At 37.9% G+C, this 72,089-nt stretch overlaps 2 protein-coding genes across 2 annotated transcripts; one reads left to right on the forward strand and one right to left on the reverse strand.

The window, feature by feature from the left end:
* The first annotated feature begins 43,117 nt into the window (after positions 1 to 43,117).
* Positions 43,118 to 46,842, forward strand: LOC104245320 (protein NRT1/ PTR FAMILY 2.11-like). The gene is made up of 4 exons (XM_009800917.2): positions 43,118 to 43,524; positions 43,615 to 43,832; positions 43,937 to 44,496; positions 45,806 to 46,842. Exons 1-4 carry the CDS (start codon positions 43,401 to 43,403, stop codon positions 46,707 to 46,709), a joined length of 1,806 nt encoding a protein of 601 aa, XP_009799219.1. The 5' UTR covers positions 43,118 to 43,400; the 3' UTR covers positions 46,710 to 46,842.
* Positions 46,843 to 47,455: 613 nt separating this feature from the next.
* LOC104245321 (plasma membrane ATPase 3) lies at positions 47,456 to 54,213 on the reverse strand. The gene is made up of 21 exons (XM_009800918.2): positions 53,987 to 54,213; positions 53,769 to 53,888; positions 53,380 to 53,478; positions 53,150 to 53,287; positions 52,877 to 53,011; positions 52,609 to 52,788; positions 52,301 to 52,507; positions 52,087 to 52,206; positions 51,871 to 51,990; positions 51,669 to 51,791; positions 51,476 to 51,580; positions 51,139 to 51,283; positions 50,396 to 50,560; positions 50,041 to 50,279; positions 49,850 to 49,882; positions 49,662 to 49,743; positions 49,252 to 49,412; positions 48,649 to 48,834; positions 48,382 to 48,564; positions 48,096 to 48,274; positions 47,456 to 47,850 (listed from the first exon to the last, which is right to left on the reverse strand). The coding sequence occupies exons 1-21, from the start codon at positions 54,038 to 54,040 to the stop codon at positions 47,754 to 47,756; spliced, it is 2,871 nt and encodes a 956-aa protein (XP_009799220.1). The 5' UTR covers positions 54,041 to 54,213; the 3' UTR covers positions 47,456 to 47,753.
* Between the last annotated feature and the right edge of the window lie 17,876 nt (positions 54,214 to 72,089).

Genomic DNA, 72,089 nt, shown 5'->3' on the forward strand with positions numbered 1-72,089 from the left:
TTGCCACCGGCTGTCCAATTGCACAAAACGGGGTCTGGCTAACACATCGAAATGTCATAACTTAGGAAAGAACAACAAGCGCACTGAGTTGGTAGCAATCAACATGCTTTGGGGTCCATGAGAAATACAAAGGTTTGGTATATTTCAACTCGTGAACAGTACAACAGATAGAGGATGTTGGGTGAACGGGTCAAAGGTATTCTCTGTGATGAGATCAACAAAGAAAGTGTTTAACGAGTGACAAACGAGGTCTTCCAAGCAGAAATCAAAGTTGTCATGGCAAGTGAATGAGCAATAGACCTCAAGGCCAATGCCAGTGGGTTAAGTCAGGAAAGAACAACATGCACATTGAGTGGACGGTAATTGACGTGCTTTGGGATTCATGTGAAATACAAAGGTTTGGTACATATCAATCCAAGAACAATGCAACAAGATGGAGGTTGTTAGGTGAACGAATCAAAGGTATTTTCGGTGAAACACAAAGGTTGGCAAATGTCAGTTCATAAGCAATGCAACAGATAAAGGGAATTGGGTCTGAACGGAGAAGGGGTATTTTCTGTGATAAGGATGACTGAGAAAGTGGTTAGTCCATAAGCAAGCAAGGTCCTCGAGTGGAAATTAGTTATCATGGGAAGTGAAGGAACAATCGCCCTCAAAGTCAAGGACACAAACCAACCACCACATTTTAAACTGACAAAATTTTTTGATTAAAACAGGGGCAGGAAATTTCGATTGTTTCGGAGAAACCCTCCGTGGAGAAAGGCAGTCACTAAACAGGTTTGATTTTTGATTTTCAGGACCCTCCTGGAAAATGGGACCTAGTTTAAAGTTCATAAATAGCATAATCTAGCATAAATGTATCCCAAAAGAATATAAGTTATCTTAGAAGTTTGCATGCTTGAGATAGGAATCAATTAAGAGTTTTCAGGACCCTCCTGAATAATGAGACTTAGACTTAAGATTTCAATTTGATAATAACATTTAGCGTAAAGTCTGTTGTAGGGTAGTATAATTCAGCCATAAAAGTTGTCACTCTTAAGATAAAATTGGACTTTTGATTTTCAGGACCCTCCTGGATAATGGAATGTAGCTTTAAGACCCCCTTAGATAACAAGATTTAGCGGAAGTCACACCTTTAGAAGATATAACTTAGATTTAAAATTGTCGTTTAGGTAAGAACTGTCAGGACCCCCCTGGATAATGGGACCTAGCTTTCGAATTCTTAGTAATATTTTGTAATATGATTCAGTTTAACACTCACATATGTGCCCAACCTCCAAACTGGGGCAGGAAGTTTTCTTTGTTTTATCTGTTTCATTGAAGTCAGCAGCCCGCCTGGAGAGCAGGGAATACTTTCAAGTGCAGCAGTCAGGAGCCCGCCTGGAGAGCAGGGAATACATTTCAAGTTAGCAGTCAGGAGCCCGCCTGGAGAGCAGGGAATACATTCAAGTTCAGCAGTCAGGAGCCCGCCTGGAGAACAAGGGAGTACAATTCAAGTTTTAGTTTTCAAGTTCTTATTGATATTTGGTAATGTGATTCGTTTTACACTTACATATGTTCCCAGATACCCAAACTGAGGCAGAAAAATTTCCTTTGTTTTCGTCTATTTTGGTTGAATTCAGGAGCCCGCCTGAAGAGCAGGGAATACATTTTAAGTTAGCAGTCATGAGCCCGCCTGGAGAGCAGGGAATAGATTTCAAGTCTAGCAATCAGGTACCCGCTTGGAGAACAGGGAGAAATAGTTCAAGTTTAGCAGTCAGGAGCCCGCCTGGAGAGCAGGGAATACATTTCAGTCTTTACATTTTTCAAGTTTGAAAGTTGGGAGCCCGCCCATATAACAGAGGAATACATTGAAGTTTGAAGTCAGTAAAGCGGAGGGTTGCAACAAAAATCCCCATCATAAATCAGAAGGAAGACCACAAGACGAGCCAGAAGTAAAGAAACAGCGGAGGACACACAAATCAACAAGACAGCAAGGCAGCAAGAGATGCAAGATCAGGCAGAAGATATAGGAGTTTGTAATTCATAGTTTAGTCTATCTTCTTGTTTTCTTTTTGTCATGGTGTAATAAGGAGGTCAGTAAGCAGTATCAGCAACAGCAGTAACAGTGAAACCACAGCTTCATGGTAGTCCCAGCTACCAAAACTTCCCGAACTATATTGACCTGATTCCTTTATAGCCAAGGATATGTAGGAAACCTTTGAAGCAGAGATTCGGTCAAATCTTTCAAAAATGCTTCCCCACAGAGTATTCAAACAGGCAAAAATCACTCGTATTCGCTCACTTTATCTTTGCACGAAAACTCTTCATGTTTCCGGACAAAGAGGGACAGCTGTGATCACGTAATTTTTGCCTCATACGAATTACTCCAATAGAATTCCCAAAATTAGGTCTTTTCTTTAACTAGGTGTTATTTTTAGGAATTATTGTGTGATTTCCCTGATTGTTCGCATATATTTGTGTGAATGTTTAATTTTGTTAATGCATTAAAAATACAAAAATATAGCATTTTCATTTGAGATTTGATTTTTACATTTTTTGGAATTAATTAATAATTATATGTTTTACAAAAACAAAAATTCAAAAAAAAAATATAACATATTTTTGTGATTTAGTCAAATTGTGTGATTTTCTTTTAATTTGCCATTTAATTATTTGTGATAATTATTAGTTAGAGTTAATTAGTATTTTTAAGTTAATTTGGTGTTTTATAAATTAAATTTAAGACTTCTTTTAATTTTTGAAAGAAAAAGAGTTAATAAAAGAGAGGAAATAAAATTTGGGCCAAAATTAAATTAAATCCCAAGCCCAAATCAAATACACCCCAAACCAGCCCAGACCCGTCTCCCCCAACCCGGTCCGTCTCCAGCCCCAACCAAAACGACGTCGTTTGGACATGGTCTAATCTGGGCCGTTGAATCAACCTGATCGAACGATCCCAAACCTTTCCCACAACCCGACCCATTCTCATACCCGGACCACCCACTTAGCCACCAAACGACCCCGTTTTTTCCCCTTTGATCAATCTGGATCGTCGATCCCCTTTAATCCAATGGCCCCGGTTAATTCCCCATTTTAATATACCAAACAACCCCCCCCCCACTCGTCTCTTCAGAGACCAAGAGCATGCACCACCGCACGCCGCCCTCTTCCGTCCACCGGAAATCGCCTCACGACGGTTTCGGTTGTCCAATCCCTTCCATTTTTACACCATAGAAACACCTCGAGCCCCTCTTTCCAAATCCTAGACTGGTTTCCTTCGAATCTTAACCAAATCCCTCGAATTTCAAATCGAAGATCGGACCTGAACCTTAGTTTACCCAATCAACCCCAAACTAACACCCTATGACCACCTTGACCCCCTCTTTACAAATCCCAGAATGGTTTCCTTCGAATCTAACCAAGACACGTCGAATTTTAAATCCAAGTTTTAACCCTAAAAATTCAAAATCAATTTCCGTTGAACCTAATGGCATGCATCGAGTCAAGCCTCTAGTTTTCTATGATTAGAAGTTCGATTCACTACAAAACCGATGTTACTCAATGGTTCTTGACAAAGAACAAATGAGTAACATCAGTTTCGGATGAATCGGGGTATCAAGGGTAATTTCATGTTTAGCCGGTGAGTTCCCTTTTATTGTTTTCTGTTCTTCTTTAAATTCATATTTGCCTCTGCCTCATCTTCTTTTCTTCTACATATTTTGATTGGTCCCTTCTCTGATTGAAGTTACGATTAGCTTTAGATTCAATTTCTTTGACTTAGGTGATGTTCGTCTATTCGTAGTTCCCTTAATTTTAGTCCCCGCTTCGATGTAGTTGTTTTTGTTTGTGTCTGCGCTTTGATTTTAGGTCTATTAATTATCTTCTGTATTCAATTGATAATCTTTGCATTTACCATTTAATTCTGATTGCCCAAATGATTTCGTTTTTGAGTCTGTAAATGTTCAGAATTTAAACTGATTGAATTAGAACTGTAGGGGTTTTTGCAGGGGGTCTGCTAACAAAGGGTAGTGGTGCACTACTGAACTAATAAAAGAAAAAGTACTAAGTAGTGGAATGAATTAAAAAATGAAAAGGGGACTGGTAATGGTTAGTTTAATACCTTTTTAAGAGCTGGAAATCAGAAGAACATGGGGGTGGTGATTAAAAGGCTAAGGGATGCACATGGGAGGGAAGACAGAGGCTGGAAAGAGAAAAGATGTGAATAAAAGAGAGTTGATCCTAGTCTTTAAAAGGGGGACAGGCATTGAAAAAGAGGGATTAGAGAAGAGACTTGGAGAATTTAGGAGATAAGAACCTCAAAGATTAAGAGATAAAAATAAAGAAAAAAACAAAAAAAACGGCTGGATTTCCATAATAAATCATTGTTCCATTGAACATTTTCTTTGATTTTTGAGTCTTTGATTTCTGAAATGGTGTCTAATTCTGGGATTTGAAGTGATCTGAATTTGAGTCTTGGAAAGAGTTTTAGCTTAAAATTTCTGCTGGTTGAACATTGTTTCATTGGTTTCATCTTGGGTTAATTTCACTCTTTCAAGTGATTGAATATGAGGTCATATGTTGTGCTGTTTACTGCTACTATTCTCACTCCCTCTGTTATTTTGCTTTCCAGGTATTCCCTGACTCTATGAAAGATGAGATGCAAGTGTGAAAGTTGTAATTGCCTGATAATTCTATAAATGAATATTGTTCCCTTAATCATAAATGTTAGTTATTTTCTTAGTATTTCTGAAGTTAGTGTTGTAGTGTAACAATGGTTTGCTTACCTATTCATTTTTGATATAGTAGTAATGTAATGTTTCCCAGTAAATCCATGTTGCATCATGTCTTAATGGAAAACATGAGGTCTAATAGTCTGTTGAGGTGTAAGTAATTCAGAACATTTGAGACGATTTTGTGTATGTGGACTATTGGTTATGCTATCCATACCTAATAGTATAAATGTATTCATTCATGTGGTTAAGCTCTGTTGCTTTCAACTCTTAAGTTATCATGTGGGTTTTTAAAGGGTTGAGGTGTGTTCGATTAAAAATGGTGATTATTTATTCCTGAAACTGAAGTCTTAGGATTGATATTCTAATTGATGCACGTCCATTGATGCTTAATAATTAAGTATATGTATTTGCTTGAAAAATGAAGTTTGGCTTGATTGAACATGAAAAGGTCTGGTTGTAAGTTTGAGTCGAAAGCATATGGATCATCGTGGTAGGAATCACAAATTAAACCAAGTTTGCTTTCATGCTGGCTCAGTTTGTCAATTCACGTTTACATTACCAATATGATTTCATGTTAAACAAAAGCCATAGATTATTTTTAAATTAACTCGAGGTCATTTGAATTGGGTGGATTAAGCATTGAGTTCGTTTGAGGTAATTGTGAATTAAGTCATATGTGCAATGTCGTTTGGGGCCAAATGGATCGATTGGTCAAGTAAAGGCATAGTGGGCTTCGAATTAGCTTTATAAAACTTGGGAATTGGATTCACTCGGTTTGCTTTAAATAATCCGATGTTTGCAAGTTTAAGGACTCGATCTAGAGTCCTGCCTCCCGCTGGTGCCAGTTTTTCCCGAGGATTTGTACTTATGATTGAGCTTGAGTTGGAAATCAGTTGCTTCTCTTTATAGGGCTGGTGGCTCGAGCCCAAGAGAATCCATTCTCCCGATTGATCTATTAATTTAAAGTTAGTTCAATTTCTTAAGCCAAATCTTTGATAAGTCTTCCCCTTCAATTAATTAGATTCCCCATATGAATTGGAGGTGAGCCATACTAGGTGACACACAGTGTATGGCCCTCGTAATTTAATATAGAAGCCTCTTGATTAAAATAAGTCGAGGCTGCCATGCCAAACAAAAATGACAATTGCATGGCCCTCGTTCAATTAATTTTATTTTAATCCTTAGAATCCAAGGCGTGCCATTTAGTTGAACTTTTGTGGCCCTCGCAAAGTTGCAAATGCGTAGTTGCTTTAGGCAAGTCATAAAATTAATTTCCTAAACTTGGGTGCGCATTTATGTGACCCAAATCCAAATCTCAATGTTAGATAAAATGTGTTGAGGACTGCGGGTGCATTTATGCGACGTGGTTCGAGACATATTTTAAATGACGTTGCAATCTTCCTTTAAAAATGAGTAGAAGCGGTTAAAAAGCTAAAATTGCACATAGGATTAAACATGTTTAAAATAAGATGATTAGGCCAATAATAATAATTGAGCGACCGTGCTAGAACCACGGAACTCGGGAATGCCTAACACCTTCTGCCGGGTTAACAGAATTTCTTACCTGAATTTCTGGTTCGTGGACTGTAATATAGAGTCAACCTTTTCCTCGACTTGGGATTTGAACCGGTGACTTGGGACACCATAATTATCCCAGGTGGCGACTCTGAGTCTTTTAATAATAAATCCCGTTTCGATTGTCCTTTAATTGGAAAAACTCATTTATGCCCTTGCGGGGGGTGTAGGCCAAAAAGAGGTGTGATACTAGGTTTTGACAGAGATGGAGTAGGCATTGAAAGAGTTTAAGGACAGCGGGTTTTGAGGGAATGGGGTAGGGTTTCTGGTTAGGTTAATTAAAAGGGGTAGGAATAATATGGGTCATTGATCTTAGAGATCAACGGCCATGATTGGTCAGGGTTATGGGTCGGGTTAGTTAAGTGGGTAAGGGACTGGGATAATGGTTTTGGGCTTGGTAAATTGGGGTTGGCCTATGTCCGAACTTTAATTAGGAAAGGGGCTATGTTTTAAATACCCATTTAAATTGCTAAAATAATTTATAAAAATAATTAATAAATTATAAAAATGTCATTTATGAATGAAAATAATTTAACATAATTACTTAATATTATAAAAATATAGAAAGTCATTTTCTGTGTAGATAATATAATTATGCATATATATATGGGCTATTATTGTAAAATATGCAATTCTAGGCCTAAAAATGCAAATGTAATTATAAAAAATACAATTAATATATATAAGCACTATATGGGCACAAATGATGAGTTTAGATTATTAAATCATCATAAAATAATATGAGGGATAATTGTTGGATATTTGTATAATAAAATGCAGAAATAAATTGATTTAAAGCCCTTTAAAATTATAGAAAAATTATAGAAATACTTGTGCATGTTTGTAAATGCATGTGCACTATTTGAAACTATATGTGCATATTTTAAAAATATATGAGGGAAAAATTGAGTATCAACATCTGCCCCTCTTTACTCGGGAATGATGAAAGAGTTATCGGGTAAATAAATGATGACCGATTTTGACCGAATGGGATGTTTTGAAAAATATAGGTTGTACCCTGGTTTTACAGGACTCAGGCCATGTGTAGTTCTAGACCCAACGTTGCATGAAACCGATGGAATTGTTATAGGAATAATCGTATGTTTCAGAAAAGGTTCTTTTGGGAAGGATAGTACCGAATGGGTTTAGAAAAGGTTCTAAATTGTAACGGATACATCCTAAGGCAGGTATCTGAACGGTCATAGAATAAAGGCGAGCAATTGATGAGAATCGGTTACGTTTGAAATAACATCAAGGCATACATGGTATGAGTGGAAATCGGAGCGAAGGTTGCTCTTGTTTGAAGAACGGTTGCCTCCTGGATTTCTTGCAAAACTTAAAACACGGTGCATTCAAGTGCATAGATTACTACGAGAATATAAACATGATGCAAGTTCCCTTTGGACCATGAAGGTTATCTTTGGATAATGAAGATGACGTCCTTAAACCATGATATCATGCGCCATGAGCATGAGATAAGGATTCGCATGCCATGAAATGTGTTCTCGGGCCATGAAAATGGTGCCTCTGAACCATGACGCCTTTGACTAATGATGTGCAGTGTTGAGAGATCCTCAGGCCATGACATGGTGTCTTCAGGCTATGAGGATGATGCCTTCGGACTATGACGCCTTTGGACAAGTTGGCTATATATCAGCCCATAAAGTGCAGAGACATGATACTGGAGGTGATAACAATACAATGCTTGGTGTTGTTTGGGAGGCAAAGCTTAACCCCGAGAGAAGAATATAACACAAAGTTTAGAATAGGGAAACACTTATGCAGAGGGAGACAATGCTTAGTCTCATGAGAATGCAGTGTTTAGCCTTATGCAAATTTGGGAGGCAGGGCTTAGCCTCATGCACGATTTGAGACAAGGCTTAGTCTCATGCAAAGAGAAGGCAATGTTTAGCCTTATGCAAATGGAGGCAGGGCTTAGCCTCATGCAAGGTTTGAGACAGGGCTTAGTCTCATACAAAGAGAAGGCAATGCTTAGCCTTTTGCAAATATGGATGCAGGGCTTAGCCTCATGCAAGATTTGAGACAGGGCTTAGTCTCATGCAAAGAAAAGGCAGTGCTTAGATTTATGTAAATATGGAGGCAAGGCTTAGCCTCATGCAAGGCTTGAGACAGGGCTTAGTCTCATGCAGAGAGAAGACAATGCTTAGTCTTATGCAAATATGGAGGCAGGGCTTAACCTCATGCAAGATTTGAGACATTGCTTAGTCTCATGCAAAGAGAAGCCAATGCTTAGCCTTATGCAAATATGGATTCAGGCCTTAGCCTCATGCAAGATTTGAGACGGTGTTTAGTCTCATGCAAAGAGAAGGCAATGCTTAGCCTTATGAAAATATGGAGGCGGGGCTTAGCCTCATACAAGATTTGAGACAGGGCTTAGTCTCATGCAAAGAGAAGACAATGCTTAGCTTTATGCAATGGGAAAATAGCAAATAGGAGCAGAATATTTCTTAGCTAGAGATATATTTGCGCTTGGCAGTTCGGTTGTTATGAAGGTGATGATTTAAGGTACATGTACTCGTGGTTATTACCTGTCCCTGCATTCAAAGAAAATTGTGAGTTTTGCGGGGAAATTGGTTCGTGCCTTTATCTGCTTGTTTTGCTTTGCTTTGCTCTAGAGGCCCTGTTCGAGTTACCCTGGGTAACACCTGGCTGTCACAAAAATAAAGTTTTCAAAAATTTGCATTTATTGATGGAATAGAATCATTTTATAAAATATAGTGGTATATAATATCAAGTAAATTAGATGAACTAATGAATGTGATACTTTTAGAGACATTGAAACTTCCTTGCATTAGAATTTTGAGGGTCCTCCTCAAAATTCTGCCCTAGTTTCTGGTTCTGGGAAATGAAAATTTTATTAAGATGTGACCGAATCCATAGGGCTGCCTATATATCCCCTATTAAATGGGAATCAGGTCAAGCATAGTTCAGTTACATCAGATGAAGAAATGTAAACAATCTAAACATAATATCTCTTGACTGCATCTAAATTGATAGGTTTTGGCCAAACTTCTCCGTCCATTTCTGCAAGTATGAGTGCTCCTCCTATTAGTACCCTATGAAACATGTAAGGACCTTTCCAATTTGGTGAAAATTTCCATTTGGCTTCATCTTGATGTGGGAAGATCCGCTTCAGCACCAGTTGCCCGGTGTGAGTTGTCTTGGTTTGACCCTTTTGTTGAAAGTTGTGGACATTCTATTCTGATAAAGTTGACCGTGACATACTACATTCATTCTTTTTCCATCTATGAGGGATAGTTGCTCATAGCATCTCCTTATCCATTTTGCATCACTGAGTTTGGCTTTTTGTATGATCCTTAAAGAAGGAATTTCTACCTCGGCGGGAATGACAGCTTCGGTACCATAAACCAGCAAATAGGGAGTTGCCCTAGTTAATGTGCAGACTGTGGTACGGTACCCCAATATGGCAAAGGGTAACTTCTCGTGCCATTGTTTGTGATTTTCTACCATCTTCCTTAGTATCTTCTTGATATTCTTGTTCGCAGCTTCCACAGCTCCGTTCATTTGACGCTTGTATGCTATGGAGTTTTTGTGCTTGATTTTGAAGGTTTCACACATGGCTTTCATTAGATCACTGTTGATATTGGTAGCATTATCCGTGATGATGGACTTCAGAAACCCGAATCGACAAAAAATACGATCCCTGACAAAATCTGTGATGACTTTCTTGGTTACAACTTTGTAAGATGTAGCCTCCATCGATTTTGTGAAGTAATCGATGGACACTAAAATGAACATGTGCCCGTTTGAAGTAGTAGGCTCGATTGGACCAATGACATCCATTCCCCAGGCAGCAAAAGGCCAAGGTGCACTTGTTGCATTGAGTTCATTTGGTGGTACCCTTATAATGTCTGCATGTATCTGGCATTGGTGACATTTTTGGACGTACCGGATGCAATCTATTTCCATGGTCATCCAGAAATATCCAGCTCTGAGTATCTTTTTGGCTAGAACAAAACCATTCATGTGTGGTCTGCAGGTTCCAAGATGTATCTCCTCGAGCAATTTGGAAGCCTCTTTTACGTCAACACACTTTAATAATCCCATATCAGGAGTTCTTCTAGATAAGGTTCCTCCACTTTGGAAGAAGTGATTGGATAGCCTCCGTAATGTGCGTTTCTGTGTATGGTTCGCCTGTTCTGGGTATTCTTTTTTTGCCAAATATTCCTTGATGTCATGGAACCAAGGTTTTCCGTTCGTTTCTTCTTTAACATGAGCATAGTAAGCCAGCTAATAATGGATCTTCACCAGAATGAGATCGATGTAATTCTTGTCTGGATGTTGTATCATTGATGACATGTGTCGCGCCCCCTTTTTCTCGCGAAATCGGGTTTATGACATTTGGGAGGACAACTCGTTCCCTTTTGGAAATTGGGTTTTTTTATTTGAAGAGTCGCCACCTAATGATTAAGTGCATTAGGACACTAGGAAGAATTTGTTTAGAAAAACCAGAGTTTGGGTAAGGGCTAGAAATTATCTCGAGGGGAAGGTGTTAGGCACCCCTCAAGATCCACTAGTGTGATTTCCGGCCATGCTACAATTGTGACTTAAGTACAAACAATAAATAAGCAAATAAGGGTTTCAAATATGAGGGGTTGTCACATTGTGATTGCAAATAAGTTAAAGTTTGAAGAAACAAGGAAGCTGAAATTTGAGAAAAGGAGTTTTGAAATTTTGAAAGTACTAAAATAAACAAGTAAAGGGAAGGGGGTCCTAGGTTTATAAATAATATGGATCACATCAATGCAATACCCGGTAATAACTCCTCAGAAGAGGGGTTACACATGGTATTAGCGCACTGGTCATCATATCCATATCTACCATTTCCCACCCTGTTGAGGTATTAAACGCGGAATAGTTTCGTTTACTTATTGCATGCTAGTACCCGCCCCAATCCTATCAGTCCTAGAGGCATTTGGGACTACTAGTCCTAAAGGGAAGGGAGATTTGGGATTTTTATGATTTAAAAGGATAAAATTCTAAAGCGACAAATAAAAACATATAAGGCAGATATGGGAAACACATAACAATTTAAAAGGCTCAGACATGCCTCCTCACTTAAAGATAGATTGTTTAGCATGTCTTGCAGATACTGGTTATGGTCTAAATTAAACTTAAAAGTTAAGAAGGCATACTGGTCTATTACACATTTCAGATAAGAAACCGGAATCAGACCTGCCTGCTGGTTGGAATTAACAGAGTCTGATTCAATTAACTAATTTACCTTATAGCTTGCTTAGGTGAAACCTATAGGCATGATATCCAAATATGAGAGAAAGATACTAATTTCAGAAGCAGATTTATTAACAGCAGAAACATAAGTTCTGCATGCATTTAAGCAATGCTATTACTGATTTTAAACTTACAAGCAAGTTGAGGGATTCAAATTAGTTGCTTATTCCTATAGGCATGCTTTCTAAGTGTGACTGATTTTAACCTTTATGAAAATGCAGAAATCCTATAGGCATGGCGTCTAAAACGCTGATTTTTATTATTTAAGCCTATATAACATTTGCCTAGTGATGGATACGTATACAGTATTCAGAAACCCTATAGACATGCTTTCTATATGATAGACAAAATGCAGAATCCTATAGTCATGTTCTCTATATGAGATGCAGAAATGCAAAAGCTATTGATATGATATATATGCAGAACTTATAGGCAAGATTTCTAATATGCAAAAGTGCAGAAGTTTATAGACAGAATTTCTATATGAAAATGTAGAAGTGCAGAACCTAAAACAGGATTTCTATATGAAAATGTAGAAGTGCAGAACCTAAAATAGGATTTCAAAGATACCGAAATGCAGAACTTGCCATGATTTGCAGAAATAAAGACCTAATGAGCATAATATCTACCCTTATGCATACATGAGTACCCCTCCCCTTTTTCACTATAAGCCCCCATGAGTTATTACAAATTATTACAGCCCAGAATGAAGAAAGGAAAGTAAAAATTACATCATAAAGCTAAAATCCCAACCAAGGAGAGCCTGATTTAGATTTCTGTCTGAAACATGAAGTAAACCAACTCCAAAGATCAAATTCCAAAGCCTTTCTCCTATTTGGGATGTGTCAGAGTTCCTTAAGAGTCTCAAGTGGACTCCGGGCAGTGCTTACACCCAAATATATTGCATAATTGGATTATAGTGCAGTGTGGAAGGGCCAACCCTCAAATGTCCAAGTTCAGAGGGAGCTCAAGGTCCCAAATCAAGGCTCATACGAAAGGGGCAGAACTTAGAATCTAAGAGAGAGTGCAAGTGCATAGAGGAGATTTTGGGGAAGGCCAAGACAGGCTGGTGGTCATACCCATCAATTAGGAGTGTTGGCACACCCCTAACCAGCCTGTTAGCCACATTGTTTGGGAGTTAGGATCCATTAAAAGATCAGGTCCAGACATGAGCAGCAATTTGGATACTGTCATGCCTGAACCTTAACTCAAACACATAGAAGGGAATAAGGGTATGGGGAATTCACACAGCAACAAATGCAAAGAGAACAACATATTCAATACAGAACATAAACAATAAAATAGACAAGATTGTTGAAACTATAAAGCAAACACATAGGGATGAAGCCGAAAGTTAAATTAGAACATACCAGTTTCAGAGAAATAAGAAGAGAAGAGCAGTAGTAAAGCCAAATTGCAAACACACAGCTAGAAGATTTCAAAAGAGAGTAGAGTGTTGAATTGAGAATATGGGAGTATTGAAATTGAAAGTGTTCAATAAGTGTTGTGTAAGTGTTGTACTCAAGGTCTTAAAGAGTATTGAATTGGAAGTCCCCAATAAGTGTGTGTTCCTATTTCTTCTTTCGTATGTTTACACCATTATGAAGTTGAGGCGTCTTCTTCATTAAGTGTCATATATAAAAGGGCCCTCTTTTTATAATTCGCTCTTGTTCAAAAGAGTCACGATGCAATGACACATTTTTAAATACAAAAGTAAAGATAACAAAGGATAAAACAAAAATCCAAATAAGTGAAAAATAAAGCCCAAACTTATAAAGATAAAGCAAAGGTAAACCACTTAGAGAGTAGAACAGAAACTCTAAATAAAGGTATTATAGAAGTGAGACAAAAACTTTATAGTATTATAATAACTTGGTTAAAACTAAGTATGAACTTAGTTCCAACCTGATTATCTTATACAAAAACCTCTAAAACGGACTAGGGGTAAACCTCCAAATGTTCCACCAATAAAAAAAATAAAAATAAAACAACACTTCAAAATTTCTTAAACTTCCACTGAGGCGCAGAATCTGAACCAGTAGGATGAAGAACAGCATCATCAGAAGCAGGAAGAGTAACTTAAGCGGAAGGAGATTGAATAGCAGCGTCACCAGGAGTAACTTTATCACCCTCGAGAGTATTAGTCACTGGTGAAGAAAAGCTCTGACTTTGTTGGGTTTTCTCAATAGTTTCTTTGATCTTTTCAATCTCAGTAGCTAGGTCAAATCCATCCCGGCTTGCTTCCATCAAAGTGTCATGGCGTGTGTTCAAGAAAGCCCAACTAACTTCAACGGCAGCCTTATCTTCAAGAGCTTCGTAATCTCTTTCCCAATGCTCAATATCACTTCTAATTTCTTCCTTCTCAGTCAAGTCTGCATCATAAGAAGCTTGCAAGGGGGCAAGTGAACTCTCCAAAAATTGAACTCTATTAGAAGACACTCGGAGATCTTCTTGAGCTTGAGTGAGCATTTGAACAAGCTCACCAGCGTAAACTTCTTTCTGGTTCAATAGGTATTTTAGACCTCTGATCTCTTCAGTGGCTTTAGAAAGTTGTTAAATAAATGAAGACTCAAGAAGGTTCTTATCTTTACTTGCCTGATTAGAAGAGGCTCTTTCAACCGCTAGTTCCGCTGCCATAACCTTTACTTGTTGCTCCAAGGTACACTTATCTTCCTCTAAAACCTCCATTTCAAGTTGAAGACCCTCGTACTGCTCTTTCCAATTGTCTGCCTCAGTATGATAGTCATTCATCAGTTGCTCTATTTGGACAATCCTTTTCATCATCTTTGTACCGATAAGATTGATCTATATAATAAAAAAAATGTGATACTAGTAAAAGAAAAATCACATAAAATAAAAAGATAAGGTTTATACCTTCAAGGATGAATGCACAATATCATTCATCCATGTTATAGAGCTGTGACTTTCCAGCTTAGACTTCTCAACTAGGCCTAACAGTGGTATCAACCACACGTCAGTTTGGCATGATCTCTTCAAAAGGTTACCATCTGCAGGAATCTCGATGGTAACTTGTTTCATTGCCCTACTGCCATTAGAGGAACCAATTTCAGCATGGGAAGTTGTGGCAGTAGGAATAGTTGAAGAAGTAAAAATAGCCACAGGCGGAGCAGTAGCAACAACAGTAGGTACAGGCAACTGAGATTCAATTGGAGTCGACACTGGAAAAGAGGCAAGAGGCATTTCCTCATAAATAAAGGCAAGGCTTCCTTCATCAAATCCACTAGAAAAGAGTTGTTCAGTAGAGTCACAGGGTGTCTCAGGCATCTCTTCATTAGAACTCACTAAAATAGCACTTTCAAGCTTGAACATAGAAATAGGATGAGGAGGAGTGGCTTCGTCATCTGAAATGACCCACCTTCTAGCCCGTGGCTTGCAAACCAATGATCCTTCATCCCTCTCCTCTTCATCTTCAGAGTCTTGTGGCCTATCAGCTTTTCTTTTTGATGAAGAACTCAAGGTTATTTCCTGAGCTTTTGACAGAGAAAGCCTCTAAGCAGTCATTGAAGCAGCACACCTCGAATGGGAAACCCTAGTAAAGAGAGGGGTTAATAAGTCTCAGGGTGAACATGAAAATAAAGAAGAAAGTGAAAAAGAAAGTTACCATGAGTCTTAACTTTTCATCCAAAAATCTGTTTGAAAGGTATTTCGAGGACCTTTCCTCCATTGGAGCAACTGTTAACAATTTTTCTACCCAACCACGGAAATTAGAAATTTCCTCAACAAATTCCATGGTTGATGAGAAAGAAAAATAAAACAGTTATGAGAATACAAGTTCTTTTTTTGAAAAAAAAAAGAAAAGAAGAGAAATAAAAGGTTGAAAGAGAAACTCACGTGCAAAGTTCCACTTCTCAGGGAAGGGCATATTTTCTTCACCTACTAACCCACTTGTAGGAGCGAAAACAAATGGGCGTACCAGCCACGCTCTTTGTCGTCTTCGGGGCTAACCAAAACTCTCTTACTTCTCGCCACAAGAGTAAAAATCCCATGACGAAATAATTTTGGAGAATAGAGATGAATCAGATGGTAAAAAGTAAAGGGTAACTGAACCAGATTTGACAAATATCTAAGGCATGCCACTGCCCTCCACACAATAGGGACAATTTGTCCTAAACATACATCAAAGAAACGGCAAATTCAATGATCACTGGGTCAATAGGTGGCCTAAAACCTAATGTGAAGGGATATGTATACAAAGGAAAAACCAGATTTAAAGGAAGTGATCCTTTGATTCTCATTAGGGACTAGAATTGGGAAGTCAAATTTCCAATGGCAATCTTTATGCACAACAGAAACTAAACCCTCAGTGATCTGGGAAGGGTAAACATCAGCGCAATCGTGAGAAGTTATGGAAGTAAACTAATTTTTAATTGATTCTCTATCTGTGATAAAGGAAAGTTCAGCAGGAGTAATCTCATTGACAGTAGGTTCACAAAGCGGTTTGCTAGAATCTCTATTTTTAGCAAAAGATCTATGTGGAAAAGAAGCCCTAGTTCTAGAAGAAGATGGAGGAGTAGAACTGGTTGAGAAGAAAAACAACGTACAGAAACTGACCCTAAACTACGCAACCTACCACCTCTCCTACTTATAGTAGGAGCAGAAGAAAGGGGAAGTTCGTCTACAATGAGAACTTTTCGAGGATCGGGATTTGAAGAAGACATAGTTGTATGAAGAAGTAGAACGTATTGAATAACAAGAACAAGATGTGAATAAAGGACACTGAAGAAAAAAAAATTCGTGAAAGTAAAGGCAAAGGAGTATTTATATATAGAAGTAACCATCATACAAAAAAGGTAATGATGGAGATGTAATTATGAAAACTGTCACTTCATGAGTGAAGCAGCCGCAAAAAAGCCCTAAAATCCTCTGCAGAGTTGCAGAGCCGATCGATGACTGTGAGCACGTGATTTTTGCCTCACAAGAACTACTCCAAAAGAAATCACAAATAATTTTTCTTTGTATGCAATTTTGAATTTTTCGTGGCATTTTATTTGTACATGTTTATTTTATTTTAAATAGGGCAAAATACAAAAAATAGTAATGTAGGTGCATATGCAGCTAGGAATTAATGTGGCATTTTAGAATTAATTAATCATGGGCTTATATAAAATAAAAATAAAAAATATATATACAAAAATACATTTAGGATTTTTATATTTTTATATAATTTCTTCGGCGTTTAATGTCTAATTGTGTGAGATTACTTCTAATTAGTGTTTAATATTATGTGATAATACTTATTAGGAATTAATGAGCATTTTAATTAATTTTTAATTGGTTTTATTAATTAGTGAAAATGAAGAAAAGAACAAAAATAGGAAGAAAATTGGACTGGGCCATCTTAATTGACAAAAAATCAGGCCCAAAACAAAGCATTTACCCGGCCCAGGTCTGTCAACCCAAAGACCATCAAACGACGTAGTATAGGGCAAATACTACGCCGTTTGATGGTGCCCGGTCAGTTAATTTCAAAGACAAATCATACGACGTCGTATGGTTGAATTTGATCGGGGCCGTTCGTTGTTTCTGATCCAATGGCTACCATAGCTTTGACCAAACCCGATTCCACAACCCGGTCCACTTTACCCGGTGAACCCAGTCTCTCAAAGAGACCAAACGACACTGTTTGTTTAAATGAATTAATCCAGGCCACTGATCTCAATTGATCAAACGGCCAGGATTTAATCTTTCCCCTCGTATATAAGCCTAACATATCACCCCCACACCCCCTAGGCCATACCCCTCATTCCACCTTCGTCTCTAAGCTGTAGAGACCAGATGAACCTCCACCGTTAGCCACCATGCACCGCCCACTGGAAATCGCCTCACGGCGGTTCCGGTGGTCCAAATGACCCCATCTTAACACCATAGCTTCCCCACGACATCCTCTTTCTAGATCTGATGTTAGTTTCCCTCGAATCAGGCCCCAACATTTCGAATCTTCGATCAAAGTTTGGTCTGAAAACCCAACTTTCTCCGATGGCTTCCAAATCAACACCATGGTTTCTCCTGACCATCCTCGTTATGGATCCGGTAGTAGTTTAGGTCGAATCTTCCTGGAACTGCTCGAAGATTCGAGCAAAACCTAAAACTACCCTAATGTACCCCAAAATCCCACCAATCACTCTCCTGACCTCACTTGTAACCAAATCAAACTTGGTTTGGTTCGAATCTGACCAGAAGTGATCAAGCCCCAAATTAGACCTTCAAGAACCCTAAAAATCCCAAATCATGGAATCTGCCCAAATTAAATAGAAGGTTGGGGTCTAATTGACCTTAATCAAAGTGTTTTCAGTTGAGAACACTTCGACTAAGGTCTGTTCGACCTCAAATTGTCTGAATCAGAATTTCGATGACTAAGTCTGTATAGTCCGGGTATTATGAGGCATTTTCTTTCTTTCCTTCATGTTTGTTTTCATTATTTATGTATCTGTTTATTTACTGTGTTGATTTTGATTGCTTTTAGTCAAATTGACTCTATTTATTTTCAAAGGACCTTTTATTTGGTCCGATTCTGTCTATTATTTATAGTCGCCTTAACTGTATGTGTTATAAATTGTGAAATCGAGTCCTAAATTGTGTCGCTTAATTAATTCCCTGTTAGTCTATAAGTTCATCAATAACACTGTTTGATAGTTGCTTTGTTACTGATTTGTTTAAGTGTCAATTGTAATATATAATCGATTAATTGAATAGGTTGTTCATATAATTTGAGTCACTTGGCATCCTGTTGATAATAGTGTCCGAGTGGTCTCATGTGTGTTGTGTTTGATCCTTTTTCTCTTAATTATTTACCATCTTTTGCATATATTTCCATTCAAAGTGTTTACAATGTTCTGTATCTAGGATTTCTATATATATGACAATTGTTATTATAGTTAATCCAATATAGCTATTTCTTGATCCCTATTCTGATGCTACTCAATCTGATTTGAGTCCTAGCGTGAAATGTTGTTTGAGTTGAATAATCTGAATTGGTTATAGCTGTTGGCCAGAAGTAATCTTAGATAACTGTTAGATTAAACAGAATTTCAGATTTAAAAGTTGTAATGAAGTAGTGTTTGTGTTATGAGGGCGGTAATATTAAGAGTTTCAGGGGTATTATGGGAATGAAATAGTTAGGATAGTATTTTAATGTTAGTGCTTTGTTAATGGGATATTAGTATGAATTAATTAATGCACTAATGGAGGACAAAAATATTGGAGAGGCTGAAAATCAGGGAAAAGGCTTCCTTAGTGGGATTTAAAGTAAGAAAGAGCAGATTTCTAGTGGGGTTTTTCTGATTTAGTTGAAAAGAAGAAGGGTCGAGCAGATTGTATAAAGAGGGGGAGGATCAGAAGAAGAAAGGGGACCAAGAAAAAAGACAGAAGGAAGGAAGAGAGAGAATTAAAGGGAGAAAAATTTTAAAACAAAGGACTCTAATATTCAGAAAAATTAGAACCTTTTGCAGTAAGAATTAGAAGGAAAAGTTGGAGAGTTGGTTTTCTTTCACTTCTGAAAATAAGAATCAGTTTAGTTAAGGGTTTAATAAAAAATTTCAAAGTGTTTCTTTCTTGGAGAGTTTAAAAGGTTTCAAGTAGCTTTCCGAGTTTGTTATAGCTGGTCTGTACTGGTCCTTTGTTGCTGATTCTGGGATATCTGTATTACTGTTTGGTACTTCTGAAATTGCAACGGGATTGGGCCCTGAGTTTGCTGTGATATAAACCAAACTGTTCTATTGGTTGTGTGCTGGATTTCTGCTTGTTTCAATCTATTTCTGGGTTGTTGTTGCTTTGTTATCACCACTGCTGCTACTCACTCCATCTTCCTATTCTTGTATTTTCAATACCAGGTACTAGCTCGAATTCATTGGTGTAACCTCGATTTGGAATGGAATTAAGTAGTATTTTCAGCATATGTTCATGTGAATATTTGTAGTGATAATCCATCTTATGTTATCATTTTTAGTTTGTCTGAATTATATTGAGTCAAGAATTGGTCAATTAAAGTTGCCTCTACCATTTTTAAACCATTTAGATTAGTAACAGATATGGACTGAACTTGGGTTAGTAGTTTACTTCCAGCATTCTTGTTGTTTATATTCACAGTGACGATAGCAAATAATGGATTTTTATTAACAGCTAATTTTAAGTGAGCATAGTGATACCTTAAATTTTTGACGATAGCACAACGCACCTAATAGTATGTAAGTCTGGTTGTAAGATTTAAAACTGAGGCCATAACTTTCTTATGCATGTAATTAAAGCAGCTTGAGCAAACTTTCGTAATCATTAGTAATTAAGGTTGGCTTAGATTCAAGTAATTGAAAACAATTAGTTCCAACAGTCCACTTCATCTAACAATGTGGGTTTAAATTAAGTTATAGGATAATTAGTTCTCTTTTGAATATATGTATCATTTGTCAATTCCGTATTTTCAATTTCAATAATATTCGACTTATAGAATAAGGCATGAAATAATCTCATTTTTTACGCAATTCTGATTGCAGTTTTCCAATTTCGCTTGCTTTAATCCGAATAAATAAATGATGACTTTTTTTTCAAACATGTAATTAACTAGAATTATTTTCTTTTATTTTAGAGACCAACCTAAATAGAAATGTAGTCACTTTAGGACTGTTCTTTTTAAAAAAATGAGATGAGCCTCGCCGAATAAAAATATAAAAATTGCGGGGCCCTCGGTAAATATTTACTTTAATTTGCTTAGACTGCGGGATGGACCGTTTAGCAAACTTTCATGGCCCTACACAAAGTAAATGATACGCTAGTCGCTTTAGGCGCGCCTTTAATAATTTAATTTTCTTAAAACTCGGGTGCACATTTATGTGACTCAAATCCAAATCTCAACAGAGTTGAAATGTGCCAACAACCACGGGTGCATTGATGTGACGTGGTTGGAGATATATTTCCATGATGTTGCAATTCTTGATAAAAAAAATAATAATAATGACAAAAGAGGTTAAAAGTTAAAACTTGCACATGAGCTCATAATTGTATAAAATTAAATAAACAAGCCGAATACGACAGTTGAGCGACCGTGGTAGAACCACGGAACTCGGGAATGCCTAACACCTTCTCCCGAGTTAACAGAATTCCTTATCCGGATTTCTGATTCGCGGACTGTAAACAGAGTCATTCTTGTCCTCGATTCAGGATTAAATTGGTGACTTGGGACACCCTAAATCTCCCAAGTGGCGACTGTGAAATAAACAAACAAATCCCGTTTCGATTGTCCTTTAATTGGAAAAACTCCTTCACCCCTCGCGGGGCGAAAAAAAAGGAGGTGTGACAGCTCTGGCGACTCTGCTGGGGAATGTATAAACCCGGAACCACCGGTTCAGGGTTAGAAATTCGAGCTTGATAAATTGTTGTATTTTGGCTTTATTATCTGATATTCTCATATGATCTGTGCTTAATATGCAAAATGATGTTTTTTACTGCTTTGATATTATTTGAACTGTACATATAAACTGTGCTGAAACCTTCTCTTCTTACCTCTGGGGATGTGCTTACTGGTTAACACTCCCTATTCTGTTAGTGTCCTACCCTAAATAAAAGAGGCTCGGAAAGTTTCTAAGCCGGCTGGCCTTTTGGTTCCCGGAAAGGAGCTCCTTCCTCAACTCGAGTTGTCCGCTCGGGTGCACTGTCTAGAACAAAGACCCAAGTTTTGAACATAGAATAACGTGACTTCATGCCGAATCCCTAGTAGGAACGCTTATTTGCATCATGCTGCATTTGACTTAGGGGACTCAACACAGGGGGTTGAGTTCGTCTATGACTAGCAACCTGAAAATGGAAAAAGACCATCCTGCTGCATCCTGTGTGTTGTGCGCATTTATTTGCTTCAGATCTGCATGCTGACCGGCTTCTGAAATCAAGAATTTTTGAAAAATTTTGTGAAAAAAAAAAGAGGAAAAGAAAAATAGCAGTGTAGGGAGATAACTAATTTTTAGAAAAATAAAACCAATGTCCAAGTAGTATCAAAATCCTACCGAAATTAAAAAAAAATGAAAATATTTTTTTAGTTTAATGTGTTTGAAAAAGAAAAAAAAATCTTGTTTACAAGTTTAGTTTATGTTGGGCGAACTACGCCGGTTTGATTCTCACAGGACGTGAGATACGTAGGCAACCCTCGTCGGGTCCAACCTCCCATTTTTGTAAAAATTAATAAATAATAAAAATATCAAAAATTTTATATTTCTGTCATAGAGTCGGGTGATGCTGTTTATATCAAAAATAGCCGAGTGTTCCCAAAAGGAACTCCGGAAAGTTGCCTTTGTATAAACGGCCACTTCTTATTTTTATTTTTGGTTAAATCACACAACCTTAAAATCTTCGTCCCTGAAGTACTGAGAGGTCGTGTTCAGAATTTCGTTTTTAGGAAAAATGATCATATTTTTTTAGTCAAATAAATTTTCGCTTGTTTAAATCTTATTAATAAATGTGCAGAATGAGCACGACTCAAAATGAACCTTTTTCAATCATGAATAAAATTTCCCTCCAGTTGCGGCTATGGTGGAATGATTTAGGCAAAGAAGGGCATGACGAAATCAAGAAACATCTGAAAGGTCTCACGAGTTTGTTGGATATCAGGTCTCGAGGAGATATTATAAGGGCACTGGTCCCTCACTGGGATCTTGCGCACAATGTCTTCCACTTCTCGGACTTTGAACTTACCCCAACTTTAGAGGAAATAGCAGGGTACATCGGCAGTGCTGAGGTTCCATTGAGGCATAAATACCTGGTTGCTCCAAGAGTCGTAGCAGTTCACCGGTTTTTGGACTCATTAAAGGTAGACAGAACAATCCATAACCCTGACTTGGCAAAAGGTTTTTGCACTATGAGTTTCATATACCAAAGATATAGTTACATAGGAGGATTCGACAAGCCAGAAAACAAGTTGTGCAGCAAAAGTAACCGTCGAAAGTGGGATGAACATAGACGGGTTGCTTTCATGATGACCTTCTTAGGGCTCTTAGTGTTCCCAAGAAAAGACGGGAATATCGACATAAAAATAGCTGGGGTCGTCAGTACTTTGCTCCCACGCTGGCGCCCATGATTGTATCTGATATGTTCCGAGCTCTCACGGCCTGCAAAGCCGGAGGAAACTTTTTCGAAGGTTGTAACTTGTTGTTGCAAATGTGGATGACTGAACACCTATGTCACCGAGCCCAGTTCCTAAGCCATGGATCTTCTGAAAAGACCTGCATAGAGGAGTTCTACACCAGAATTAATGAGGCCCACCTACCTGAAGGAGTCTCGGCATGGACCTTATATTTCCGGACCCTCAACGCCAGTCAAAAACAGTGGACACTGGGATGGTTACCGATCGACGAAGTCATATACATGCTAGCAGCTAGGCCCCATTTTCTCTTGATGGGACTTAAGAGAATTCAACCTTATGCGCCGTATCGGGTTTTGAGGCAACTTGGGAGGTGTCAGATAGTGCCGAAAGATGAGGATCTAAGCACCCAGGTGATTGAGATCAGTTCTGATGGCCAGTTTCCTGAAGCAAGGGTCCGCCAGATTTGGAGCCAATGTCAATACTTAGAGGCAAATACTTGTGTACTGAATCAGGCAAGAGGGGAAGTTTCACCCGGATATCAGGTTTGGTACAAAGGGGAAATGTCGTCTGGAAGGCCGGCTAAAAGACCTCACCTTCAAGAATTTGCCAGGTCCTCACAAGAGCATTGGGACTGGTTGGCCAAAGAGCGGGAATATCTTGCCGAAATAGGCAAACTGAAACAACAGATTCAGGATCTGAAGTTTGAAAGCAAAGTGCAGTTTGCTGCCAATAAGGGAGAAAAGAACAGATTAGCCAGAGAAAGCGAGATCCTCAAAGCTCAGATCCGGAAGATGAAAATGGATGCCGACAACCAACTGAGAAGCCGGGCTGATAAAAGGTTGATAGCAGGGTTAAGGAATCAGGTTGCTGAAGGCCAAAAAGACTTGGAAAGATACAAGGCTATCATAGTAAGATTACGGACCAGGTGGGCAAAAGTTACAGCAACACGGAAAAAGCACCTATGGCAAGTGAAAAGGGATTAGGAAATGAGTGTTACAACATTGAGAGAAATAAATTCCACTCTCAGTGATCGGGTCCTTAAACAAGCCCGGGATGCTAGAACAGATAGGGAACATTGCTATGAGTCAAGAGCCCGAATGGAAGAACAAATGGAGAGGTTCCAAGATCAGCTCATTGACAATACTCGAATTTTGGGACTAAAGAATCAATGAATAGAACAGCTGTGCATAGAGAGGGATAGAGTCAGGGGTAGGATCAATAAGATTGGGCGCTACATCACCATGAAGTGCCTAACTTGTGAAGAAATGCCCCGTGATATCCTTTTTGCCTCAGTCATGGGTTATGTCCACCAGATCATGAAGAAATTAAAAAGCTTGCAAAGAGGCCTAACACCAAAGCCCGCGAAAAGGCCGAATGATGCCTCGCGGGCACCAAAATTCAAGGCTTTCATGTATCCCTAGTTCAATCTTGCACTTGTTTGTTTTTCAGAGTCTGTTGTCTACCCTTATGTTCTCTTCAAACATTCTTAAAAGGTATGGAGTCTGTATTTTCGTTTGTTTTTCTTTCAAATGATGGCTTGTAATAGCATATTTGAGTAATAAAAGGTAAAATTGGGTCTTTATTTTACTTATGGCACGAACTACGCTTGGTCTGATTCGTGCGGGGTCACGATACGTAGGCAATCTCTATAGGATTCGACCGTAATTAAAAAAAAGAAAAAAAAAGAGAGAGCAGAAGAAAAGAAAGGTACCTGAAACACTCGAAAAAGGTACAAATAAAATAATCCGGGATGATGCATGCGGTCGGAGCAAAAGCATGTTAGAAATGATTAACTGCCTAAGAACATTGCATCCCCACCCAACGTGCAAATACAATATCTGTTAAGACTCTAACACTAACAAGTTTGTTGTTTTTCCAATCAATACCAGTTAGTTTATTAAAGCGTACTGGTACCGTACCATTATCAAACAAGATCAAAAGGGCCCATACCAGAAAGCATGACTGGTTCAGACAACAGTGTTGAGTCGGAAAAGACAGCAAATCAGATGCTGAAGGAAGCCATGGAAAAAATGGAAAAGATGAGGCTGGAAATGAATGAAATGCAGATAGCCTTAGCTAGAGCCCAAAAAGGGCAGGAACTACCTGTTACTCCTACTCTCCAACCAGGACACACGTCAGAATACCCCTCTCCCAGTCCTTCAACGAGTTTCCCAAGCCATCACTACTATCAGGGAAGAGAGGTTTATGATCCCCAAGCTCCACCACCCAGTCAAAACCCTCCTCCACCAAATGTTCCCGTCTTTGTGGCACCTCCCCCAGCCCCATTGCACAGATCATCCAGTGAGCCGCTATTTCAGGCTCATGACACACAATATTACCCCCCTGAACTCACATTCAAAGCACCCGAGCCACATACCTATAATCCCCATTTTGAGGTCCCAACAGAGATTGAAAAGCCGGCTAAGAGCCCAGAGCAGGATGAGGTGATGCGGAAATTTAAAAGCCTGGAGCAGTCCTTCAGGAACATACACGGGTTAGGCAACCAGGTCAGCGTGGCCTATAAGGATCTATGTCCTTTCCCTGACGTTCAATTACCAGCAGGGTTCAAGATGCCCAAGTTCGATTTGTACGAAGGGCATGGCGATCCTATGGCACATCTACGGGGCTTTTGTAGCAAAATGAGGGGAGCAGGGGGAAAAGATGAGCTACTGATAGCTTACTTTGGCCAGAGTTTAAGCGGGTCGGCACTGGAGTGGCATACAAGACAAGATCCGAGCAGGTGGTACACCTGGGATGACTTGGCACAGGCTTTCGCAGGACACTTCCAATACAACCTTGAGATAGTCCCAGACCGTCTCACATTGCTAAAGCTTGAGAAGAAACCCGGAGAGAGCTTCAGGGAATTTGGGTTCCGATGGAGAGAACAGGCAGCCAGAGTTGATCCTCCAATGAGAGAGGGAGAAATGGTAGATTACTTTCTACAAACTCTAGAGCCGACTTACTTCGGTCACTTGGTGTCGTCAGTTGGCAAATCCTTCAATGAAGTGGTGAAAATGAGACGTATGAAAGAATAGGGACTTAAGTCCAATAAGATCCTGAGTTACTCGGCAATTAAGGTAACAACTCAGGCCATTCAGAGCGGCACGGGAGGTGCGCTCGGAAAGAAAAGGAGAGAGGAGGTCACGACAATAGAGGCAGGCAATTGGTCCAGATCTAAAGGTCCTTCCCCTCATTACCAACCCAGACCCCATCATCTAAACCACCCACACAATCCATACAACCCTCCACAACCCTACTACCCACCACAAGAACAACATTTTTCCGTCCATCACGCCCAAACTTACACCCAGCCTCCAGCTTATCCACAATGGCGTGTACCGGCTCCCCAACATACATATCTACCTCCACAAAACACATATACACCTCCACAAAACACATATCCACCACCGAGGGCCTACAGGAATCCTTCAGGGCCAAACTTCCGCGGAAATCAGGCTTTCAGGAACGAAAGGATGCAGAAGCCAAGAACATTCACTCAGTTGGGAGAAACATATACTACTCTGTTTCACAAGTTGAAGCAGATAGGCCTACTAAGTCCTGTTGAAACCAAATTGCCAAATCCCCTTCCCAGAAATCTAGACCATTCAGTAAGCTGCGAATATTGTTCGGGTGCTCCCTGGCTTGATACTGAGAAATGTTGGAAGTTGAAGACTGCCATACAAGATCTTATTGACACAAATAGGATCGAGGTTCAAGCACCAGAGACACCCAACATCAATGAAAATTCGTTACCGGTGCACTATGAAGCCCATATGATCGAACTAGTGCACGAAGGAAGGAAACCAAAAACACCCTCACAAACGGTAATGATGATTCGCGCCAGTGCTAATGAAGAGTCGACCAGTGGAAAGGCAGTGGTATAGTCGGGAAAGGTATATGACAAGCCCTTTGTGGTAGCAGGGAAGGGATCGTCTATTACTGTGAAGAAGCCAGAGTCAGTCAGAGCAGTGTTGCAGGGAGTAGCAAACAAACCAATGTTGGTAGTAAAAGAGGTCCACGTGGAACCAGTTGTTATCAAGCCGGTCATACAGGTGCCGATAACAAGTGAGAAAGTTGTGCCGTAGAGCTACAGTCAAGTGACAGTGATACATAAGGGGAAAGAGGTTGTGGAAGACGTATGCGAGGCACAGGGGTTAACCCGATCGGGAAGATGTTTTGCTCCCGCAGAATTGAGAAGGGTCAATCCTGAAACAATAAAGAAACCAGTGACGGAGGAAGAAGCAGAGGAATTTTTGAAGAAGATGAAGGCGCAAGATTACTCAATTATAGAGCAATTGAGAAAAACCCCAGCCCAGATCTCGTTGCTATCTTTGTTAATCCATTCGAACGATCATTGTCAAGCTTTAATGAAGATCTTGAACGAAGCCTATGTCCCAGACAAGCTCTCAGTGAACCATTTGGAGAAAGTAGCGCACAAGATCTTTGAAGTAAACTGAGTGACATTCTCTGACGATGAGTTACTGGTAGAGGGTACTGAACACAACAGAGCACTTTATCTGACGGTAAAATGCGAAGAATCGGTGGTCACTCGAGCATTAATTGATAACGGGTCAAGTGCCAATATCTGTCCTTTGGCCACTCTCAACAAGCTAAAGGTTGATGATGATAGGATCCACAAGAACAGTGTCTGCGTCCGAGGTTTTGATGGGGGTGGCATTGGCACAGTAAGTGATATCGTACTGGAATTAACCATTGGCCCAGTCGAGTTCACCATGGAATTTCAAGTAATAGATGTGGCAGTGTCGTACAATCTTTTGTTGGGGAGACCATGGATCCATGTAGCTAAAGCAATGCCTTCCACACTGCATCAAGTGGTCAAATTGGAATGGGATAGACAAGAGATTGTGGTACACGGGGATGACGGCACACACGCCGTCGGTGATGCTATTGTGCCCTTCATAGAAACCGACGATGATAAGGGCCCATGGGTTTATCAGGTTTTTGATGCAGTCTCAGTAGACAAAATTCCTGAGGCCGAGGGCCTTCCACTTCCCAGAATCATAGCTGCAACCTTCATGATAGCATCAGAAATGTTGAATAATGGGTTTATACCAGGGAAAGGTCTGGGGGTTGATTTGCAGGGAATGATCCAGCCAGTTTCTTTGCCTAAGAACCTGGAAACTTTTGGGTTGGGATTCAAGCCAACCGCAGCGGATGTGAAGCGAGCCCGCAAATTGAAGAAAAGAGTTTGGGTCCTTCCTAAACCAGTTCCACGCCTGTCCAGATCATTTGTCAAAGCAGGGTGCAGAAAGTTGCTGGTCCCGGAAGTTCTTGGATCTCTGATGGGACCAAACGGAGATTTGAATGAGAGCTTTGGAAAAGTGTTTGCTGACGTCAACATGATAGAAGCTGGAGAGGGTTCCAGTAAGGCAGATATACAATTTGTGGGTCCTAAGGTCAAGGTCAACAACTGGATAGCTACTCCTCTTCCTACTTGGAGGGAGTCCTGGTAGTTGGCTCTGATTTTCCTTTTCTGTTTTCTGGATTATTCCAGGGTTGTAATCCAGATTTCTTTTTATTATGTTCAATACAATGTGAAACCTTGTTATCCCATAATTCAATAAAACGAAAAGTTTCTTCTTTATTTCTTATCTTATCTTTTATTATTTTAATTTTGTTTCTTTCGTTTCTTTTTTCTGAACAGTTCTTTTCATACTGGTTCTAATGACATGGCATGCACAACGGATCTTCAACCTAGTCTAAAAGATCAATCTGATTCCGAGCTAACCATACAAGAGGTCGATTATGATAATGAATCGGTATACGATGAGGATGAAGCATTCGAGGAGATAAACAAGGAGTTAAGCCAGTTTGAAGAAAAATACAAACCCAACTTAAATGACACAGAAGCCATCAATTTAGGGGATGCCGGCGATATCAGAGAAACTAAAATAAGCATCCACATTGCACCAAATATCAGGGAGGAATTGATCAAAACACTTATTGAGTTCAAAGATGTTTTTGCATGGTTGTATGATGACATGCCGGGGTTAAGCACAGATTTAGTGGTTCATAAATTGCCCACTGACCCGGCATGCCCTCCCGTCAAGCAAAAATTTAGGAAGTTCAAAACGGATATGAGTGTGAAGATTAAAGAGGAAGTAACCAAGCAGCTGCAGGCAAAGGTTATTCGTGTCACTCGATATCCTGATTGGTTGGCTAATGTGGTGCCGGTACCAAAGAAAGATGGAAAGACCAGGGTGTGTGTCGATTACCGCAACTTGAACAGGGCAAGCCCTAAATACAACTTTCCTTTACCCAACATCCATATCTTGATCGAAAATTGTGCCGGACGTGAGATCGGATCTTTTGTGAATTGCTATGTTGGGTATCATCAGATTCTGATGGATGAGGAAGATGCGGAAAAGACAGCCTTCATTACGCCATGGGGAACTTATTGCTACCGGGTAATGCCATTTGGTTTGAAGAATGCTGGGGCAACGTACATGAGAGCAATGACCACTGTGTTTCATGACATGATCCACAAATAAATTGAAGTGTACGTAGACGATGTAATCATAAAGTCCAAGCATCAGGAAGACCACGTAGGAGACCTAAGGAAGTTCTTTCAAAGACTTCGAAGGTATGATATTAAGCTCAACCCAGCCAAATGCGCATTTGGTGTTCCATCTGGGAAGATTTTGGGATTCATTGTCAGTCGGTGAGGTATTGAACTGGATCCATCAAAAATCAAATCTATCCAAGAGTTGCCACCGCCGAAGAACAAGACAAAAGTAATGAGTCTGTTGGGAAGGTTGAATTATATCAGCAGATTTATTGCTCAACTCACAGCAACCTGTGAACCCATTTTTTGGCTATTGAAGAAGGATACTGCAATAGGATAGACGACGGAATGCCAGGAGGCATTCGACCAGATCAAAGAATATTTATCAAATCCACCTGTATTGGTTCCCCCTGAGCCGGGAAGACCATTAATTCTTTATCTAACGGTCTTGGATAATTCGTTTGGTTGTGTGTTGGGGCAACACGACATTACAGGAAGAAAAGAGCAAGCTATCTATTATCTCAGCAAGAAGTTTACAGTATATGAGGTTAAATACACTCAACTCGAGAAGACATGTTGCGCCCTAACCTGGGCGGCCTAGAAATTGAAACATTATTTATCCTCATATACTACTTATCTCATTTCCCATTTGGATCCGTTAAAGTATATTTTCCAAAAACCTATGCCCACAGGAAGGTTAGCAAAATGGCAAATATTACTCATGGAGTTTGACATCGTCTATGTGACGAGGACAGCTATGAAGGCCCAAGCGTTGGCAGATCACTTGGCTGAGAATCCTGTTCATGAAGAATACGAGTCGTTGAGGACGTATTTTCCTAACGAGGAAGTAATGCATATAGATGAGTTGGAGTTACTTGAGGAACCCGGTTGGAAGCTTTTCTTTGATGGAGCCGCAAATGCGAAGGGATTTGGAATAGGAGCAGTGCTTATTTCTGAAACATGACATCATTATCCTGTTACAGCTCAACTGCGTTTCTATTGTACCAACAACATGGCTGAGTATGAGGCATGCATTTTGGGTTTGCGATTAGCGGCAGACATGGATGTCCAGGACGTCTTGGTCTTGGGGGACTCGGACCTCCTGGTGCATCAAATTCAGGGTGAATGGGAAACACGGGATTTGAAGCTCATACCATATCGACAATGTTTGCACGATCTGAGCAAGCGATTTCGATCAGTGGAGTTCAGACACATCCCAAGAGTTCACAATGAGGTTGCCGATGCATTGGCCACTTTAGCATCAATGTTGCATCACCCAGACAAAATTCATGTTGACCCGTTGCACATCCAGGTTCGTGATCAGCATGCCTATTGCAACATGATAGAGGAAGAAGTGGATGGCGATCCATGGTTTTATGACGTCAAAGAGTACCTCAGGATGGGGATATACCCGGAGCAGGCCACCGGAGATCAAAAAAGAGTCATTCGGCGATTGTCAAATGGTTTCTTCCTCAGTGGGGGAGTGTTATACAAAAGAACCCCAGATTTGGGATTGCTGAGATGTATAGATGTCAGTCAAGCCACGACAGTTATGACAGAGGTACATGCTGGAGTTTGTGGGCCACATATGAGTAGATATATATTGGCAAAGAAGATTCTTCGAGTAGGGTATTATTGGCTCACTATGGAGTATGATTGTATCAATTTCGTGCGGAAATGCCATCAATGTCAGATACACGGCGATCTGATTCATTCTCTACCAATGGAATTGCACACAATGTCAGCACCATGGCCATTTGTGGCATGGGGCATGGATGTCATTGGGCCTATTGAGCCGGCAGCTTCGAACAGTCACAGATTCATTCTGGTGGCCATCGATTATTTTATTAAGTGGGTTGAAGCCAAAACTTTCAAGTCAGTAACCAAGAAGGCAGAGGTGGATTTTGTCCATTCCCATATCATCTGTAGATTTGGGATCCCGAAAGTGATAATCACGGACAATGGTGCTAATATTAACAGCAATTTGATAAGAGAAGTATGTGAACAGTTTAAGATTACACACCATAATTCCACACCGTATCGTCCCAAGGCAAATGGAGCTGTTGAAGCAGCCAACAAGAACATCAAGAAGATACTGAGGAAGATGGTAGAAGGATCCAGGCAATGGCATGAAAAATTACCATTTGCATTGTTGGGTTATCGCACTACCGTCCGGACTTCAGTAGGTGCAACCCCTTATTTGTTGGTATATGGAACTGAAGCAGTAATACCGGCGGAAGTGGAAATTCCATCCCTTCGGATTGTCACCGAGGTTGAGATTGATGATGATGAGTGGGTCAAAACCCATTTGGAACAGTTGAGCTTGATTGATGAAAAGAGATTAGAATCTGTGTGTCATGGCCAGTTATATCAAAGGAGAATGGCAAGATCTTACAACAAGAGGGTGTGCCCCAGAAAATTTGAAGTGGGGCAACAAGTGTTGAAACGAATCCTGCCACACCAAGCAGAAGCAAAGGGCAAGTTCGCCCCGAATTGGCAAGGACTATTCATTGTAACCAGAGTATTGTCCAATGGCGCTTTATGTTTAACAGATATCGAAGGGAAATGCGTCGACATGGCTATCAATTCCGACGCAGTTAAGAGATATTATGTATGATCTCTTTTGATTGTAATTGTCATTTGTTTGTGGTTGGCATTTATCGGAGAATGAAATGACGGAGGCAATTCTTTCTTCTATCAAAACACTTTAACCTTTGCTTACCCTTTTGAGCCTTATTTATTCTTTCATATCCCTCTTTTGGAGTCAGTAATTAAAATAAAAGATAAAAAGAGAGAAAAATAATAATAAAGACAAAAGAAAAATCACAAGAAAAACAAAGGAATTGGGAACTACGTTTGACCTGATTCCTCAAAGAAGGATACGTAGGCGCCTCACGGCTCGGTCATAGTGCAACAAAAAATAAAAAAATCCCCAAGTAAGAAGAACTGGGGCAGAAGTTGTGAAAAGAAACTTTGATTCCAAGAGTTGTACTGTTTCACCCCTCCAAATTATTTTAAACTTTGGATACTCCTTTTCTTTTTAGCCATACACAAAAAAAACCATATTGATGTCCAAAAAAGACCTCCCGATCAGTATTCGAGAAGTGCCAAGTTCATGCACATGGAAGTCGGGAACAACACTCTGATCCCCAGCAGAGAAGAGGATCATAAACTGGAAATGAATTGATAGCCGGAAGAATCAATAAACAAAGAGCGTCATATCGACAACGCTCCAATCCCCAGCTGAAAAATAAAATAAAATGAGAGAGTCTTATCGGTGAAAACCTTCACAGGCACCATGAGGCGACGGGAGTTGAGAGAAATGAGAGAGTCTTATTAGTTAAAACCCCTCGAAGGGCATTATGAGGCGACAAGGCGAGATTGGCTGAAAAGGTCCACCTTTGGCAAAAGATGAGTATTTATTTATCCCCAGCGAGATGAGGCCATCCGAAAGATTGATTAATATAAATAGACTGGGTTGATCGATCCGGAATGCACGACATGATCGTTGGGATTGGTTATATCATTCAGATAAGTTCTTTTCTTTTCTTTTTCCCCAGCGTTTGTTCAGAAAGACTTCTTTTTCTATCTTTAAAATTATCACTCTTTCATTTCTTGGTTTAAAAGATTTTATTTCCCCAGCAGTTTATTTTTGAAAAGGATTTTCAGAGTTTACTACCAATTGCCAAAATGGTGCAAGGCGAAATGTGAAAAGGACAAGCCAAAGATAAGGCGACAAAGCGAAAAGAAGTTTGTCGCAAGACCAAATGATGAATGGGTCTAGATCCTAAGAGGCCCAAATTTCCAAGGGAAGTTATGGATCAAATTCCAAGATGATCCTCAGCAGATTTGCGAGATACAGGAACAACTCCGACAGATTCTCGACCAAGCTCCACAATGGTCGGACGACACGGAGCGGGGAAGGAAGAGAAACGACAACCATCCCCAGCGGGAATATTAGCCCCAGCAATCAATATTCTCCCCAGCAAGTTTTATAGTAATGCAAGGAAAAGAAAAGGGAAAAACCATCCTCAGCAGAAGTGGCACGACCTCTCGCCCCATTTTAAACTAATAAATTTTTCTTTGATTTGAAACAGAGAAAAGAAATATTATTGACCGCAGGAAGACAGGGTGACAAAGAAGATTATCAAACTAGGGCAGAAAATTTTCTCTCATTAAAAAATTTTCTTAAAATCAGATAGTCATTTGGGAAAGAGAGAAGATAACACGAGTGTTGAAGGAAGAAAAATCCCCAGCAGTATACGAGAAGGGAGATACAAGTTTTAAGATAAAAGCAATCTTGGAAGAAGCAAGATAATCAGTATCATCCCCACCATTATTAAAAGGAGAAAGATAATTCACCAGCGGTGTTATTCCCGGCAGATTTCAGGGAAGTGAAAGCACCAACTTTAAAGGAAATAGTCTTTGAAGAAGGAAAATGACACATTGATGAAATAAAATATCGGTGTTATCTCCAGCAATTTTCAGAGGAATAAAACACCAATTTTGAAGGAAGCAGTTGAAGAAGTCAAGAGCCCGCCTGGAGAATGGAGGCTGAATTATTTTGAGAAAGTTGTCGAAGTCAGGAGCCCGCCTGGAGAATGGAGGCTGATTTATTTTTTGAAGATTGAAGAAGTCAGGAGCCCGCCTGGAGAATGGAGGCTGATTTATTTTGAGAAAGTTGTTGAAGTCAGGAGCCCGCCTGGAGAATGGAGGCTGATTTATTTTTCGAAGATTGAAGAAGTCAGGAGCCCGCCTGGAGAATGGAGGCTGATTTATTTTGAGAAAGTTGTTGAAGTCAGGAGCCCGCCTGGAGAATGGAGGCTGATTTATTTTGAGAAAGTTGTTGAAGTCAGGAGCCCGCCTGGAGAATGGAGGCTGAATTATTTTGAGAAAGTTGTCGAAGTTAGGAGCCCGCCTGGAGAATGGAGGCTGATTTATTTTTCGAAGATTGAAGAAGTCAGGAGCCCGCCTGGAGAATGGAGGCTGATTTATTTTGAGAAAGTTGTTGAAGTCAGGAGCCCGCCTGGAGAATGGAGGCTGAACTATTTTGAGAAAGTTGTTGAAGTCAGGAGCCCGCCTGGAGAATGGAGGCTGATTTATTCTTCGAAGTTGAAGAGGTCAGGAGCCCGCCTGGAGAATGGAGGTGTTAAAATTTTGAGAAAGTTGAAGAAGTCAGGAGCCCACCTGGAGAATGCAGGTGTTAGAATTTAAGAAGTTATTGAAGTCAGGAGCCCGCCTGGAGAATGGAGGCTGGATTATTTTGGGAAATTGAAGAAGTCAGGAGCCCGCCTGGAGAATGGAGGTATTAAAATTTTGAGGAAGATGTTGAAGTCAGGAGCCCGCCTGCAGAACAGAGGGGTACATTTCAAGATCAAAAAGAAGTCAATAATCAGGAGGAGTACAACAAAGATCCCCAGCATAACAAGCTTTAATGTAGGAAGCAGTATCCCCAGCAGACAGAACGGAACAATAAAACTTGTGCTCAGAAAGTCAAAAGGCCAGTGTCCTCCCTAGCAGTTTTCGAAAGAAAGGCACCAGAGGAAACACAAGCAGACAAGAAAGCAAGGCAACCAGAGCAAGAAGAAAATAGATAAGATTTTATACTTCCTAAGTTTAGTCTAGCTTCTTATTTTCTTTTGGCATGGTGTAATAAGGAGATCGGTCAGCAGTAGCAACAGCGAGCGACAACAGTAACTGCAATCCCATGGTAGTCCCAGCTACCAAAACTTCCCGAACTACATGGACCTGATTCCCTTTTAGCCAGGGATATGTAGGAAACCTTTGAAGCGAGGTTCGGTCAAATCTTTTTAAAAAAATGCTTCACACGGAGTAGTCAAACGGGAAAAATTGCTCGTATCCACTCACTTTATCTTTGCACGAAAAACTCTTCGTGTTTTCGGACAAAGAGGGGCAGCTGTGAGCACGTGATTTTTGCCTCACAAGAACTACTCCAAAAGAAATCACAAATAATTTTTCTTTGTATGCAATTTTGAATTTTTCGTGGCATTTTATTTGTGCATGTTTATTTTATTTTAAATAGGGAAAAATACAAAAAATAGTAATGTAGGTGCATATGCAGCTAGGAATTAATGTGGCGTTTTAGAATTAATTAATCATGGGCTTATATAAAATAAAAATAAAAAATATATATACAAAAATACATTTAGGATTTTTATATTTTTATATAATTTCTTCGGCGTTTAATGTCTAATTGTGTGAGATTACTTCTAATTAATGTTTAATATTATGTGATAATACTTATTAGGAATTAATGAGCATTTTAATTAATTTTTAATTGGTTTTAATAGTTAGTGAAAATGAAGAAAAGAACAAAAATAGGAAGAAAATTGGACTGGGACATTTTAATTGACAAAAAATCAGGCCCAAAACAAAGCATTTACCCGGCCCAGGTCTTTCAACCCAAAGACCATCAAACGACGTAGTATAGGGCAAATACTACGTCGTTTGATGGTGCCCGGTCAGTTAATTTCAAAGACAAACCATACGACGTCGTATGGTTTTTGGATTTGATCTGGGCCGTTCGTTGTTTCTGATCCAATGGCTCCCAGAGCTTTGACCAAACCCGATTCCACAACCCGGTCCACTTTACCCGGTGAACCCAGTCTCTCAAAGAGACCAAACGACATCGTTTGTTTAAATGAATTAATCCAGGCCATTGATCTCAATTGATCAAACGGCCAGGATTTAATCTTTCCCCTCGTATATAAGCCTAACCCATCACCCCCACACCCCCTAGGCCATACCCCTTATTCCACCTTCGTCTCTAAGCTTTAGAGACCAGATGAACCTCCACCGTTAGCCACCGTGCACCGCCCACCGGAAATCGCCTCACGGCGGTTCCGGTGGTCCAAATGACCCCATCTTAACACCATAGCTTCCCCACGACATCCTCTTTCCAGATCTGATGTTAGTTTCCCTCGAATCAGGCCCCAACATCTCGAATATTCGATCAAAGTTTGGTCTGAAAACCCAACTTTCTCCGATGGCTTCCAAATCAACACCATGATTTCTCCTGACCATCCTCGTTATGGATCCGGTAGTAGTTTAGGTCGAATCTTCCTGGAACTGCTCGAATCTTCATTCGAAGATTCGAGCAAAACCTAAAACTACCCTAATGTACCCCAAAATCCTACCAATCACTCTCCTAACCTCACTTGTAACCAAACCAAACTTGGTTTGGTTCGAATCTGACCAGAAGTTATCAAGACCCAAATTAGACCTTCAAGAACCCTAAAAATCCCAAATCATGGAATCTGCCCAAATTGAATAGAAGGTTGGGGTATAATTGACCTTAATCGAAGTGTTTTCAGTTGAGAACACTTCGACTAAGGTCTGTTCGACCTCAAATTGTCCGAATCAGAATTTCGATGACTAAGTCCGTATAGTCCGGGTATTATGAGGTATTTTCTTTCTTTCCTTCGTGTTTGTTTTCATTATTTACGTATCTGATTATTTACTGTGTTGATTTTGATTGCTTTTAGTCAAATTGACTCTATTCATTTTCAAAGGACCTTTTATTTGGTCCGATTCTGTCTATTATTTATAGTCGCCTTAACTGTATATGTTATAAATTGTGAAATCGAGTCCTAAATTGCGTCGCTTAATTAATTCCCTGTTAGTCTATAAGTTCGTCAATAACACTATTCGATAGTTGCTTTGTTACTGATTTGTTTAAGTGTCAATTGTAATATATAATCGATTAATTGAATTGGTCGTTCATATAATTTGAGTCACTTGGCATCCTGTTGATAATAGTGTCCGAGTGGTCTCATGTGTGTTGTGTTTGATCCTTTTTCTCTTAATTATTCACCATCTTTTGCATATATTTCCATTCAAAGTGTTTACAATGTTCTGTATCTAGGATTTGTATATATATGACAATTGTTATTCTAGTTAATCCAATATAGCTATTTCTTGATCCCTATTCTGATGCTACTCAATCTGATTTGAGTCCTAGTGTGAAATGTTGTTTGAGTTGAATAATCTGAATTGGTTATAGTTGTTGGCCAGAAGTAATCTTGGATAACTGTTAGATTAAACAGAATTTCAGATTTAAAAGTTGTAATGAAGTAGTGTTTGTGTTATGAGGGCAGTAATATTAAGAGTTTCAGGGGTATTATGGGAATAAAACAGTTAGGATAGTATTTTAATGTTAGTGCTTTGTTAATGGAATATTAGTATGAATTAATTAATGCACTAATGGGGGACAAAAACATTGGAGAGGCTAAAAATCAGGGAAAAGACTTCCTTAGTGGGATTTAAAGTAAGAAAGAGCAGATTTCTAGTGGGGTTTTTCTGATTTTGTTGAAAAGAAGAGGGGTCGAGCAGATTGTATAAAGAGGGGGAGGATCAGAAGAAGAAAGGGGACCAAGAAAAAAGACAGAAGGAAGGAAGAGAGAGAATTAAAGGGAGAAAAATTTTAAAACAAAGGACTCTAATATTCAGAAAAATTAGAACCTTTTGCAGTAAGAATTAGAAGGAAAAGTTGGAGAGTTGGTTTTCTTTCACTTCTGAAAATAAGAATCAGTTTAGTTAAGGGTTTAATAAAAAAAATCAAAGTGTTTCTTTCTTGGAGAGTTTAAAAGGTTTCAAGTAGCTTTCCGAGTTTGTTATAGCTGGTTTGTACTGGTCATTTGTTGTTGATTCTGGGATATCTGTATTACTGTTTGGTACTTCTGAAATTGCAACGGGATTGGGCCCTGAGTTTGCTGTGATATAAACCAAACTGTTCTATTGGTTGTGTGCTGGATTTCTGCTTGTTTCAATCTATTTCTGGGTTGTTGTTGCTTTGTTATCACCATTGCTGCTACTCACTCCATCTTCCTATTCTTGTATTTTCAATACTAGGTACACGCACGAATTCATTGGTGTAACCTCGATTTGGAATGGAATTAAGTAGTATTTTCAGCATATGTTCATGTGAATATTTGTAGTGATAATCCATCTTATGTTATCATTTTTAGTTTGTCTGAATTATATTGAGTCAAGAATTGGTCAATTAAAGTTGCCTCTACCATTTTTGAACCATTTAGATTAGTAACAGATATGGACTGAACTTGGGTTAGTAGTTTACTTCCAGCATTCTTGTTGTTTATATTCACAGTGACGATAGCAAATAATAGATTTTTATTAACAGCTAATTTTAAGTGAGCATAGTGATACCTTAAATTTTTGACGATAGCACAACGCACCTAATAGTATGTAAGTCTGGTTGTAAGATTTAAAACTGAGGCCATAACTTTCTTATGCATGTAATTAAAGCAGCTTGAGCAAACTTTCGTAATCATTAGTAATTAAGGTTGGCTTAGTTTCAAGTAATTGAAAACAATTAGTTCCAACAGTCCACTTCATCTAACAATGTGTGTTTAAATTAAGTTATAGGATAATTAGTTCTCTTTTGAATATATGTATCATTTGTCAATTCCGTATTTTCAATTTCAATAATATTCGACTTATAGAATAAGGCATGAAATAATCTCATTTTTTACGCAAGTCTGATTGCAGTTTTCCAATTCCGCTTGCTTTAATCCGAATAAACAAATGATGGCTTTTTTTTTCAAACATGTAATTAACTAGGATTATTTTCTTTTATTTTAGAGACCAACCTAAATAGAAATGTAGTCACTTTAGGACTGTTCTTTTAAAAAAAATGAGATGAGCCTCGCCGAATAAAAATATAAAAATTGCGGGGCCCTCGGTAAATATTTACTTTAATTTGCTTAGACTGCGGGATGGACCGTTTAGCAAACTTTCACGGCCCTACCCAAAGTAAATGATACGCTAGTCGCTTTAGGCGCGCCTTTAATAATTTAATTTTTTTAAAACTCGGGTGCACATTTATGTGACTCAAATCCAAATCTCAACAGAGTTGAAATGTGCCAACAACCACGGGTGCATTGATGTGACGTGGTTGGAGATATATTCCATGATGTTGCAATTCTTGATTAAAAAATAATAATAATAATGACAAAAGCGGTTAAAAGTTAAAACTTGCACATGAGCTCATAATTGTATAAAATTAAATAAACAAGCCGAATACGACAGTTGAGCGACCGTGCTAGAACCACGGAACTCGGGAATGCCTAACACCTTCTCCCGAGTTAACAGAATTCCTTATCCGGATTTCTGGTTCGCGGACTGTAAACAGAGTCATTCTTGTCCTCGATTCGGGATTAAATTGGTGACTTGGGACACCCTAAATCTCCCAAGTGGCGACTCTGAAATAAACAAACAAATCCCGTTTCGATTGTCCTTTAATTGGAAAAACTCCTTCACCCCTCGCGGGGCGAAAAAAAGGAGGTGTGACAATGACTGCCACGTGTCACATGCATTAAATAGAAGTGACATACGACGCATCAGTTCAGAAGAAGGTATAATGGTACGTGAGAAACGGCGGCAAAAATTCCCGCCATAAATGAGATCCACTTCCCAAATATTCAATTGTTGAATAATTGGTAAGTGGGGGGACTATCTATATTGGGGAAAATAAATATTACACGTGGAATTAATTATGTGGCTGACATGGCAAGACATGTGGATCACTGGAAAAGCGACAGCTGGAGAAGAGTATTAAAAAAGACGTGAGTCTTAATAGGTACGAGCAAAACGTCTAAGAAACGAGAAGAAACGGTTACACGAGTCTCTTTAGCGATTTGAAGAGGCGCCGGTGGAATGAACCAAAACAATAAAAAGGGCAGATTCATTGATCTTCAATTAATGGGCATGAATGATAACAAACGTTACAGAATCTTCACGGAACAGTTACGATTACCAATTATAACATTTTATTAATGTCAGTAATGCTCATAATGACTCGATCATAAAAAGAAAAAGACGTTGAACTTAGAAATGACTATATAAGGAGAAGGAATGTCATTTGTATGGACGCGTTTTGATTATTATTGGAATATAATTATTTACTTTTGCTTTCTATTGATTACGTTGCTATTCTAATTTTCTTTCTTACTACAAGAATATCGATTCCTTGATTATCAGTAGCCCGAGTACTTCTAAAAATAAGTTTTGACCGAAATTCCTATTTTTTGGTTTAACATAACCCACATGCAATATATATATTTGTGTCTCTATGTAAAATATCCATACTCAGCGACAGTGGCGGAGTCACATTGAACCAAGGGGTGTCAAGCGACACCCCTTCGCAGGAAAAGTATACTATTTTGCTAGATAATTTTTTTTATTTTATGTATATTTACTATATGTTGACTCCTCTTGACTTTTCGATTTACCTAATTATTTATATTTTGATACCCTTAAACGAAAATTTTGGCTCCGCCACTGCTCAAAGACACTGATGTTTTGAAAATAACGGAGTAGTTTTTGGCAGTAGTTTCACAACATGACCACAAACCTCTCAAAAAAAGAAGTAAAATATCGTAATTAAACATGAGCTCAACTTCCGTGACTGACGCTTGTTTTATACTGTTGTAACTATCGTATATCTAGAAACCTAATTTTAACTTGGTAATCAAAATATATAGTATATAGTTAACATACTATGATCGATTAAAATACATTAATAGAATAAAAAATATTATATATTATCAGTTTATATAAGTAAAATCCTTAAACACACAGGAGACAAACTGCAACTACGAACTTACACGGATCTAAAAAGGGAAAAAGGAAGAAAACTATTGTCACGGATCCAAGCAGGCCCTGTATGCACCTTATATCATGTGGTATCATGGGACACCGCTTGATTGATAATTTTTACTAGATATTTATAAGAAAGATAAAAATATTAAGGATACGTATAGAAAATGATATTACTTATTATCATAGTGATTTATTCATTTGTCTATTTTTTCAAATTATGATCACCCCTTATATAAAATTTTGTATTGCCACTGGATCTAAGACTTGTCCAGACGAAAATAATATCAAGAAATGTGGTAGGTTAGAATTTGTAAAATTTGGCGTTTGCTTTTGGACTCACCTCTCTTCTCTGGTGGATACCATAAGTGGTTGCAATAAGAAGGACTTTATAGTGATTTTTCAGCCTCAACATTATGTCTGTCGTAGTCTGATCTAGATGTTTTGTAGAACCAATTACAAACTTTATTGAAATAAGTGGGACTTTCACTCTCTTTTACAACCGTGTATATAAGACTGTCGTGGAGATATTTGTATCTTTGACGTCTTTTCCACGGATTAAATGCATTCATTCTACAGTTAAGACAAAATTACGTGACAAAATTAGACTTTACCAGTATGTATTGACTAGTACATTGACAAATAGTTCACACGGATGATACTTTTTCTTCTGTTTCCCCACTGTGGTACACGAGATATATTGAGCAAGTAGTGTCGATTTATTATCATAATTCAACTTTTACGTTAGTTCTTGGATCTAGAAGTGTTACGATTTTAATGCTTTGCTTCTTGTAAAACTAATATTTACTTTGAATTATTCTCAAGCGACACAGAGCTATATCTACGTATTATCTTTTAATATTACTTATGTTGGAATCGAAAATAACAAGGCATCGTGCGGAAACTAATAAAGCAAATTTTGGTGACGAAGAAAGAAAATATACTAAAGAAGTATATTATATTATTATGGTTTGGTAAGTGACCTACTATGATTTACTAATTTAAAAGAGAGAGAAAACTTATGCGAGAATAAATTCTCTCCCTAAATAAAACTCTTGTAAGTAGGGGTGTCAATGGTTCAGTTCGGCCGGTTATTTTATAAAATTTGTACCAAACCAGTTTTTCAGTTATTCTATTATGTTTAACCAAAATTAGACTTTTCGAAACCGGCCCAATCATGTCTGTTTCTCTTCGGTATCGGTACGGTTCGGTTAATTTTCGGTAATTTTTTCAATATCATGTAAAATTCATCAGTAGAAGTAGAATGCAATAACATGTGTTTTTTTATAAGATGTAGAAAAACTCTCTAGATATTTTTACTATGTAAAGGATGATGAATTAAAAAAAAATGAAAAATGATTAGAGTATAGATCCATCAACTATTCTACAATAGCGTAAAGAAACCAAGCAAAGGCAAAAAAAAAATATAAATCACACGAATGGAAAGATATTAACCAAACTAAAACTCAAGAATAAAGTCTATAGAAGATTAAATATTCAAAAAGATAAATCTAAATTATATGAAAGGAAACATATTCAATACATTGTAGTTTGTTACTCATAATCGCTAGAATACTTTGTGTCTTGCTAAGATACTTAAAATAACTTAGTTTAAGTAGAAGTAGCATAATATGTTTTAGGAATTAGTATTTTGAATTTAATTACTTGTTGGCTTGTAACAATTTTCATAATTCTAAGGCCCAAAGAAAAATTTAATGCGTTATTATTTTTAAACTTACTATATAAATATATTTTTCACATGTAAATTTATTCGGTACGGTTCGGTATTTTTTCGGTTTATTTTTATAAAATATAATACTTATCCTAATTATCGGTGCAGTTATAGATTTATATAATACTCTACGGTTTCTTTAAAAGAAACCTAAAAATCGGTTCGGTACAGTTTAGTCGGTTTTTGAACATCCATTGACATCCTTACTCGTAAGGACTAAATTGTGGATGTTATTTTTTGCGTTTTTTTATGAAGTAGAGATACTCACTTTATAGTGGTCACAATATTTTTGTCAAATATGAAAGAGATTTATATTTTTCTTTAAAGAAAAGTAAAATAATTTATTTTGGTTAATATTCTACTCTTCCTTTAAGCAAAAAAAAAAAATCTAAATAAGGTAAAAAATTCCTAACAATTTACACATAAAAATATTGAGGAGCAACATATTAGATGACATCCGTTGCTAAAAGGTGTATATATCATCGTCCCCACTTCTTTCATTTTCTTTAGAACATTATTGTGGTTGACTACACGTCTTTGAATTACTTTAAACTTTACATGTATCATTAGTGGAAGTTACAAAAATTGATTGATTGATTGATTAGAATTTATAGTATTATCAGTAATCCCAAAAGATTCACCCTTGTGTCTGGAATTACTATAAAAAAGAAAGAGGATTCCAGTATGAGAAAGTATCTTTAGAGCTAGATCTGGGAAAGTAACAGAAACATAGTAGAGTTGTGGTTGGTTAAAAAGAACCCCTTTTTTATGTTTATTTATCTGCAATTGCTACTTTATGCTCCATTTCAGCTTCCCAAGGAGTATATAAAATAGCAAGAAAGAGAGCGGTAAGTGAAAATGAATAACAATATAGAAGCCATGGAAAATAATGAGAAAAGAGCAAGTAGTATTAGAGATGCTGATAGTGAAAAAGAACCTCAGATTAACTACAGAGGAGTGAAAGCTATGCCATTTATCATAGGTAAGAAATGTGCTTTTTTCTATCTTTTTTTATCAGTTAACTGTAGACCATTTTAAAGAATCGATAATGAATTGCTTCATATGTTATCAGGAAATGAAACTTTTGAGAAACTTGGAGCTATTGGCACACTTTCCAACCTGTTGGTTTATCTCACTACAGTTTTCAACCTGAAGCATATCACAGCCACCACTCTGATTAATGTCTTCAATGGAACCACCAACTTTGCCACTTTGCTTGGTGCTTTCTTATCTGATACTTACTTTGGTCGTTACAAAACACTCGGCTTTGCATCCATTATGTCTTTTCTGGTACTAATTAATACCACTTCTTCTTAAGTCTAAACATAAAGTTAAGAGAAATCTTGAAATGCTGATTTAGTAGTTTAATTTGGGTATGTTTTTCTTGTTTGAAGGGGTTGTTTGTGATAGCATTAACAGCAGTATTCAAGAATCTGCACCCTCCTCACTGTGAATCCAAAGATATCAGCAACTGCATAGGACCGACAGGGTGGCAAATGGCATTTTTGTTAAGTGGATTTGGGCTACTAATCATAGGGGCAGCTGGGATTAGGCCATGTAACTTAGCTTTTGGAGCAGACCAATTCAATCCTAATACAGAATCTGGTAAAAGGGGTATCAATAGTTTCTTTAACTGGTACTTTTTCACCTTAACTTTTGCACAAATGGTGTCTGTGACACTAGTGGTTTATGTGCAATCGGACGTTAGCTGGTCCATAGGATTAGCTATTCCTGCAATATTCATGTTGATTTCATGTTTCCTCTTCTTTGGGGGAACTAAAATTTATGTGAAAGTGAAACCAGAGGGCAGCCCTTTGACAACTGTAGTTCAGGTTTTGGTGGTTTCTATCAAGAAAAGAAGGCTAAAATTGCCAGAGCAACCGTTGAAATCTCTTTTCAGTTACACTCCTCCCAAGTCCATCAATTCCAAGCTTTCTTACACTCATCAATTCAGGTAACAACGGAACAAATCTATGATAAATTAAGAATAATTTTTATTATTAGCTCCCTTGGTAAAATTGCTCCTATGTTACCAAGAGGTCACAGGTTCGAGTCGTGATACCAGTTTCTAGGTACGACTGCGGGCAATAGACCCTTGTGGTCTAACCCTTCCTCAAACCCCGCGCATAGCAAAAGTATAGTGCAGCTTTTTTTTTTTAAATAGTTCATCAAGTTAATTAATTCGATTGAACCTCTTGCTTGCTGATTGGAATTGATAATTATGCAGTGTCATTCGTCATGAAACATGTCTTGAATATTCGACAGGTCGCTTGTTAGTACTTTGTATAGTTGCATGTTCATTAGGTATTAATTAGGCATAACTACTCTTGATAGTGACTGCTGTATGTCTCCATTAGTTTTATTAGTAGTACTAAACTTTATGTATTTGATTCCCAACCTGCCAAACTAGCTAAACCACACCGACATTGTATTATTTACATAAGTGCAGTTAAGATTATCCTAGGACCTAGATATTCCAGTCCTCTTTAAAACTGTGATATTGGCCTGAAAAAAGAAACATAACGACTATACTTAACGATTAGGCATTTTCAGGAGAAAAAAAAACTTTAGGTTCTCACCTTACCATTGAATTCATAGCTCGTCTTAATTACTGGGTTCGTAATTAAATATTTATGCATATCGAATGAATTTTTTAATAAAAACACAGGATATAAATAAAAGTTATTGGGTTCGCCCGAACCCGTAGCTAATAATCTAGCTCCGCCTGTGGTGAGGATGGAATGCAACAACGCATGAACTTTCAGCATTTAACTAAACCTGCTTTTTTAAGGTAGTTTTGTGTTACGTTTTACATGACTTACTAAAACCAATTGTAACTTAAACCACAACTTTCTAATTTACAGAATTAATTAATCTATTCTCTTTTTACCAATATATGTATCACATGGTAGGGCCCTGTGCTCACGGGTATCAGATCAGAAGAGAAATAGACCCTTAGCCTAAAAGAAATTTCATGATATTGGGTACAAGCACTTGGATATGAATCATTTAGGAAATTGATCTGTCAATGCACTCAAACCACCATGTCAAAATATTCTGAAAAGTCTTATTAACTGACCTAACATAATTTTTAATGATAGATTATGTCATTTTTTCCCTATGTTGCACGGACTCTTCAAATTGTTGTTGTACCCGTGTCCGAGATCCGATGCGCATATGGCGATATTTTCAGAGAGTCCGAGCAACATAGTTTTTTCCTGTTTATTACAATCTTTAACTGATTAAATGTCCTTTGCTATAAGGTTTCTTGACAAGGCTGCAATTGTAACACCAGAAGACCAAATCAAATCAGATGGATCAGCAGCCAACCAATGGAACTTGTGCAGTCTGCAGCAAGTGGAAGAAGCTAAATGTGTTGTGAGAGTAATTCCCATTTGGGCTGCAGCAATTGTGTACCATGTTGGAATAATTCAGCAGCAACAATTTGTTGTCTTTCAAGCACTACAATCAAACAGACATCTTGGCAATAGCAACTTCCAAATTCCAGCAGCAACTTACACTATATTCTCCATGTTAAGCCTTACTCTCTGGCTACCCATATATGACCGTATCATCGTCCCATTACTCCGAAGACTCACTGGTAAAGAAGGTGGCATAACAATTCTTCAAAGAATGGGAATTGGCATATTCCTAATTGTTTTATCATCCCTAGTATCTGCCTTTATCGAGGAACGAAGAAGAAAACTAGTTTTCACAAATCCAGCAGTAGGGGTTCATTCAGAAAGAGGTTTAGTTTCTTCTATGTCAGCTCTATGTTTAGTTCCTCAGTTATGCTTAGCAGGACTTGCAGAGGCATTTTGTGCCATTGGACAGGTGGAATTCTATTACAAGCAGTTCCCAGAAAATATGAGAAGCATAGCAGGATCTTTCTTCTTCTTGGGAATGGCTGCTTCTAGTTACTTGAATAGTTTCTTGATCTCTATAGTACACCATACAACAGAAAAGGCTAAAACTGGTAACTGGTTACCTGAAGACCTTAACAAGGGGAAATTGGATTACTTCTATTTCTTGATTACAGCACTGGGAATCCTTAATGTTGTCTATTTCATAATATGTGCTAGGTGGTACAAGTACAAGGGAAATGATGAAACTAGCAGCGTTGGACTGGAAATGGAAAGGCAAAATGTTGAGAAACACTTTGTCTGATACTAATTTAAGGATCAAACAAAATGGATAAGTCTCTTATACAATTCGTTAGCATCCATTTGCTTTGAAAGAAGTTTAGGAAAACTACAAGTCGAGAACAAAATAGCAATAAAGTCACGCCTCCATTAATCTCTCTTCTATTGTTGAAATTTAAATGGGAAAAAGTGTAGGGATGAGTTTATTATCATAGTAGTAGCTTTTAGCCACAGCTAGGTTTTGAGTGGTACTATGCCTCTTAATTAGGGGATTAACCAATTGATACATTATTTATAAAAGAATTTGTCAATTAACTCACATCCAGCACCAGCAGAGGGGTGGATGGATTTATTTACTTCCCGCTTGACAATCACCAACGCTTTCACTCGGGGAACAAAAGAATATACACACACACGCACCAATCATGAAAGTACGTGTGACATCAAATATTAACTAGAAAGAAAATAAGTAAAACTAACATGCTTTCTGTATGAATGTCAAAGAAAAGAATAGATGGAAATTGTAGTGTAGGCTAGAGTAACGAGGAAAGTGCGACAACTACTGGAACTGGAAAGGCTATTTCTTCATATTGATAATTATGAGCCATCAATGGTTATGCTACATCTTTACGTGACTGAATATCAAACTAAAGGAAAAATAGTAAAGAGCCTAGTGTTGAGCTGAAGAATGAAGCCAACAATAGCAGTAGACACAATACTCTTGAGTGTATATGAAGCCAAGAAATGAAGGCAACCCAGTACAACATATAGTGGACGCCAAATACGATATATAATGAGAGAAAAGCTTTCACGAATATAGACATCGAATGCAGGCATAACGTGATGTTCACACTCTGGACTGGGTTACTACTGCTACATTTACAGGAGCTAGGACACGAAGGCAGGAAAGGGCAAAATAAGAACTTCAAAAGTAAAAGTAACCTATAAGGCACTGGTAAGTGCTGAAGATGTCGCTAATATGAACATGCTATTTCAACTGTAACTAACTATGACATTGATATTTTAGCTGCCATCACACCTAACTACACCTCCCAAACAGACTTTCCACTTAAACAGTGTACGACTGCTGAATCGTCTCAATGTCAAGACCCTTCAACTTCACCACTGATTCGACATGACCTTTCAGTGTGTGCAACTCACGTAGCCTGCAATTGAAAAAGGCAGTTAAGATTTTAGAAAACCCCCAATTTGTTCAGTATAGCTTAAAAATGAATTGAGAAAAACTGCATATGTATGCAATTAACGACGATGGCCATATGCATAAAAGGGAATAGAGTGCAAAGCCAGCCAACAAATGCAAGTCCCCGACAAAAATTCAGCTAATGATAACTAAACTCATGGACTATGCTCCTGATGCCAAAAAAGAGCCCCTATTTCAAATGACGCTTACCTAGCAATTTCAGCTCTCCTCTTCGCTTCCTCAGCCAACTGGTTAAGCTCATTGAAATTGGTAGTTTCACTAAATATTTTGGGGTCTGGAACTTGGAGGCCATGCAGGGTTCTCTGTGCATGTGCCCATTGAAGCTCACGCTGTTCTTTCCCGAAATCCTTCTTTCTGGTGAAAGCAATCTGAAGAGAAATAAAAATAACGGAGACATCAAATACCTTGATATAATAAATAGAGAATAGGAGCAGGAGTGACTCATAAGTATCTTTTTATTTTTCCCAATTCATACCCTTTGCTCAATAACAAGATCCCAGGCCTTCCCACTGAGAGCATAACGGATGAAGAACTTGATCAAATCTAGCGGGATATAGAACACAATATTGTAGAGCCAGATCACTCCAGCCCAACCCCAGCCAATTCCTTCAATTGCAGCAAAACTCCAATTTGCATAAACAGCAATCAAGGTGGCAACCTGTGCATATTTAGTTCCCAAATGTTAGATGATCCATGAAGTTAAGGAAAATTTGCTAGAATAAAAAAGCAGCAGATAGCTCACCAGTTGAGCAATCAGAAAAGCAACCACTAGCAACAACCCAGGACGCTCCATAAACGACCAACTTCGAGATCTTGTGACAAATATCAGGGCCTGACTGATAGTGCTTACTTGAAGGTAAATTGCAGAAGCGAGCTTCCTAAAATCATCAGTTGCTGTTTTCTCAAGTGTTGATACCCCAAATACTCGCTGGAAATTCACCAAATTAAGTTAGATATAAAATAAAGAGTGGCCCAACATTAACACCCTACTTCAACATCTAAATATTCCGAACAGCAAATACAAGAGATTGTTTAGCATAAGGAAAATGTATGCAGCATGGGTGAGATCAAAAATTTATATTATTGTTCATAAGATAAAAATGGCCACTAAATGTGTGTTTGTACGTATGTGGATTGCTTATAATATCTCCTTCATACACTTGGTTAAATTAGATAGAAGAAATAATATCTATTTGCATGTACTAGAAAGGTCATCTGCATCTCTTATATGTCCATTCTAAAACAATTAAAAGGGCAACTAAATGTGGAGCACTCAACAATTGGGAAGGCCTGCATCACACCATCGCTCATAACTTTTTAATGTATTGGATATAGGTACGCTCACCGGGAAGAAATTTGTTTTGTATGCTGCCCAAAAGAAAATGACTGTCATCATTGCCAAGTAGCCACCAAGAACAACTCCAGTAGTAAAAATCTCAGCCAGTTTCCAGCTATCAGGCAGCGGAGATGGTTTGACCCTATCCTTCGATATCGTCATAATGGTACCTGATATTGTTAATGTTTGGTAGTTAGATAACACACTGAGTAAAGACTTGAGCAGAAACTAATACTCGGATGAGATACTAAACCAGAGAGGTGCTGCACACATTGGAAGAAACAACTACAGCAAAATTAGGCTAATAACATTTCAGTTCTAAACTTACCCCATACGTTTAATATCGTCCTATATTAGAGGTAGAGATAAAAGATTAAGGCTTAAGTATCAGATATATTTCTGTCGGTGAAAAGACTAACCATCATTAAGAATTGCAATGATAAGCACCATGAAAGGCGGAAAATCAAACTGCCATATCAGAGCCAGAAGCATAAAACCAAGCTGTGACATTGAATTAAAGAAAAGGGTGAAAAGAGTACAAGATGCATTTGACCCTGAAACATAAGATAGACAGGATAAAAGAATGAAGCAGTTGCAAATAACTTACCACAATACGGATTGTGATAGAAACGGCATATATCTGTCAATGCATAACATACATAATCAGATGAGTTATTCATATCATAGCTCAGAGACAGAATAAGAGCATTAAGCTCATTTAAGAATCCAAGTCATTGTCTGTAAAATAACAATTTTATATTACACTTCTGAACCAACCCCAAAAAGGAAAAAGAATACCGTGTAGTTTTTCATCCTTTGAAAGATTGCTCGACTGGTCAAAACAGCACTAATGATGACACTAAGACCAGGTTCAGTAAGGACAATATCAGAAGCACTACGAGCCGCATCAGTGGCATCATCAACAGCAATCCCAATATCAGCTTTCTTTAGAGCAGGAGCATCATTGACTCCATCACCGGTCATACCACAGATATGCTTCCTAGCTTGCAAGCGCTTTACAATCTCATATTTGTGCTCTATAGTAATGACCAAGACAAGGGTATCAGCAAAGACCAATCGTCCTTTATAACCAAAGTTCTATGCTGAAGAGCATAACTACATATGCAAAAGAGTTAATCAAAAAACAATGTACCAGGGAAAACACCAGCAAAACCATCAGCCTTCTCTATAAGTTCATCAACTGGCAAAGCAGAGATAGATTCATCCTTAGTCTGTCCCAACAGAGCAGATGAAGGATACATATTTGTACCCATACCCAGACGGCGCCCAGTTTCTTTTCCAATTGCCAGTTGATCCCCTGGAAAAGTACAAACACTAAGCAATATAGAAAAATACAGGTTGATGATCAAAATTATTAGTGTTCAAAGTTCAACAATGAGAGGTTAAAGAGTTCTTATTAACATATTAAAATGAAACGGCAAGATACATGCAATTACAGCATCAAGCAGCTACATGACAAAATAATGCCTCAGATGGAAATTACTCCATCAATCCAACTTTTACTCATTGTCCTCACTCCTCAGCCAAAACAAAATATAGTAAAAAAGAAAAGAAAAAGGACAGCAAATTCAGCATTTACCTTTCCCAGGGCAGAATCAAGAGTAGTATCTATAGATCCAACTCTGTCAATCATGCTGTCCAACCAAGGGTTCAGAGCAGAGTTCATTACCATTTTAATTTAGTGACAATTAGGAAATCTCATCTCATCTCATCCAATACACCATTTCCTCTAACTCTCTCTCTCTCTCGCCCCAGGGAGCGGCAGTAAGAATCCATAGCAGTCAATACCAGTTATCAACACAGTATGCATTCAATTTGCACAAAACATCTCAACACATTGAATGGGATAGTCCAAACTGAGAAACCATATAATACCTGTGATCATTTTGACATTCACTCCAAGGTTTAAAGCCCTCCTTATAGTCTCAGCACTGTCGTGCCTAGGTGGATCAAACAAAGGTAGGAGAGCAATGAACTGCCATGGTCCCCCAGCGCTCTCCTTTCTTCCCTCTGGAACTTCCTGCACAGATCTCGGAAGATAATCAAACAGATAAAACTTTTTGTTTGCAACAAGAATAGGACTTGGGCATAAAGAGAATTGATCGCTACTCTCCTTTGCTGGAGCTAATAGGTTATAAACCAAAGCTGTGGATTTGGTCTATTCGACTTATATATAACATGATAAGTTCTGGATAGAAGAAAATGAAAAAACCTGATATGCCACAGCAAGCGAGCGCAAACCCCGCTCAGCAAACTTATCAATCACTGCATGAACTCTACGTTCTATATCTGACTTGTTGTGTGCAAGATGTAGAATCTGAATACATATTGCAGCTGTGGATTAGAAAATGCAAACAAAGGTAAAAACTTGCAAAGGAGGACTGCAAGTGTGATAACCAAAGTACCTGTTCCGGTGCACCTTTGCTGACCCTATGCATTTTTCCTTCACCATCAAGATAAGTAAGTGCTGTTCGTTTATCAGTTGGATTGAAAGGAAGGAAGTGTATTTCACGAATGCCAGCACGTGCCTATATTTATGGCAACTCTTAGAGCAATCTCCCGGCTAGGTACACATTAATCATAAGGTCACACAGCGCTAAAAATTACCTCCTTTGGATCAGCCAGCATCCCAACAATAGCAGCATCAATGGCATCCTGGTTCTCTGTTCGAGAGGCTCGAGCTGCCATTAGAACTACAGTGTCTGCATCAACACCTCTGGCAAATACCTGAAAAATTAACAAGAACAAACAAAAGAAAATCACTCTGCTATTGGAACAAGTATACGAGCAATCACGCATTGGACTGAACTCTAACATTCTCACCTCGATAAGGTATTTATCAACAGTCAGCTTGTTCAGTGTTAGGGTTCCCGTCTTGTCACTGCACAAAACATCCATGCCAGCCATTTCCTCTATAGCCGTCATCCTTTTCGTAATTGCGCCCTGTATAGACAAATTGATCAAACTAGCATTCACATAGCAGAAAGGCCAAACTACCATAGCTCAAAACTTCAAGAGCCGCTGAATATTAACAAACCTGTTGAGCAAGACGATGAGAACCGATTGCCATCGTGACTGAGAGAACAGTTGGCATGGCAATTGGAATCCCACCAATCAGAAGAACAAGAAGATTGTCTATCCCGGGACGATATTTGCGGTGTTGGATAGGGTACATCACAATAATCTCAATTATCATCCCCACAGCAATTGAACAGATGCAGAAGTTTCCTATAGCAGTCAAAACCTGATGAACACCATAAATATCGTTTTGCAATGTAAGATTTCATTAAAATCAGATAATCAAAGATCGTTTGCATCGAATATCAGAGTAAAGACTCTACTTGCCTTCTGAAAGTGTCCCACTTGGTTTGTACTATCGACGAGGTGAGCTGCCTTCCCAAAAAAGGTATGAACCCCTGTAGCAATGACAACAGCTTCTATCTCTCCTTGCTTACACGTGGAACCAGAGTAGACACCATCTCCAGGACCTTTTGTTACAGGAAGAGATTCACCAGTCAAAGCAGACTGCAAGTTGAGAGACAAGTACAGTGAAACTGCCAGGAAAACAGTAGAATGAATGCAGATACTCTATGAAATCATCAAATTTAATCACCTGATCAATTTTGAGCGGATCACCCTCAAGAAGGCGAGCATCAGCTGGAATGATATCTCCCAGTTTAATACTGATTATGTCCCCAGGCACGAGAACAGCAGCATCTTCCTCCATCCATTTTCCATCTCGAAGTACCTCCACAAAGACAAGTGCAGTCATTCAGACAATTGAGGACAAAACTGTAACTAGACATATTCATCTATTTATGTTTGAAAGACAACAAGGTTCATTTGCAGTCAAATGGTGACAGGAGATAGAAATCATGTCAAGTACCTTGGCTTTCGGAGCAAGTCGAGCCATTAGGGCAGCTGCTGCATTGCCAGCATTGTTCTCCTCAATAAAACTAATTGTGGAGTTGATTATAAGCAATGTAATGATACCCACAAAATCCTGCCAGTCTGGAGGCTTTCCCTAGAAGAAGAGTCCACATATCTTGCACTGAGTCCACTAGAACCAACAAAAAAAGAACAGAATGGTAGTAATTCAGAAAGCTGAGTTCTTACTCCTCCATTAGCAAGAGCAATAGCCATGATAGCAGCAGCTTCCATAACCCATGAGAGAGGGTTCCACATAAACCCCAAAAATTTCAAGAATTTGCTCTCCTGTAATAGTACACCAAATAAACAATTACTCTCTACCTTTTACCCAGCACTAGGTAGGAGCACTTCATAAATCATGAACAGGTTAAGCCTTTATTACAGTCCAGCTATAAGGTAACAAAAACCGTAAATTAAAACCCTTCTTCTACTTAAGGAACTAAAGCTATAAATGAGCAAATTGACAGTTGGAGAAATAATTAAAGAAAAAAGGAAAGGCTGGAGCAGAATTGCAGTTGAAAATAGCCCAGAAGAAGAAGAATGATGAAAAGTTAGCAAAGATAACATTAAGACACCTTCTTCTCCTCGAGCTTGTTGTACCCAAAAATGGACAACCTCTCTTGTGCAGCAGCAGCAGTAAGTCCCTCCTTAGTACATCTCAAATTCTCAAAAACTTCCTCAACAGGTATGTTTTCCTGCAAACATAACATCCCAAACAAAACATTAAAAAACTGTCAAGAAGGAAAAAAATATAAAGATCCCACTACAAAAAATTCATTCAAACATCCATTACCAAATCAACAGTCTCTTTCAAGACAGCATCCAACACTTCAGGCTTCTCTCCCATCTTTCTTTAAACTTGTTCTTTCGCCTTTGTCTGTCTCAGATCAAAAGCACCATCAACAGAATTCTCTAAAGCAACACAATTTTGGTGAAGTAGGGAAAGAAAAGAGTGGAGTTTATTGAGCAAGGAAGTAGAATTTTGTAAGCAGACAAAGGGTCACACACACCCCACACTAACACCAAGTGTATAAGGGATCATTTGGTAGGGTCAGTACGAGAATAAATAAGGTGAATTAGCAATGCAGGCTTACTAATACAAACATTAGTTATAGAGAGATTATTTTTTATGCATTGTTTAGTATGGTATATTAAAATTAAAATGCATTGCATAATTTTTAAGAAATTTAATTGTTTACAAAAATGCCCTCCATATTTTTTAACTCAATGAATTTTAAGGATAATTTTGTCTTTAATCATGATAATTCATGCATTAATAGCCTTTGTATAGCTAATGATATGATTTTCTATGCATTAGCTATACATAAGATAATACCAATAGAGTATATAACTAATGCTTGTATTAGTTATACTTAGAATGAAAAAGTGTACCAAACAAAGCATTACTAATACATAAAGTTAATGCATACATTATTTTATCTAACACGCTCTGCCAAACGACCTCTAAGGGAAATGGAAGAGCAGTGAACTGTTAGCCTTTTGGATCGTCTGTTCTCGCTTAAATTAATGAAAGCCACCTCCACTAATACGTATATTGCCAAACAACTTCTGTTTCTTTTTTTCTTTTTTTTGTTTCTTAAATCTATGGGGCTACACTTCAACACTACTTTTATTACCAAACTTTATGATCTTCCCATATCTCGTTTTATGTTACATAATCTTGACTTGGTCAAGGTTCTGCATATTCATTTTAACTGTAATATATGAATTATTATAAGTAAAGATACTGAATTAATGATTAGAATTTCATTTGACCAAAAAATATCCGATCAAAGTTTAGCTAATGAAAAACTTCATTATACTAGATTTAACGTACGTGCTCTGCGCGTGTACACTATATAAAAAATATGAACATTTTAAAAAATAACATAAATAATACTCAGATGTATCTCTGTTGTGAAACAAAGATTAACAAAAGATTTACGAGTTCTAAAATTAATAAATGTTAATCAAATGTTTAGGGGTTTGTATCCGGTGTACCAGTTCTTTCTTCCAGTTTATTTTTATTAATAGCTTCATTGTGCAAAAATGTTACGGAGTAATGTTTGATTAAAAGATAAAGAGCTTGTTCGATTTAACATATAAGACCTCGCTAGGAGGCAATTTGGCTTCAAGGATTGCTAAAGGAGCTTGGTGTTGAACAAAAAGGTATCACAATTTTTTGTGATAGTCAAAGTGCTATTCAATTAGCGAAGAACCAAGTTTATCATGCAAGGACGAAGCACATTGATGTTCGGTATCATTTCGTACGAGAAATCATAGAAGAAGGTGGAGTCACGGTGAAGAAAATTCATACTACAGAGAATCCTGCTGATATGCTGACAAAGGTGGTGACTGCGGTCAAGTTTCAACATTGTTTGGATTTGATCAACATTGTTGAACACTGAAGATTGAAGATGAAGACACAACCAAAATTTGTTATTGAGAGAGAATTGAAAATGTGGAATTTTGCCAAGGTGGAGATTTGTTGAAGTTTGGCAAAATGCCAAAGTCCCACATTGGTTGGGAGTTAAGTTTGGGGGGGATTTTTCCCCTATAAAAGAAGGCCTAATGTTTAGGATTGAAACACACCTCTCATTTGCCTTCTCATCTGTTTAAGGCATTTGTATCTTCTCTCTTTAGTATTATTTCACTTGTATTTTTGGAGTGAAATAAAATATTGGTTGTGTCCGAGGAGTAGGCAAAATTAGCCGAACCTCGTAAATTCTGGTGTTCCCTTTATTGTTGTTTTATTGTCTTATTTATTATTTGGTGGCTGTCATAATTTTTGGTATAGTAGTTGTGACTTATTCACACTATATACATTTGGCTTCCGCAACAATTGGTATCAGAGCCAAGGTACTGTCTAAGTATGCTCTGTGGTTGCAGCATAGTCTGATCTTCCACATCAGAAAAGATTTATCTTGGTAACTGAGTCAAGGTTCTGTCTGAGTATGCTCTGTGGTTGCAGCTTAGTCTGATCTTCCACACCAGAAAGGAAATAATCTTGATTTGTGTCGTCAGCTATTAAATAATATTTGTGTCAAAGATGGGAGACAATAAACAAGAAGAATCTACATCAAGTGTCAACAATACGTCATCATTGGCATCTTCGCTTATGACAAGAATTGTGTCAAATGCGAAATTTGCGGTAGAAATTTTTGACGGGTCCGGACATTTTGGGATGTGGCAAGGCGAGGTTCTAGATGTCCTTTTTCAACAAGGGCTAGATCTGGCCATTGAAGAAAAGAAACCAGATGTTATTGGAGAAGAAGATTGGAGAATTATCAACCGTGTTGCTTGCGGTACCATTCGATCCTACCTTGCTAGAGAGCAGAAATATCCATACACAAAGGAAACTTCTGCAAGTAAATTATGGAAAGCACTGGAGGATAAATTTTTGAAGAAAAACAGTCAAAATAAATTGTACATGAAGAAGAGACTGTTTCACTTCACCTATGTTCCTGGTACCACGATGAATGAACATATCACCAGTTTCAATAAGTTGATCACAGATTTGCAAAATATGGATGCAACTTTTGATGATGGTGACTGAGCCTTGATGTTGTTGGGGTCACTTCCTGATGAGTACGAGCACCTTGAAACTACTCCACTCCATGGAAATGACAAAATTTCTCTCAGAGAAGTTTGTTCGGCTTTGTATAGCTATGAACAAAGAAAGGGAGAAAAAACAGAAGGGCGGAGAAGGAGAAGCACTGGTTATGATGGGTCGTCCTCAAAATCAAACGAGGACAAGGAAGGGAAGATCCAATTCAAGATCCAGACCCAGCAAAGATGAATGTGCCTTTTGTCGAGAAAAGGTGAATTGGAAGAAAGACTGTCCGAAGTTGAAGAATAAGGCCAAACATAACAATGGAAAGACCCTTATGGATTCAAATGTAGCTGATTGTGATGATTCAGACTTCTCATTAGTTACAACAAAGTCATCAACATCATCAGACATATGGTTGATGGACTCGGCTTGTAGCTAACATATGTGTCCCAACAGGAACTGGTTCGTGGATTTTCAAGAAGGAGAATATGGAGTCATCCACACAGCGGATAACAACCCTCTTACCTCATATGGCATTGGTTCAATACGATTAAGGAACCATGATGGAATGATCAGAACATTAACAAATGTTCGATATGTACCGGATTTGAAGAAGAATTTCATCTCTGTGAGAGCCCTAGAATCAAAAGGGTTCAAAATCATTGCAGAAAATGGAGTGATGAGAGTATGCTCTGGTGCACTAGTGGTAATGAAGGCCAATCGAAAAAATAATAACATGTACTGTTATCGCGGTAGTACAGTTATTGGGACAGTGACAGTAACATCCAGTGAAGAAAAAAAGGCAGAAGCAACTAGGCTATGACACTTGCGCTTGGGACATGCTGGAGGAAAATCCTTGAAACCTCTATCAGATTAAGGATTGTTAAAAGGAGTAAAGGCTTGCAACTTGGAGTTTTGCGAGCATTGTGTCAAAGGGAAACAGACAAGGGTTAAATATGGTACATCGATCCATAATACTAAAGGCATTTTGGATTATGTACACTTTAGTGTTTGGGGTCCTTCCAAAACACCTTCATTGGGTGGGAAGCACTATTTTGTAACATTTATTGATGGTTTTTTCCGAAGAGTGTGGGCGTATACAATGAAGAGCAAAGATGAAGTGTTGGAAATTTTTCTCAAGTGGAAGACGATGGTGGAGAATCAAACAGGCAGGAGGATTAAATGTATTCGCACGGACAATGGAGGTGAATACAAAAGTGATCATTTTAACAAGGTCTGTGAAAATGATGGCATCGTTCGACACTTCACTGTCAGACATACGCCACAACAGAATGGAGTGGCAGAATGTATGAACCGGACTTTTGTTAGAGAAGGCACGGTGTATGGTGTCCAATGCTGGCTTGGACAAAGAATTTTGGGCTGAGGCAATTACATATGCATGCCACCTCATTAATCGCTTACCATCTGCTACTATTGATGGCAAGACACCATTTGAAAAATGGTATGGAAAGCATGCTGTAGATTATGACTCTTTGCACGTGTTTGTCTCAACTGCATATTATCATGTGACAGTGACAAAATTGGATCCAAGGGCAAAAAAGGCTATTTTTATGGGAATTAGTTCTGGAGTCAAAGGATATCTCTTATGGTGTCCTATGAAAAAGAAAGTAATATTCAGCAGGGATGTTACCTTTGATGAATCTGCTATGGTAAATAAGGTAACAGAAGATACCAAACAAAATGAGGGTGTTTCTAAGCAGGTGGAGTTTGAGGAAAAATTTATTTTCCTACACAAGAGGCAGAGGAGGAAACAAATGAAGATTATCCTCTGGAAGAAGAGCCAGTAGAGAGGGAGATTCCAACTCATGAACCTCAACAACAACTTGAATCAATTGCAACTAGTAGGCCAAAAAGGACAATAACAAAACTTGTTCGTCTTATAGAGACTGTTGCTTGTGCCGCCTCAATTGTAGCTGATGATGTTCCTACAACTTATAAAGAAGCAGTCCAAAGTTTAGAAGAAGATAAGTGGAGGATTGCCATGAATGATGAAATACAGTCCCTTCATCAGAATCATATATGGATATTGGCCAATCTCCCGAAGGGAAAGAAAGCAATTGGGTGCAAATTGGTATTTGCAAAGAAAGAAGGATTTCCTAACCAAGAAGATGTTCGCTACAAAGCAAGATTGGTGGCCAAAGGATATGCTCAAAAAGAGGGAATTGATCACAATGAAGTATTTTCTCCAGTTGTAAAATATTCCTCCATTAGATTTATGTTGGCTTTGGTAGCACAGTTGGATTTGGAACTAGTTCAGATGGATGTAAAAACTGCATTTTTACATGGAAACTTGGAGGAGGAAATTTACATGACTCAGCCAGAAGGATTCAAAGTTGCTGGAAAGGAAAATATGGTGTGCAAACTTAAAAATTTGTTATACGGACTGAAACAATCTTCTAGATAATGGTACAAATGATTTGATAAGTTATGTTGCGGCTAGGATACAAGAGAAGCAAATACGATCATTGTGTGTATTTGCGCAAGGTTAAAGATGGATCCTTTATATATCTTCTCCTATATGTTGATGATATGTTGATAGCTTCCAAGAATTCGGAAGAAATTGATAAGTTGAAGATTCAACTGAAGAAGGAGTTCGAGATGAAGGATCTGGGTGAGGCAAAGAAAATTCTTGGCATGGAGATAATAAGAGATAGACATTCAAAGAAACTCTGTTTATCTCAAAAGGAATATTTGGAATGGGTACTATAATGTTTTGGCATAGATGAAAAGACTAAGCCAGTTAGTACTCCACTTACTCCCCATTTTAAGCTAAGTACTACTATGTCGCCAAAAGATGAAGCTGAACAGGAGTATATATCAAAGGTACCTACGCAAATGATGTTGGTATCTTGATGTATGCAATGGTGTGTACGAGACCTGACATTTCACAAGTTGTTGGAGTTATTAACAGATATATGCATAATCCAGGAAATGAGCATTGGGAAGCTATGAAGTGGATTCTACGGTATATTCATAATATTATAGATGTTGGGTTAGTTTTTGAGCAGGAAGGCAATCAATCTGTAGTTGGATATTGTGACTCAGATTTTGTGGGTGATCTGGACAAACGAAGATCAACTACTGGTTATGTGTTTACTTTTGCAAAGGCACCAGTTAGTTGGAAGTCTACTTTGCAGTCAACAGTTGCTTTGTCTACAACAGAGGCAGAGTACATGGCTATTACAGAGGCTGTGAAGGAGGCAATTTGGCTTCAAGGATTGCTAAAGGAGCTTGGTGTTGAACAAAAAGGTATCACAATTTTTTGTGATAGTCAAAGTGCTATTCAATTAGCGAAGAACCAAGTTTATCATGCAAGGACGAAGCACATTGATGTTCGGTATCATTTCGTACGAGAAATCATAGAAGAAGGTGGAGTCACGGTGAAGAAAATTCATACTACGGAGAATCCTGCTGATATGCTGACAAAGGTGGTGACTGCGGTCAAGTTTCAACATTGTTTGGATTTGATCAACATTGTTGAACACTGAAGATTGAAGATGAAGACACAACCAAAATTTGTTATTGAGAGAAAATTGAAGATGTGGAATTTTGCCAAGGTGGAGATTTGTTGAAAATGTCAAAAGTCCCACATCGGTGGGTGACATATTTGGTTGGGATTTTTTCCCTATAAAAGGAGGCCTAATGTTTAGGATTTAAACACACCTCTCATTTGCCTTCTTATCTTCTTAAGGCATTTGTATCTTCTCTCTTTAGTATTATTTCACTTGTATTTTTGGAGTGGAATAAAATATTGGTTGTGTCCGAGGAAGTAGGCAAAATTGGCCGAACCTCGTAAATTTTGGTGTTCCTTTTATTGTTGCTTTATTGTTTTATTTATTATTTGGTGGCTGTCATAATTTTTGGTATAGTAGTTGTTTATCATTCACACTATATATATTTGGCTTCCGCAACAATTGCTTGGTATGTATTATAAGTGATTGGATTAAAATTAATGGCATATAAGACTAAATTTAAAATATAAAAATTAATAATAAACAACTAAAATAAGAAAAAAAATTCGGATACATAATTAAGATAAGAATAGATAAGCCATAAAAAATAGAGTAATGCATTAATGAGTCACAACAAAATAATATTCTTGGAACCAAAAAAAATGTAAGAAACAACTTACAAAAAAATTTTAAAAAGAAAGTCACATACACACACAAAAGTGAACAGCAATTAAAAGAGAAGTCAAATAATATTTGGTTCAGTATCCATCCAATTAGGTTGTCGATTTTTGGTAAAATTTTATTTGATTTTGAAATTCTAAATTTTAGACTTTTTTACATAGTTTTAATAAGGAAGCACTTAATAATAAAAATCTATATATATATATATAAAGTTGGGACTTGACAAGGTGATGTGGCATGCTTCTTTGACTTGGAATCTTATTTATCTTTTTTCTCTATTTTTTGATTTCCTTCTATTGTTAAAAGACTTTATCTATGAAACCAACTGTTTAATTTAAAATTTATGGAACCCAAATGTTTTCTAACGTATAGACACATCAGATATTTATGTTTGGACTTATTATTAATTATTAAGTGTTAATATATAGGAGTAGTCAGTTTTCTTCCATCAAGCGTCGTTAGATGGACATTGTAGCGTGTTAAAGCTTCAACAAGCGAGATTTTTTGACTGACCACAATATCCGTAGGAACAATATTTGGCTCTTTGTTTCCTTTTCCTGGGAATGTAATCTTCGTTCCCTTTTCCAACCAGGTTTAATGTCTCTAATTGGAGAGCATTTGAAACTATGTGGTTTCTTATCAATCATGAACACAAGGTCACTAGGAACAATAGTTGGCTCTTCGTTAGTAAAACTTCTCATTCTTTATAGCACGGATGGTACTATAAAGACTTATTCATTCATTGAAATTTATCACATGCATGGTATTGATTCTTTCTTATATAATACAGGAATTTAGTCGGTTTGAGTTTATTTCATATTATTTGTTTATTCACATCTTTAGAGATATTGATCCACCGGAAAGCAGCATCAGACTTGAAAAAAAGCTTATGCAGATGGTAGAGAAATAAGGGAACAAAGATATTGATGATTCAAATGAATTAACTTTTAACAAGAGTTCCTCATAGCTTTGGAATATGGAACGCCTCCAACTTCGGAATGGTATGTGGTCGATTTACGTTGTAAGGTTTTGGCATTTGAGTTAAAATGCTGATAACGTTTTTGTTTGAATCTATTTAAGTTTTTGGTTTCGTTTTCTTCAATTCTGCAGTGGGAATTTTATATGAAAATTTAAACAGATTGTGTTTTGTAAGGATAAATTTATGCGATAATGCACAAATTTTAAGATATTTAGCGTGATTTTTTGGACGAAAAGGGATTCTGCGGATTTACTAGGTGATTTTGGATTGATTTGGAATCTTATTTATCTTTTTTCTCCATTTTTTGGATTTCCTTCTATTGTTAAAAGACTTTATCTATGAAACCAACTATTTAATTTAAAATTTATGGAACCCAAACGTTTTCTAACGTATAGAGACACATCAGATATACATGTTTGGACTTATTATTAATTATTAAGTGTTAATATATAAGAGTAGTCAGTTTTCTTCCATCAAGCGTTGTTAGATGGACATTGTAGCGTGTTAAAGCTTCAACAAGCGAGATTTTCTGACTGACCACAATATCCGTCGGAACAACATTTGGCTCTTTGTTTCCTTTTCCTGGGAATATAATCTCTGTTCCCTTTTCCAGCCAGGTTTAATGTCTCTAATTGGAGAGCATTTGAAACTATGTGGTTTCTCATCAATCATGAACACAAGGTCACTAGGAACAATAGTTGGCTCTTCGTTAGTAAAACTTCTCATTCTTTATAGCATGGATGGTACAACAAAAACTTATTCACTTTGAAATTTATCACATGCAGGGTATTGATTCTTTCTTATATAATACAGGAATTTAGCCAGTTTGAGTTTATTTCATATTATTTATTTGTTTGCAATTCATATTATTTGTTTATTCACATCTTTAGAGATACTGATCCATCGGAAAGCAGCATCAGATTTGAAAAAAGCTTATGCAAATGGCAGAGAAATAAGGGAACAAAGATATTGATGATTCAAATGAATTAACTTTTAACAAGAGTTCCTCCTAGCTTTGGAATATGGAACGCCTCCAACTTCGGAATGGTATGTGGTCAATTACGTTGTAAGGTTTTGGTATTTGAGTTAAAATGCTGATAATGTTTTTGTTTGAATCTATTTAAGTTTGTGGTTTCATTTTCTTCAATTCTGCAGCGGGAATTTTATATGAAAATTTAAACAGATTGTGTTTTATAAGGATAAATTTCTGCTATAATGCACAAATTTTAAGATGTTTAGCGTGTTTTTTGGACGAAAAGGGATTCTGCAGATTTACGAGGTGATTTTGGATTGACTTGGAATCTTATTCATCTTTTTTCTCCATTTTTTGGATTTCCTTCTATTGTTAAAAGACTTTTTCTATGAAACCAACTGTTTAATTTAAAATTTATGGAACCCAAACGTTTTCTAACGTATAGAGACACATCAGATATACATGTTTGGACCTATTATTAAGTATTGAGTGTTAATATATAGGAGTAGTCAGTTTTCTTCCATCAAGCGTCGTTAGATGGACATTGTAGCCTGTTAAAGCTTCAACAAGCGAGATTTTCTGACTGACCACAATATCCGTAGGAACAACATTTGGCTCTTTATTTCCTTTTCCTGGGAATGTAATCTACGTTTCCTTTTCCAGCCAGGTTTAATGTCTCTAATTGGAGAGCATTTGAAACTATGTGGTTTCTCATCAATCATGAACACAAGGTCACTAGGAACAATAGTTGGCTCTTCATTAGTAAAACTTCTCATTCTTTATAGCATGGATGGTACTACAATGACTTATTCACTCATTGAAATTTATCACATGCAGGGTATTGATTCTTTCTTATATAATGCAGGAATTTAGTCGATTTGAGTTTATTTCATATTATTTGTTTATTTGCAATTCATATTATTTGTTTATTCACATCTTTAGAGATACTAATCCATCGGAAAGCAGTATCAGATTTGAAAAAAGCTTATGTAGATTGCAGAGAAACAAGGGAACAAAGATATTGATGATTCAAATGAATTAACTTTTAACAAGAGTTTCTCATAGCTTTGGAATATGGAACGCCTCCAACTTCGGAATGGTATGTGGTCGATTTACGTTGTAGGGTTTTGGCATTTGAGTTAAAATGCTGATAATGTTTTTGTTTGAATCTGTTTAAGTTTTTGGTTTCATTTTCTTCAATTCTGTAGTGGGAATTTTATATGAAAATTTAAACAGATTGTGTTTTGTAAGGATAAATTTCTGCTATAATGCACAAATTTTAAGATGTTTAGCGTGATTTTTGGATGAAAAGGGATTCTGCAGATTTACTAGGTGATTTTGGATTTTATTAGAAAATTGACACTTAAGAATGGAAAATAAAAAACAAAGAATAAAGTAAAAAGGGACGGAAGAAGAAGAAAGAAGTGGAAAGAAAATAAGCAAAAGAAAAAAGAAAAGAAAAAAGAAAGAAAGAAAGATAAAGAACGAAAGATAGTGGGAGGGCCTCCCTTATGTTGTTCTATTATCGTCTTGAGAGTTTGGATGGTTAAGGTGTCTCGCTAGAGAGTTGATTAAGTATAGGATTGAATTTGACTATATTTCACATAATGCCGAATAACATTTCAACCTTTGCGTGTGTGAGAATTGTAATATGGCGTGCCTATAGTGGGAAAGAATCATTGATATAAATCAAATGTTAATGTGACATATGGAATAAAATTAATAATTTTGTGAATTATTATTTCTGTCATTTATAAGAAACTAAGCAGGCATATAACTTGGCAAAACCAAAGATTGTTGTTAACATATCTGTATAACTTATTAAATAATTTGTTTTGAGTGGACAAGAAACGTAACAAAAATTTACTCAGAAGTTATTTTTGCGAACAAATCCTTGATTGCTATTAATTGATTTACTAATTACTAATAAGCCATTAATCTAATCCCAAAAGCTAAGACCTTAAAATTAAGAGATGTAATTGTGATCAAGACTTGCTTTAAATTAACTTTTTGTCAATATCATATAGATAAATGAATTGAAACCCCCTCTTTTAGGGAAAAAGGAAGAATGAAACCGGCGAAAAAGGGTCCTTTTCCTTTGGGAAGCTAGACATGACAGAAACAAAAGAGAAAACTCGATATATTGACTTTAATTTTTTAAATTACTTCCAAATTAGACAAAGACGAGAAAATATGTATTTTTTATTGCCTTTGCATTGTACTAAACATCTAATAAAGTAATTTGCGCGTACTTCATGCAAAAGAAATAAAGAAAAGAATTTCTCCTTCCTTTTGTGAAACCAGACAAGATATAAAAAGTTGAACGTTAAAAATTAAATCTTCACAACTTATTTTATGAATTATTACAACTATTAACTAAAAAAAATCAATATAACGATGTTTTTTATAATCGCGCGAAGCGCGATAAGTTCACTAGTTTTAGTATACTTTAAAGTCCTAAAAATTAGAAAAAATAATTAAATGACAATTTTATCCAATATAATATTTGATTTTAGAGGGTAAAAAAGGCGAATGATATTTCGCTAAGGGGTTTCGTGTTTTTAATATAGTATAGATTAGGAAGTATAGTTAATGGAATGATATCTGAAATTTTGTAGTGTTTGGAAATAATTTTTTTATTTTGAAAAGTACCAAAATATTAAATTAGTGAGTAAAAATCAATTTTGGCTAACGAAATGATATTTCCATGTTTAAATAAATGAATATTATTGTTAAGATTTTCTTAAAGTTGTTCAAATAATACTATTATTAGTAAAATATTTAAAAAAATTTAAAAGTAAAAACTCTAAAATGTTGTTATCACAAAATTTTATGACCATGTTAGCATCGGTGATCGATTTGCGAAGCATGAGCAATAATGAATACATTTATATTTACATTTAATGCTTAATTATTACTACTTTATATCTTATAATACGGAAAAGGTCTAAAAATATTCTTAAACTATGGTATATAACTCATTTTTGTCCTCCGTTAATAAATTGGGCCAAAAATATCCTCCCCGTTAGCACAATGGGCCACTAATGTCCTTCAAAATAACAACCCTCCACACAAGATATTTTAATCCTGCGTGGCATCCACGTAGCTATGACATGGCAGCCACATAAGCGGGCAGCCTTCTAAACCCGCCCCGAAACCCATTTCCAAAGATGACCTGAAACTCAACCATTTTTCAGCCATGAAAATGCAACTTTGAAGCACCATTTTCCTCACTTCAGCGCCTCCATTTTCACCACCAAAGCAGCTATCTTCTGTGTCCAAAATCTCCCCAAAATAGCCGTAGAAATAGCCGTGTTGCTGCTGAAAAAACCAACCATGAAAGCCACCATTTTCTCCTCCAAAAAGCTACTCACCTCCAGCCCGTTTCAGCCATGAATTTGTGCATTTTCAGCTCTAAAAACTCGGGTGAAAACGCAACAAAATTCAGTTACAAAACATCACCAAATTCAGCAGCGAAATAGGCACGAAACACCCCCAAAAAGCAGCAAAACAAGCTGCGGAATCAACACCATTAAAGCACCAAAAAAATCACAAAATGACCCAAAATGGCAGATAAGAAACGCTGCTCAACCCCATTCCAAAACTACCAGAAACCAATCGTAAAACCTCACTTAAAAGTTAAAACCACCCAAAAATGCGAAGAAAATAACATCCCTTTCTCGCGAAAAAACACCAGCTCCAAAGGTTGAATTTCGGGCCATCGTTGGAAATGGGTTTCGAAGCGGGTTTAGAAGGCTGCCCGCTTATGTGGCTGCCATGTCATAGCTACGTGGATGCCACGTAGGATTAAAATGGCTTGTGTGGAGGATTGTTAGGTTGAAGGACATTAGTGACCCATTGTGCTAACAAGAGGATATTTTTGGCCCAATTTGCTAACGGAGGACAAAAGTGAGCTATATACCATAATTTAGGGATATTTTTGGATCTTTTTCGCTTATAATATTAATATATAACCTACTTAGATTTTGACTATATATTTCTTTCTTTTTGGTACTCATCCTGAAGGAATTCACAATTCTCTCTTTCTCTGCCGCTTTCTTGTGCAGTCAAAAGTTTATGTACTCGACAATAATATTTCCAGTGCACGAAATTTCGACAAGGTCACATGGCATTTCCTAATATCTTTTCTTTAGCCTAGTACGTAGTTATTACTAGTAAACCAAATTATATAAGCTTCCTAATATTTTGGAAATAACAAAAAGCAACTCTATCCTTATTGGCAATCACAGAGTAACTCAACGTTCTTTATGATATAAATATTTTTTTATTTATATTTTGATGGTACCATGATTTTGTAGTGCCCTGCTTATTGGCAAATGGGAAAATAGGCCAAATAGAGATTGAATGTTGTCACATTCAAAATTAAAAGACAATTTATTCTCGGCTGGGGTAGAGCAAATGAGTACAGTTTGACATCTTCTAGTTTCCTGAATAATCCCGACCAAACAACCAACAAAATCAACTAGCATGTCATTTTCCTAAGTTTGTGTCACCACCGGAGTATATGCCAGAAGCCCAGAACATAAATGTTGTAAAAGAATAGCGTTATTTGTTTTCTCCTTAGGGATATTTCGGATTTCCTCGAGGCTGGCAAACTGAATTGTCCAATCTAAATTTTATACAACAACAACAAAACAAAAAATAGTATAATCCACGTGTGGAGTTTGAAGAAAGTAGTGTGTACAATAGAACAGTAACAATCACATACGTCAGGAAGACAGTGCCAGCAACCTGGGCGTCACACTGATAAATTATATCATTTATAAAATAAATACTAATGTTTTTTTAATAAACATTGTAATTGATACACACAATAACTAATCAGAAATCTACATTACTAATTGTATACGGTAAAAATCATATGTCTCCGACTTATAGGCTCGAAGGTCTGTCCTAAGCTTGAGCCCGGGCGAGGTCGAGGTTGAGCCCGGTGGACCAGACTCGAGCTCGAAGACAGAATGCAATGCCCGGAGATAGGGGTACGAGGAATACCGGGGCCAAGTATGCTCGACCCCGAAATAGTACCGTTATGGATTTGTAACAGAATAAGCTAGATTTCTGACACGTCCCCAAGATCATGGCGCAAATCCCGGAATAGGATTGTACGATTCTGTACTAGGCGGTTAGACAACTGTACCAAGAATATTCCTTATTGTAAATGGAAATATACCTTATTTAGGGTTCCCCTATTATATAAAGGGAACCCCTATCATTTGTAACATTATCTAATCATTGAGCAAAGAATATGTTCTATACTTTTTCACCTACTTTTCATCAGAATTGTCCTTAGCTTTGCTGCTCTTACTTTACCTTCCTTGCCTAATTGTTCTTATTATTCTAGACCCACCTCGAGGCCACTAAGCTCGAGGTCACTATTGCTGAGTAACATTGGTTTGATTCACTTGTCTCTTTCATTTCTACTTTATATTTCTTGATTATTAATTGGTATTGAACTAAATCACATATCTTTAAAACCACAAATCAAGTTTAATTGTTACTCGTATTTTCGAGGTAAATAGTTTGGCACCTACCGTGGGGCTAAATAGTGATTATTTCTTTACTAATTCTCATTACACACGTTGTTTTTATACTTTTTCTTGTCAAGTTTTTTTGATTCTCAGGTTGAAACATGTCTAGCACACAAAACGCACATGTTCATGACAACGAAGGTCTTGGAGAAAACAGCAATGCAGGGGTCGGTGTACCACCGATAAACCCAGGGAAAGTTTCAAATGTGGAACCAGTTGATGTTAGTTCACATATTGCTCTAAACACGGATTTAGGCACAGACCCCGAAGAGAATGTACACAGGGAAGCCTGGTTTGGTGGCCAAAGAACGCAAGGGACGGGAGATCGAGGAATCAGCCTCCAAGTGATATTTGAGATGCTGCAAGCTCAGCAAGTCGCAATCGCTCAACTTCAGAGTCAGAATAAGACTCTGAATACAGCCGAACCAGTAAACTCTCGACGTACTAAACCGACATTAGAAAGGCTAGGTGAAAGCGGCTCGGGGACTGACCCCACAATTATGAGAATGCTCTAAGAGCTCACTAAAAGGATCGAGTCCGGAGAAAAGAAAATTGAAGATAATGACAAAAAGGTGAAAACTTATAACTCCCGTATTGACCAAATACAGGGGGCACCTCTAGTTTTGAAAGGTTTAGACGCCAAAAAGTTCATACAAAAACCATTCCCTCAGAGCGCGGCTCTGATGCCGATTCCTAAAAAGTTTTGCATGCCCGATATACCCATAATAACAGAACAACCGACCCCAACGAGCATATTACTTCGTATACTTGCGGGATTAAAGGAAATTATTTAAATGACGATGAGATCGAATCAGTCTTGTTGAAAAAATTTGGAGAAACATTGTCGAAACGAGCTATGATTTGGTATCACAACTTAGCTCCCAACTCTATTGACTCGTTTGCTATGTTAGTAGATGCCTTCGTGAAAGCATACGTCGGAGCCATAAAGGTGGCCACGAGAAAGAATGGTATTACCGTCGGTCTCCGATGATTGGGCAATACATACCTTTATGTAGGGTTTGAATGAAAGGAGCTCGATTGCGTCTCGACAATTAAAGCAGAACTTGATCGAGTATCCAGCTGTGACATGGTCAGATATGCACAACCGTTACCAATCAAAAATTAAGGTCTAGGATGACCAGTTGGGAGCCCCCTCGGGTTCAGTCCATCCTAACAGGTTCGCAGCCAAGCCCCCCAGGGATGCAGACATGGAATTGAGATTCAACAAAGAATGGTACCAGCCATACGTTGACCAGAGAAATAACGGCTCGAGTTGAAACGCCCCTCAAAATGATCTAAGAAATGATCGAGTCCAAAATTCTCGAGGACTCATGAGTAAGAGCGGGTTCGATAAGCATACCGACCCCGCAGAGGCACCTCGATTATCAGAGTACAACATCAGCATAGATGCGTCGAGGACTGTCTCAGCTATTGGGAGAATCAAAGAAACCCGAACTTGATGTGTAAGTATCATGGCACACATGGTAATAGAACAGAAGATTGCAGACAACTAAGGGAAGAAGTGGCTCATTTCTTTAACGAGGGACACCTTCAAGAATTCCTAAGCGATCAGGGAGAGAGATGCAAGGAAAAATGAGCAAGAAGAACCACACCATGTAATCCACATGATCATTCACGGAGTCGATGTCCCTCAATGACCTGTATTCAAGTGCACCAAAGTATCAATCACCAGAGAAAAACGGACTCAGAGCTATGTGCCCCAGGACGTCTTATCATTCTATGACGAGGAAGCAGAAGGCATATCTCAGCCTCATAAAGACGCCCTAGTAATCTCTACCCTTTTAAATAACATTCAAGTTAAACGTGTTTTAGTGGATCCAGGTAGCTCAGCAAATATAATCAAATCAAGGGTCATGGAATAACTCGGCCTACAAGATCAGATTGTACCTGCATCCCGGGTGCTGAATGGCTTAAACATGGAAAGCAAAATAACAAAGAGAGATTATCTTGCTAGTAAACGTAGCCGGGACCATACAAGACACTAGATTCCATGTCATCGAAGGTGACATGAGGTGTAACACACTCTTCGGGAGACCATGGATACACAACATGAGGGTAGTGCCTTCAACTCTTCACTAGATATTTGCAATCGAGGAGAGCAACATGCTGCAAAAGAGATGTTTGCAATCGAGGAAGTGGTGCCGATACAAGATCCTTTGACTTTAGAGAAATCGAGCACCAAAGGTAAGCAGGCGGCCAAATAGCAATTAGGGGTGTGCATTCGATTTATCGATTCGATTTTGACCCTTATCGATAATTACTTATCGATTATTGATTTGTACATATGCTTATCGTTATTGTTTCAACAAGGTTTCGATTTTGTTTATTTCGATTTATCGATTTTTGGGGCTTATCGATTCGGTTATCGATTACCAATAAGAAAATTTGCGGGATTCCACGAAACGCATATCGCTATAAATACGCCTAACTAATATGGACAAAAAGAAGCTAAAATACGACGAACACCGTTTATAACATAAAAACTGTGTCAACAAGAACATGCAACGAAACTAAAGTAAGGGATCAAATGTATGCCACCAATACTCCAATGGTATAAAATCATTCCCCCTTATTGGAATAAAAATTATCTTTTTAGTATATCTTATCGGTTTATCGATAAATTGATAACTGAAGAGGACAAAATCGAAATCGAAATCGATAACTCGATAAGGAATATTTTGAAATCGATAGATCGATAACAAATAATCAATTCAATTTATCAATAAACCGATTCGAATGCATACCCCTAATAGCAATCACCGCCTCCAGCCTCGATGGAGTTGGAGCAATAGGTAATCAAAGATGAAGATGAGAATTTCCTTACTCCTCGAACCTTCGTCGTTCCCGAAGAATTTGATGTAACCAAATCAACTATTGAGGAGCTGAAGCAGGTCATTTTGATCAAGTACTTGCCCGAGAGAAAGGTATACCTGGGAACGGCATTGACCCCCGAACTCAGGAAAAAAACTCATTCAATTTCGTATTGATAATATGGATTGATTTGCTTGGTCCCATTTAGATATGACAGGGATTCCGCCAGAAATCACCACGCATCGACGAAGCACCGATCCCAGGTTCAAACCGGTAAAGCAAAAAGGGAGGCCTCAGTCCGAGGTAAAGCATGCTTTCATAAAAGACGAGGTAACCAAACTTTTTAAATAGGATCTATTCGGGAGGTAAAGTACCCTGAGTGGTTAGCCAACGTAGTTGTAGTTCCTTAAAAAGAAAACAAACTTAGAATGTCCGTAGATTATAAGGACTTGAACAAAGCATGTCCAAAAGTTCCTTTCCCCTTGCCAAACATCGATCGTATGATCGATGCCACAGCTGGCCACGAGACCCTAACTTTTCTCGATGCCTACTTTGGGTACAATCAGATTCAAATGAACTCGGAGGACCAGGAAAAGACTTCGTTTATTACTAAATTTGGAACTTATTGTTAAAACGTAATGCCCTTCGGGATAAAAATGCATGAGCTACATACCAACGCCTAGTTAACAAAATGTTCGAAGAACAAATAAGTAAAATAATGAAAGTCTATATTGATGATATGTTGGTTAAGTCCCTGCGCGCAGAGGACCATTTAGTTCATTGGCAGGAAACAATTGCAATTTTGAGGAAATACAACATGAAGCTTAACCCAGAGAAATGTGCCATTTGAGTTGGC

Source organism: Nicotiana sylvestris, chromosome 3 (assembly GCF_000393655.2).
Source record: "Nicotiana sylvestris chromosome 3, ASM39365v2, whole genome shotgun sequence".
In the NCBI taxonomy this organism is placed as follows: Eukaryota; Viridiplantae; Streptophyta; class Magnoliopsida; order Solanales; family Solanaceae; genus Nicotiana; species Nicotiana sylvestris.

What these genes read in the sequence shown, in the direction of transcription:
- LOC104245320 (XM_009800917.2), top strand. Translation starts at nt 43,401, where the DNA reads ATGAATAACAATATAGAAGCCATGGAAAATAATGAGAAAAGAGCAAGT. An exon ending in AGCTATGCCATTTATCATAG is followed by an intron (nt 43,525 to 43,614) that starts GTAAGAAATGTG and finishes ATATGTTATCAG; the next exon opens with GAAATGAAACTTTTGAGAAA. An exon ending in TCTTACACTCATCAATTCAG is followed by an intron (nt 44,497 to 45,805) that starts GTAACAACGGAA and finishes CTTTGCTATAAG; the next exon opens with GTTTCTTGACAAGGCTGCAA.
- LOC104245321 (XM_009800918.2), bottom strand. Translation starts at nt 54,040, where the DNA reads ATGGGAGAGAAGCCTGAAGTGTTGGATGCTGTCTTGAAAGAGACTGTT. An exon ending in CTCATCGTCTTGCTCAACAG is followed by an intron (nt 52,207 to 52,300) that starts GTTTGTTAATAT and finishes TTGTCTATACAG; the next exon opens with GGCGCAATTACGAAAAGGAT. An exon ending in ACAAAACAAATTTCTTCCCG is followed by an intron (nt 48,835 to 49,251) that starts GTGAGCGTACCT and finishes GTGAATTTCCAG; the next exon opens with CGAGTATTTGGGGTATCAAC.